The sequence below is a fragment of the Rhinolophus sinicus genome, chromosome 12 (genome assembly GCF_057876585.1).
Source record: "Rhinolophus sinicus isolate RSI-liver-muscle chromosome 12, RSI-T2T, whole genome shotgun sequence".
Lineage (NCBI taxonomy): Eukaryota > Metazoa > Chordata > Mammalia > Chiroptera > Rhinolophidae > Rhinolophus > Rhinolophus sinicus.
Window position 1 is genome coordinate 42,134,714 of NC_142512.1, and position 54,544 is coordinate 42,189,257.

Consider the following 54,544-nt stretch of genomic DNA (forward strand, 5'->3'; position numbering starts at 1 on the left):
GGAGGTCGCTGCAAAACCCGGGACCGGCAGTGCCAAGCCCTTTGGGGCCATGGTGAGTCTGGCTAAGGATGGGAGAAGGGATTCTGGAGAACCCAGGATCGAGAGGCTGGGGAGGGGGCAGGTTCTGGCTAAATGTCCCCTCTGCCAAATATGTGGCTCCTCAAGCTCTCAGGGACCCAGCCAGCCTGGGGGTCAGCCAGAGTGTTGGAGGTGCAGGCCTGAGGTCCTAGGGTGGGTTCTGGGGTGACGGGTGACACCTGGCATCATCTCTTTACAGTTGCTGCTGATCGCTTCTGCTATGAGAAGCTGAACGTGGAGGGGACGGAGCGTGGGAACTGTGGGCGCAAGGGGTCAGGCTGGGTCCAGTGCAATAAACAGTGAGTTGCCAAGGCTCCTGGTTGGGCCTCCCCAGCTCCGGGGCCAGGAGGGTTTTTTCAGAGATGGAGCAGCAGGTTCTTATAGGATGTGCCTGTGGAGAATACGTGGAAAACTAGGGTGTGGGGAAAGAGCGCATTTGAGTCGTCAGACTTGGGGCTCACTGCTTCTATGCTGCCCCCACAGGGACGTGCTCTGTGGCTTCCTACTCTGCGTCAACATCTCTGGAGCTCCTCGGCTGGGGGACCTCGGGGGAGACATCAGCAGTGTCACCTTCTACCACCAGGGCAAGGAGCTGGACTGCAGGTGTTGGCTGGGACCATGGCTGGGGAAGGGGAGTTTGCAGCTGTAATGGAGTGGGGGGCATGGGCGGAGGCCAGCTGTGCTGTCTCCCCAGGGGTGGCCACGTGCAGCTGGCTGATGGCTCCGACCTGAGCTATGTGGAGGACGGCACTGCCTGCGGGCCCAACATGCTGTGCCTGGATCATCGCTGCCTGCCAGCCTCTGCCTTCAACTTCAGCACCTGCCCGGGCAGTGGGGAGCGCCGCATCTGCTCCCACCATGGGGTAGAAGCCTGAAGGCCAGGGATGGCGGGAGGGGTTTACAACAGAGGACAGGGCCCTGCTAACCTCCACTGGCCCCACCCCACCTCTAGGTCTGTAGCAACGAAGGGAAGTGCATCTGTCAGCCAGACTGGACAGGCAAAGACTGCAGTATCCACAACCCCCTGCCCACATCTCTGCCCACTGGGGAGACGGAGAAATATAAAGGCAAGTCTGGTGCTGGCCGGGGTGGGGCCCTGTCTTTCCCCTTCTCCATGCCTGCCCCTGCCAACTGAGCCCTGCCCTCCTCCCCAGGTCCCAGCGGCACCAACATCATCATTGGCTCCATCGCCGGGGCTGTCCTGGTTGCGGCCATCGTCCTGGGCGGCACGGGCTGGGGATTTAAGTAAGAGACACACATGTTCCCTACAGCCCCTGGTGTCCCGGGGGAGTATCAGAACCCCAGGATGCTGAAGCTGAGGGGCCTTCCTGAGAGGGTAGCTAAACCAGAGCTCACACATCACCGGCCAGAGATTTTACATTAACAATGCTGACTTCCAGCTTCTGTTGAAACATGAGAAGACTGGGCCTCGCTGTGCCTCAGTGTGATCCAGCACGGCCAGATAGGAGCTAAGCAAGGGTGCCCGAGACAGGGCCTGCATCCTCCCCCCGGAGACCCCACCCAGCCTACGGTGTTCCGTGGGCATCGGAGTTTGGGGGCCTGGAGCTGGTCTAACTCCCTCAATGTGCAAAGGAGGGACCTGAGGCCCAGGGTCACGTAGTGAGTTAGTTGCAGAGTTAGAATTCAAATCCAGGTATCTCTCCCTGGGCCCCTGGCCTATCTCTGGGGCAAGGGGCCTCATGGGGACCAAAGGCCCTTCCCTGAGAGAAGGGTAAGTTCACAGATGGCTCGTTTTCCTTTCTTTCTGTCTGTCCTCTTGGCTCCTGAAGAAACATCCGCCGAGGAAGGTATGACCCGACCCAGCAGGGGGCCGTGTGACAGTGGCCACGTCATCCCTCCTGCTGTACCTGTCTCCATCTCATTTGTCACCTCACATTCCGTTGATGGGGAACTGGGAGCTGATTTCCCCACACCCATCACTGCTGTCACTACAGGGGTGGGAGAGCCTGCTCCAGGAGGAAAGTCCTCAGCCTGCCCTTGCCACTTGCCACTTCCTCTTGCCCACCCATCCATCCCCTCACGCCTTGGTCCGTTGGCTCCTGCCCTTCCTATGACCAGGTGGATCCTGGAGCTGTGGCGCCTGCAGCCCTCGTCTCCTGGGAAGGGAGCCTACCTCTGCATCCCATCTGTTTTGTCTTTCATTTCACCGCTGTCTGACATCCTGCCAGACCCCCTCCCTGGCCAGCCTGTGACTTGCTGCCTTAGGGCCCGGCACTGACCTCCCAGCGCCTGGCTTGGGGACTCTCCCTCTGGGCCCTGCCTCATATGTGCCCCTGATGCCCCCTCTCCGTTCCAGGTCTGGAGGGGCCTAAGTGCCACCCCCCTCCCTCCGAGCCTGGCGCCCACATCTCCGCCCTGAACCACAAGGCTGCCCCTGCCCAGCCATGGAGGGAGGCACCATGCAATGTCTTCTGGCCTAAGCCTTTCGACTCTTGACCCCACAGGGGTTTGGGTGAGGGGCTCTGGCCTTGCACCACCAGGGTGGACCAGGCCTGGGGAATTTCTCTTATGGTCCCCCACCCCACCTCATGCGGCTTTGGCCTTGCACACCAACTTTCCCTGTGTGAATGTAGCTTCCATCATCACAGACTCCCCAAGTGGTGGGGAGAGAGCTAGAGGGATGCCCCAGTGGGCATGGCCTGGGATGGCCCCACCTCAAAACCAGGCAGCTGGGACCAGGGTTTTAGCTTTCTGGGACTTAGGGAGAGGGAGCTGACATCTACAGCTTTTTCCTTTTTGTTTTTTGTTTGTTTTGCTTATTCTTAACTGATGAATGTAACTCTGGGGGTGCTGGGGCCAGGGCAGTTGTGGGGATGTTTTGCCATTTGCAGCAGGGACTGGAGGAACTGAGGCATGACCATCCCCGGGGCCCTGCCCTAGGATGAACACACGTGGAATCCTCTCACTGCAGAGATGTCCCCAAGCCAGGCAGGGGCTGGCATCCTTGCTTGCTTCCTCCTCCCAAGCCCTGCTGAGCTTGGAGAGAAGTTTGAGTGCTGATTCAAACCAAAGCTGCCTGTTCCGTGCCCAAGCCTAGGTTATGGGTGCGGCAACCACACATCCCAGGTTGTCTTCACTTCTAAAATGACCATCCCTGCTGTCCTTGCCAGGACGCATGTATTTGGGGGTCTAGAAAATACCGTCCCTGAAATAAAATGGCACATTCCCCCTTTCAAGAAAGGTGATTCTGGGGCTGACTCAGGGTTTAGGTGCCCCCTGGCATGGCCTAGAGGTCCCAATCTGGGACATCCTTCCCAGGGAGGACTCCAAAGTAGGGAAGGCCAGTGGCTGGAGGGTTAGGGGCTCTGCCTGTGGTGTGCATCAGGAGGTAGGACAAGGCAGGTCTGTATAATTAGCCTCTAGAAAAGTCCTCAAGGCCCTATCAAATCTTGCCCGTTACCCCTGTCCCAGGGCCAAGTTTACGGTTGTTTTCCCCATTATGTCCTCTGATCCCCACTGCAGCCGAGCCTGAGAAATAGGCTAAGGCTGTGCAGAATTCCTCGGTCCTCCCACAAACAGTCCTGCCCATGGCCTCCCCTCACTTGGGGCAGAGGAGCTCTGCCTCCTTGACCGCTGAAGACCAGCTGGCAGGGGCAAGATGGGGGTCAAGCTACCTACGGATGAAAGCCAGAAATGAATGGAGCCCCTCTCCTGGACTCAGCAGGGGTTGCGGCACACCCCAGGGCCTTTGAGCCGCCTGTTTTAGTCCCTCTGCTTCTGGGGCATCTTTGAGGAGGACTCATGCAGGAGATGGCTCCCTGTTTATCTTCACTACCCGTCAGGGCAAACGGGACTGAAACCCATTGACACCCTTTTGGAGGGTTGCATGCGGCTACAGTGGGGCCCTCAACGCTGAGCCCAGCTGGCACTGCCCAAGCGAGGGGGATGGGTGGAGTACCCTCTGGCCAGTCCTGCTCCCCCAGCCCCCCTAAGCTGGGGCGGGGGCAGGAGGACAGGGACGGGGTTTTGCGCTCTTGCTGCAATACCTTACAGCGCCCTCTGGGGGTACACACGCACAAGTGGCGATGCAGCTGGCACAAGCGTTTGGATCCACATCTCTGCACAAATGTGAATACCTCTGCACGCATGGACACGGCTGTGTGTGCGCACGTGGGCGTGGGGTTGTGGGGAACTCGAGATTTCCTGTGACCAGGCTACTTGGCTCCCAGCTGTCTACATCCTCTTGCCCTCACCGTGGCAGCACCCAGGGACGACTGGAGGCTGAACTGGCTCCATACAGCATCCTGTAAATATGTCATCTGGGGCTCAGGGTGGGGAGGTAGGGACAAGAACACCAATTAAAGATCATGTCTGGGGGCTCACACACACCTGTGTATCTCTTTCTGTAAATGACAGCACTGTGACTGGAGAACCCTCCCCTGCCCTCCTTGGCCCTGGAGGGAGCGTGCTGATGGGGACACTGAAGGCAGGAAGTGAGCACCCAGGACTGGGCTTTGGACATAGTGTTCCATTCATGGCCAGGAAATACGCACGGACAGGGTGGAGGGTCTGGCCCTTCTGCTGCTTCTGATCTCCCAACAAAGCAGAGCAGAGGTGAGATGAGACTGACAGTGTCTTAGTAAAAGGCAGAAGTCCCACTTCCCTTTTATGGCTGAAGCCAGAAAGGCCACTCCTTACCTCCCAAGAGATTCCAGAGACCTGGATAAAACCGCTAATCTGGTCCCCAGGGCTCTGTGCTCTGCCCCCTGCCCCCAGGGAGAATTTGTTCTTTTCCCACCTATGCTTCCTCCTGCTGTGCCTGGGGCAGGAAGGAACGGAGCAAGGCTGAGAGCTCCTCCCCTGTTGGCGGCCAGGTGGAGCCAGAGAGATTCCTAACGTCCCCTCCAGAGCCCTTTGGGCCTGGGGGTATGTGGCTCCGGAGTCCTGCTAGTTCAGGGGAGAGATAACAAAGAGGTGGGGACAGGGAATGAAGGAATGGAAGAATAGAGGACATGCTGAGAGCATGAAATAGCAGCCGGCAAGGGCCTGCCTGGGCAGAAGGAGCCGCTGGAAACTCCGGGATCATAGCCCCATTCCCAACGGGCAGGACCACCTCAGTTCACGTGCAGAGTAGGATGCAGGGCAGCGCGCTGCTCTAACATTTTAATCGCCCAGGACATCTGGAACATCTACCTCTAGTCTCCCCCACGGCAGACGGTCAGCTTCTTCCCATTCCGCTCAAGGATTGAAGCAGCCCAGCTACAATCTCTGGGTGCACCAGTCATGACCTGAGTGTGGCTTGCCCTCATCTCTGCTCTGGGCAGGAAACCCTGTTTTCACCTTTCTTCATTGTCCCTGCCTCTCAACTCCACCCCTGTGCTTACTCCTTGTCGGTGGCCAGTCTGTCATGACCTTCAAACTCAGTCTGATGTGTCGTACAGCTCACCCTTGGGTAGTGAAAAGTGGCTTTTGGCAGGCAAATGGCAGAGGGCACAGGTGAGGCCCAGCACTTGTGGCTCTTGAAGGTCGGTGCCCTGTTCCTCTCACCACCTGTCTCTCGGCCTTCAGCCGAACACTGGAGCCACTAGTGTTACCTGCCCAACGGATGGCCCCCTGATGCCAGTACTCCTCCCATCTGCCCAGGCACAGGGCTCTGTAGGCTCGAATGGAACATCAGATTTGTTTCAGATAGATACTCTGAAAAGTACTTTGGCTTCAGAACACGTCACAGGCAGTTCTGGCAGAGAGGTTCCCAAAGCGTGTGGAACCAGAACTTTGAGATTTATTGCAAAGGCCACTTCTTGCAAGGGATTCCCAGGTACTTTTTTTTCCCAAAGGTAGAAAATCCTTTGATAAGGTCACTACCCCAGGCTGTCTGTCCCTAAACCAGCGCTCATCTAGTGAGGATTTCTGGGTAGATCGTGGGTACAGATTTCAATCGCAGTTCTATTTGTTCAGGCTGATGTGTGACTCCCCTTGGTGCCCTCACAAGTTAAAGGCAGCCAGGATGGAAAGCTGGGGTCATTAAGCCCACTTTGCACCTTGCAGGCATTCAGAATCCACTTGAGTTGAAGTGATAATACATTCCTTAACGGCCCACGCCCATGTCTAGATCTGCACTGTCCAATACAACAGAATGCAGCCCACGAATGCAAGATACATAAGTATTTGTACATTTTCTAATAGTCCCATTACAAAAGGAAACAGGTAAAGTTACTATTAATACATTTTTTTGAGGACCAGCCCAGTGGTTCAGGTGGTTGGAGCGCTGTGCCCCTAACGCCAAGTTCACCTGTTCAATTCCCATATGGGCCAGTGAGCTGCGCCCTCTACAGCTAAGATTGGGAACAACAGCTCTCCCTGGAGCTGGACTGTGGTGAGCTTGCTACATTGGGCTTTTTTGTTTGTTTTTTGGGATTTGTTTTCTGCACTAAGCCTTTGAAATCAGAACTGTATTTTGCACTTCAAGCACATCTCAGTTTGGACTAGCCACATTTCAAGTGCTCGATCGCCACATGTGGTTGGTGGCTACCATATTGGATAGTGTCGGTCAGACAATAACTGAGGCTGTTAAGCAGCATTATCTAAACCCAGGAAACTGAAATAAGGCAAGGACACAAGGGAAGTCACAAACTACAGCAGGAAAAACTTGGATCCTCTGCAGTGAACAGACCTCATTTAAAGGCAGAGGGAATCTGCATACTTTCCTAGACGGCAAGCTCGGAGCTGGGATGACTCTGGCAGGATTGGGAAATGGTAACTTATTGAGAGACCTAGATGTCCCCTGCCCTGAAAGCAGCTCTGGTCCCCCAGGAACTTGCTGTAGATAAAGATTTGTATCAACTTTTTCAGAAGGTCAACAGGAGAACAGAGGAAGCCCCGGCACGGAGGCTCAGTGCTTAGGAAGCCACTTCCTGCCAAAAAGACTTTGAGGCAAGTCAGTGACAGCTTGAGCTTCAACTTTTGGCCATTGAAGGTGGAGATTCCCATTTGGGGGAACCACGAATACATTTAAGGAACTGAGATCTGCACACCACCTCACACAGGTCCCTGAGGACTTCCCCTCAAACCCAGAAACCCTCAACGCCCCTGACCTTGGCTCTAGCATTCATAGGGATCTCTTCATGCCTTCTGGTGTTGAAAGCAAAGGCTGGAAGTACACGTAGGTTAGTCCATGACTCAAACTACTGCTACTGTGTCCTTTAAGAGGCGTTTAAGACGTTATACACCATCCCTGGTGACAACTCCTGTAACGTGCACTGGCCGCCCTTGCAATGTTGCGGAAGTGCTCAGGAGGGCCCTCCACCACCTGAAGCTTCGGGACAGAAGTGTCTTCCTGCTCCATGAGTCCATGAGCCCATGAAGCCATGATTCCCTAATCTGCACTTCCCTAATCCCTGCAGAGCACTGGCGAGAGCCTCCCCCTCAGCCACACGCTGAATTCCAGGTCAGCTATTTATAAGGGGACAAGGTGCCACTAAGCCCCCCAGGATGCTGACAGGACACCCCAATGCTTGGCTGCCCTTTGCTTTCACACAAAGCTCTTCATGTGGTCCACCTGACCATGAATGGAGACCAAGCCTGATCCACCCCGTGTGAAGGCACAAGGATGGCAGTATCCAGTATACTCACTGGCTCCGTGCTGCCTTGGGGACAGCCCTGGCCGCTGGGCTCCATGCTGGGGCCCCCACTGCCTTCTCGGGCAATGCTTCAGTTGGGCTCTGAAGTGTTAACTGCTGCTCCCCCCACCCCCAGTCCGACCCCTCATGCACAGTCCTGGCGTTTCGCCACCTGAACCCTTGCCCACTTGGCAGCCTACAGGCTTCCTGACAAGTGTCTGACCAGCTGCCAATCTCTATTCTCCCCAAGAGCCGTCTGCTTCTCCCTGGCAGCTGTAGTGCCCACTTGGGTTTAAAAATAACTCACTGTCTGCCTTTCTCCCGCCTGACCCCAGTAACTCCCTCCAGGTTGAGCCTTTGAAAATAAGGTGCCACCATCATTCCAGAGGCCACCGCAGGAATATGTTCCAGCGCCTCCATAGACTGTATAAAGTTTGTCCCGGGAAACTCTGTTTTGTCGAGGCACCTGCCATTTCCCTAATCTGAGGTTCATTCCTGGCTTGAGGATTTAAGCACAAGAGTGGGGTGGTGGGAGGCAGGGCTGACCTTAGGGGGAGAGAGACTCCCAGGGGGGCCCAGACTGACATCATTACCAAACTGTAGTCGCCAATCTCAACTGGGTGATCACAGCAATGGCCTCGGCACACCTGCATTTACCTGGCTGGTGAACCCCCCCCCTCCCCACCATTTAATTCTACCTCCTTTGCTCCCTAGCAAACTCACCCCATCTTATCCCTTCTCACCCAGATAACCTCTCTGCTCAATCAGAAACCCCATTCTTTTTTAGTATATATATGTGCTGCCGAAGCGAGCACGAGAAACCCCATTCTTAAAGCCAGGCCAGCACCCCACTTGCATTCTTTTTTTAAAATTAAATTTATTGGGGGTGATATTGGTGAATAACATTACATAAGTTTCAAGTGTACAATTCTATAATACATCATCTGTATATTGCTTTGTGTGCTCACCACCCATCGTCCCACTTGCATTCTTACCGGCGCTCTTGGGTACTTCCCCCAAGGGCCAACCCCTCCCCTTTACACTGAACCCCAACCCCTCCTGCCTTCTGAGGACATCATCCAACCACTTACCAATCCTCTCCTTGTTATCTCCTTCCCATAACCCAGGATGTTTCCAGCCTTAAAAACAAAACCCAAAACCTGGCCACTGGCCCCACATCTTCACAGCCATGTTTCTTGATAGAATTGCCCGCTCCCACCATCCCATTTCCTCACCACTCATCCAGCTCTTGGAGCAAACGCTGCAGGTTGCCAACTCCAAATCCATCTCCTTCTCCATCCCATCACCTGGGTTCTGACAACAGCCAGCCCCACTTTTCTGGCTGAGCCCTTTCTAGTCCCTCCTCAACCTGGGAGCTCTGGCTCACCTATTGGTCTGCTACTTTCCTTTCCAGCTCATTTCGGGCTCATTGTCCCCGGTAGGCTCCAACCTTGGGAATGTCTTTCAGTTACTTGAAGGTTCTCGCCCTTGGACCCTCTCCCCATTTACGACTTCACCACTTTATCTGGCTACCTAAACATCCCTTAGGTCTCAATTTACGTTGCTTGCTGCGGAAAGCAAGCCTGGGTGGGGGTCTCTTCCATGTGCTCTTGGAGCACTTCCTCGTTCTACTTTCTAGGTCAGAGAGCTCAGCACACTGCATTGAGAGCCTGTCCAAACCCCGCCTCCCCATAGGAAGCATCAGCTCCATGAAGTATGGGGCTAGGGCTACCTTTCACAGTGTCGTGTTCCCAGCAAGGAATCTGGTGCCTGCAACATTCATGGTCCTTAATAAATGTTTGTTGAATGAAAACAAATGTAGTGCCAAGGTTATATGTTGAGCTAGGAGGGAAAAAAGGGAAACACAAAATTGGACCTGAAAATCCAGCCTGGCCCACAACTGTCCGGGTCACTGGAGTTGAATCTGGAATTTGAGTGATCTTTAGGGTGTAGAAGCAAAATTTTCATCTGAGACATGCTCCTTGGCATGTACACTGGAGAAATTTACTTCCTACTACACAATAGAAAGGATAACTGACTTGTTGCTATAGAGAAAGAATGGGGATTATATTCCCAATCCCACCCCTCTACCTCAACTAACTTCTCTTTTAGCCTTTCTAGATTTATCAGTGGCAACGTCACTCTTCCAGCACCAGGCATCCTAACCTACGACGCCTTAGAACTCAGCCCCTGTGATCGCGTGCTTCGGCTGGGCGCTGGCACAGCATCCTGGGTGAACCTCACACTCACCAAACGTGGCAGGTCTAGCACCAGCCGCACTTCCCAGGTAAGGAAACCCAGCCTTAGAGGTGCCCCCTTAAACTACGTGGCTTGTAATACTCATCTGACAATTATGTAAAGGTCCTGTTTTCTGCAATGATATGCCCCCCAGAGTCTTGTTGGCCACCTCTTTGCACCTCCCGCACAGCCTTTACTAAGACCTTTACGTCAGATCACCTAACACATCCCTGTTGGCGAGGTCGCTCACGCATGGCTTTTGCTGCGGCCCAGAGGAGACAGCCGAGCACGGAGGTAGAACAGGCCTGCTCCAACACGAGGGCCAGCCCCTCCCTTCACAGGACTTTTTATGGGTTCTTCCCTTTTCCGAGTATTTCATAAATGTCAAAGATTTATAGTGTTTACTTACTAAAACACTTGTCTGGCATCTCCAGGTGCTTAAGGGGAAACAATACAAGAGGTAAAGAAAAAATCCTAAGAATCCGTGTTGTTAAAAGGGGATGGAGAGCAGAATCCTGTTTATTCATACAGAATTGCAGAATCCGAAGATGAGACGGACCTAGGACAGTATCCACTTCCCACTTGATTTCTCCTGCAAAACCCCCAGCTTGGCTTTGGTGTAAATTCCTATAGTGACGGGAAACATACCACCTCAAAAAGCAACAGATTCTTTATCAGAAAACTTAAATTGTAACCATGTTCTGCCTCCCTATCACCTCACCCACTAATGCCCCCTCCCTAGGACGGTCCTATAAGTATGTGAAGACGCTTATTCCTCCAGGCAATTCTCTTCCTCAGGCAACAGGGCCTTTGTGTTCCCTTAAGTGCCCCTCATGGGCCATGGACCCAGACCTTGTTTTGTCACGCCCCCATGGACCCGCCCCAGACTACCCACTTTCCTCCTAAAGCATGTTGCCCAGAAATAAAGCGAATACCCCAGTGTGTCGTGGCCAGCAGAGCTGAAGCCCAGTGGGCCATTACCTTCCCTGATGGGGAAATCTTATTTCTATGGAAGCAATCACTGCTCCTTTTGGTAAGCGCTGCAAATTCAGATAAAAAATTCACTCTTTCGTTCTCTTGAGAACACGGGGCCATGGTGAGGCCATCGTGTTACTAGCAGCCGGAAGTATGAAACTGAGAGCGTCCACAGTTGTGCCATCAAGTAGAGTGGTCATTAAAACGGCAAAGTAGGTTTGCAAGTGTTTGTAGGAAAAGCACTCCAAGATGTAGTAAGTGAAAAAATAGAAGAAGTATTTATAGGATGACACTTTATATACAGGTTGATATACTGTTTCCCCGAAAATAAGACCTAGCCGGACAATCAGCTTTAATGTGTCTTTTGGAGCAAAAATTAATATAAGACCCGGTCTTATTTTACTAAAATATAAGACTGGGTTTTAAAAATAATATAATTAATATAATATAATAATATAATATCTGGGTCTTATATTAATTTTTGCTCCAAAAGACACATTAAAGCTGATTGTCCGGCTAGGTCTTATTTTCAGGGAAACTGGGTATGCATAGAAAAAAAAACCTGTCATAGAGAAGTCACAAAAATGGACTAGCCATTATGCTCGGGGACTGAAACCATTAGGAAAGGGATGTTTATTTTTCATCCATTTAATACATTTTGGTAGTTTTCATTTTTAAGACATGTGCACGTATATTACTTTTTAAATATCAACAAGGGTTATTTGAGTGTGGAAGGTGGACCATTTTTATTTCCTACATACTTTTCTGTGTTTAAAGATGTATAAATGCATGTGTGCTTTTTAAAAAGACTATAGTTGATAATGGCTTCTTAGGGACTGGGCGATTATTGATGTCTTTTGTTTTTCCTGAAGTATCCAAGGTTTTTATAAGGAGCATGTGATAATATCTTTATAACCAGAAAGAGTTATTAAAATAACCAAAAACAAAACAAAAAAACAGCAGGCAATGGTATTTGTAGTGAAAAAAAGACACCAAAGTCATTGAATTACACAAAATTACACAAGGAAAAAGGGCCCATTCATTGTCTGTAAATTATGCCCCCACAAAGTTAATTTCCATAACTTTAAAAAACCTTTAGAGCTCTTACATTTCATTTTACATAGTCTGCATTAAAATGCATTAATTATAATGTTTATGGAAAGTTCATTCATGTACACTAGTAGATGTTCCTGGTAAAATTTCTAAGTGTTTCCTTTCAAGACAATTAATTAAATTTAAGTAAATTCTCTAATTTTGGTCCCACCAGTTTTGGATTTAGGGTCTGGTAGCCTGCTATTACTAAAGACAATTGTAATGCTGTTGAATAAATGCTTTGCTAAGCAAAGAATAGATACGTATATGCTTATATGTGCATAGATATTTCTGGAAAGAAATGTTAACTAAACAGTGATTAACTCTGAGGAATGGGAGTAGGAAAAAATATGAGGAGGACTTTCACTCTTTTATATCCTTTAGTAGTGATCAGAATTCTTTTATTTTGTTTTAGTAAATTATTATTTTTTAATTGTGGTTAAAAAAGTCATAAAATTTACCCTCTTAATGATTTTTAAGTGTACACTTCAGTAGTTTAACTATAGTCACATTGTTATGTAACAGATCTCTATAACTTTTTCACCTTGCAAAAGTGAAACTCTATCCATTGACAAGTCCTCATTTCCCCAGCCCCTGGCAATCGCCATTCTGTTTTCTGTTTCTATGATTTTGACTAATTTAAATATCTCATATAAGTGGAATCATACAGTATTTGTGACTGGCTTTTGTGACTGGCTTATTTCATTTAGTGTAATGTCCTCAGGCTCAGCCATGTGACAGGATTTTCTTCTTAAGGCTGAATTACTAGTCCATTATATGTATACACCATGTTTTCTTTATCCCTCCACCTGTCAATGAACATGTGAGCTGCTTCCACCTCTTGGCTATTGTGAGTAATGCTGTAATGAACATGGGTGTGTAAACATCTCTTTGAGATTCTGCTTTCAATTGTTTTGGATATATACCCAGAAGTGGGATTGATACATTAAAGTTTTTTTTTAAAATAGGTTGGCTGCTATACCTGAGTTTGGGTTGACATAGCTATTAAATTGCTGATAAAATTATAGAATCAAAAAAATGGTTTGCATCAAAGGAGAATTGCTATAACAGGGAAGACCTAAACGCATTCTTCCTTGAATGATTTTTTACCACCTTTCTGTATGAAGTGACCCAGACTCAGCATATAGTTAATGTTCACAGTTTTTCTAACAGTTGACTAAAGCCTTTTCCATCCTCTGTTACCAGGCCTCAGAGCACATGTGTAACGCAGGGTCTCAGCTCCCGCTCCCCATATAAGAACGCAGGATATGGTGAGGCCAAAAAGGAACACCAACGGAGCCATAGATAGGGGAATCATACCACTATAGTCTCGATGGCGGCTGGTCGAGACACAAAAGCAAACATCTGCCAGTACCCCAACGAGGGGTCTTCCTGCGCTTGTCTCGCTGGTGGCCGGGTGAGATACAGGAAGTAGCATCAAAACAATCCACAATCCGCCTACTAACTGCACTTGCTAACTGCAATCCGCCGTCAGCTTCTTGCCAACCAACCAACCAACGTAGCCACAGCAGTTATATTAGTGGCTAATGGCTAACCGGTAACAGCTGATGGCCAACTAGTCATAGCTGATGGCCATCTACTACCCAAGCCAGCACCTTTCCACGTGAGGTTGAGAGCCTGGACACTGCTTTCTGGGACTCTGTCCCCACAACATATCTGAATCAAGGTAGGGTAGCCAGTTTTAGCAAACAAAATTACAGAACACTCAGTTAAATTTGAATTTTGGATAAACAAAATTTTAAAAAAATATCTGTATGTTCTATGCAATATATAAAAATTATTCACAGTGGATCCTGTGTTTTATCTGGCAACCCAAAATCAAGGGTACTGGGTTCCTGCCCAGGACATCTATTCCAGACTAACCTATGTTAACCTACTCACAACCTCCTCTGGCAGTACCTAGTTGTGCTATGGCATTTCATATTCCCCCTTACACCCCCCCCGCCGCCACACACACACACACACACACACACACACACACACACACACACACACAGCTTATATCTATGCTGAATGGTCTACACTTCCTTCTCCAAGCTATTTCCCAGGATCCTAGCCTACTACTCAGAAAAGCTGGCTTGAGTGGCCGCTCACAGCCTAAGGACAATGAGTATAAGTAAAAGTCCCCACCTCACATTCTGTCTCTTTTAAGTCAACGAGCCCTTAGAAGCAAACCACTGGAATTAAACAGCATAATCACAAGCTGGTCTATAATCATGACTGACTCCAACAGCTGCAAATCTTTATCCACGATCATTTCCCTATCTGAATGTGAAGTAAACAATCCATTGACAATTTGATGTTGCCATTAAAAAAATCTTAAGAAAAAGAGATCCAAGATGGTGGAGTAAACACTGTACCTGCTTCCTTCCATGAACACATTAAAACTACAACAAAGTTATGGAACAGTCAACCTGGAGAACCATATGAAATCTGGCTGAACATAAGTTTTAGAACTAAGGATATAAAGAAGCAGCCACGTCGAGAATGGTAGGAAGGGCAGAGACATGAAACCAGCTCGCCCCAACCTTTGTGTGACAATTGAGACCTGGGGGGATATCTCAGCCACAAAAGGTCCCCTTGGAGGAGCGAGAGACCCCAGCACCACACCAGCCTCCCCAGCCCAGAGTACTGGTGCCGGGAAGAGAAGCCCCCACATCTGACTGTGAAAAACAGTGGGGATTCCAACCATTCGGGTAGGATGGAAAGCAGCGGGAAACCCAGACGTCCTCTTAAATGACCCAGGCACAGATTTACTCGCTCATAGGCACTCACCTTAGGCTCCAGTGGAGGGACAGTAACTCGGGGAGCACTGGAGGCATATGGGGCGGGGGTGGCAGACTGACGTGCATGGCTTCAAGATAAGGGCTGGAGGGCAGTCGGCATTTTCCCTGTGTGCTGTTTGCTTCCTGGGCAGCCTGAGGGCAGCTGCCATCTTTAATGTGTTGAACCCGCCCCCTAAGCTTCCGGCCAAATCTGAATCTGATTGGTCTGGTGAGCTTCACGGCTCCGCCCTGTTGACTCAGTAGAACCCCTCCCTACCCAATTCCCCCAATGCCAGAGGCACTTTCTCTGAGAGCAGCCAGCACTACTTGCATTTCACTCTTTCTTAAAAAACTATCGGAGTCCACAGGACCCTGATAGGCGGCAGCTGGCCTTGCTGCAGTCTGAGACTTTTGCTGAGTAGCTCCAGACTCCGCACTGGCACAAAACCAGAGTCTATATTAAGCTAGTGACCACAACTCTTCCATTCTAGTGACTCCTTGAGACCCTGCCTCATCCAACTCATGTACCGCGCAAGGCTTTCAGTGGCTGAACCTTAAGGGATCCAGCAGGTGGCAGCAGGCCTCAGGGTGTCCTGGCTTTTTGCAGAGTTACCCCAGGCCCACTACTGGTGGCAGCCGTCCTCAGTTCACAGCGTGGTCTCTCCCATGTCCCTCCAGGGTCAGCACAGGCAGGAAAACAACCATGGATTGTTTTGTAGCTCCTACCAGGTAGGCCCTGACTGGTCACAGGCAACGGGTGACCAGGGCTTGCACTGAAGCCCCTCCCAAGAGGCCCAAGAACCAACATGCCTAGAAGTTGGCTTCAGACCACAGCAGAGCACCACCCACTTAGCCCCACAAGTGGCACACCCAAAGAGCAATCTCAACAGGAACCAGAGCCCATAGGGGCGAATACCATTCAGTGCTGTAAGCCTCCCTCACAGCAACCTGTAAGCTGTGGATGTGGCCAAACCCCATAGCCAATCAGCCTGAGGATCAATCCTACCCATTGGCGTGCCAATAGCAATCAAAGCTCACCTAGAACAGAAGGGCACACACAACCCACACAAAGGACACGTGTGGAGCACCCAGAACAGGTGACCAGGGAGACTGTGCCAGGGCCCACAGGGCACCTACTACATAAGGCCACCTGGCCAAGACTGGGAGACATAGCAGATCTACCTAATACATAGAAACAAACAGAGAGACAGCAAAAATGAGGAAACAAAGAATTACGTCCCAAATGAAAGAATGGGAAAACTCCAGAAACAGAACTAAACAAAATGGAGGCAAGCAACCTATCAGAGACAGAGTTTTAAAAAATGGTTATAAGGATGCTCAAGGAATTTAGTGAGAACTTCAACAAAGAGATGGCAAGCATAAAAAAGGGCATAGAAACCATATAAAAGAACTGGTCTGAGGTGAAGACTACAATAACTGAAATGAAGACTGCACTGGAAGGAATCACCAGCAGAACAGATGAAGCAGAGAACTGAATCAGCAATTTGGAAGACAAGGTAGCAGAAAACACACAATCAGAAGAGCAAAAAGAAAAAAAGAATCCATGGAAGGAGAACTGACTCTGGGTGGTGAACACACAATGGGATTTATAGATGATGTAATACAGAATTGTACACCTGAAATCTATGTAATTTTACTAACAATTGTCACCCCAATAAATTTAAAAAAAAAAATTAAAAAAAAAAAGAAAAAAAAATCCACAAAAAGGAGGACAGTTTAAGAGACCTCTGGGACAACATCAAGCATGAAAACATTCACATCATATGAGGGGTACCAGAAGAAGAGAGAAAGCAAGGGATTGAGAACTTATTTGAAGAAATAATGACTGAAAACTTTCCTAACCTGCTGAAGGAAATAGACATACAAGTTCTGGAGGCACAGAGAGTCCCAAACAAGATGAATCCAAACAGGCCCACACAAAGACACATAATTAGAATGGCAAAGGTTAAAGACAAAGAGAGAATCCTAAAAGCATCAAGAGAAAGGCAACTAGTAACTTACAAGGAAGCTCCAATAAGATTGTCAGCTGATTTCTCAACAGAAACTTTGCAGGCCAGAAGGTGTTTGCACAAAGTATTCAACGTGATGAAAAGCAAGGACCTACAACCAAGATTACTCTACCCAGCAAATCTATCATTTAGAATTGAAGGATAAAGAGCTTCCCAAACAAGAAAATCTAAAGGACTTCCTCACCACCAAACCAGTATTACAAGGAACATTGAGGGAATTCTTTCAGATGGAAAAAAAATGATCAAAATTATGAATAATAAAATAGCAATAGCTACATGTCTATCAATAATTACTTTCAATGTAAATGGATTAAATGCTCCAATCAAGACAAAGGAGGGCTGAGTGGGTAAGAAAATAAAACCCTTACATATGTTGCCTACAAGAGAATCACTTCAGATTAAAAGACACACACACTCAGAAAGTAGAGGAATGGAAAAAGATATTTCATGAAAATGGAAACTAAAAAGAAAAGCTGGGATAGCAATATTTATACCAGACAAAATAGACTTTAAGCCAAAGACTATAACAAAAGACAAAGAAGGACCTTATAATCCCACTTCTGGATATTTATCTGAAAAATCCCAAACGCTACTTTAAAGGGATGTGTGCATCTGTATGTTCATTGCAGCATTGTTTACAATGGACTAGATGTGGAGGCAGCCTGGGTGTCTGTCGATGAAAGGATGGATAAAGAGGAGTTGGTACATATATACAATGGAATATTGCTCGGCCATGGAAGGGAATGGGTTCTTCCCATCTGCGGCAGAATGGATGGACCTAGAGGATACTGTGCTGAATGGAGTGTAAGACAGAGAAAGACAGATGCAATGTGATTTTGCTTATATGTGGAATCTAAAGAACAAAATAAACAAAAGAGAAACAAATCATAGATACAGAGAACATATTAATGGTTGCCATATAGGAGGGGACTGGGGGTGAGTGAAATAGGGGAAGGGATTAAGAAGTACAAATTGGTTGTTACACAGTAATCATGGGGATAATGAATATAGTCAATAATATTGTAATATTAGGTTGGTGCAAAAGTAATTGCTGTTTAAAAGGTTAAAAAAATTGCAAAAACTGCAATTACTTTTGCACCAACCTAATAACTACGTATGGTGTCAGATGGGTACTAGATTTGTTGGAGTGATAAATGGGAGGGGGTTGGGGGGCAGAGTGAAAAATGTAAAGGGATTAAGAAGTACAAATTGGTATTTACAAAATAGCCATGGCAATGTAAAGCACAGCACAGGGAATGTAGTCAATAATATGGCAATAACTATATATAGGCCAGGTGAGTACTAATCAGCGGGATCACTTCTTAAATTATATAAATAGCTAACCACTATGCTGTACACCTGAAACTAATATAAAATATTTAATGTCAACTGTAATTGAAAAATTCAAAGGGGGTGGGGAAGATGAAGGGGAAGAAGTGGTCCAAATTTCCAGGTATAAAACAAGTAAGTCATGGGGATGTAATATACAGCACAGGGAAAATAGTCAATAATATTGTGATACATAGTACAGTGTCGATGGTTGCTGGACTTAGCACGGTGTTCACTTCTTTAGGTAAGTGAATAAATATGGTGTATACCTGAAAGTAATATAATATTGTATGTTAGCTATATTTTAATAAAAATATTTTTAAAAAATCTTAAGGAGCCCAAATCCTCATGCAGACCACTCTGCAGTCAGTGGTGACGCCTGCCACGGCTCTTAATGGCACCTGGGTACAGGATCCAACGTTTCTGCCTGCTGGGCAGGAGCCACAGCTGCAACATACTTTCAGAAAAATGGGCCAGACCAAAGGAGCCCCCTGTCAGTGTTTCTGTGTTCCCAGTGCAAAGATAAAATTTTACTTCCACAGGACTACACAAACTAAAAATAAAACGGAAAAAAACCTACCTAGCTCTGTATCCTTTTTCCCCTTGGTCAGGTCCCATTCAGGTCACTGGCTATGCATGGAAATCGGTTATGAACAGTTGCTTGGTTCTGCCTCGCCTGGAGTTTCAGGCTGTCAGCCAGCCCATGCTGTCTGTGATGGCCCCGGAGAGCAAACTGGACGAGGACACTTGTGGGAGGCGTGGCCCGTGGTAAAGAGGGAATCCGGTCAGCATTTCCTTGAGGCATCGGCACTGGGCTTCCTTAGGCTTTCTTTCACAATCCCCAAATACAGTTTAATGTAAGCATAGCATGTCAAGGACAGGGCAAGGAAATGCTGTGCCATGTCCTCAGGATTGCGATGGCAGGTGAGCAAGCTGACAGTGAATGCTTGTCACCATCTCATCTCTTCTTCCTTGTGTTTTCCAATCCTGAGTCACTTCCTATTTCTAATTTCCTCAAAGATATCATTAAATGTCGGGTGGAGACATTTCTAAGTAATGATACCAACTCATTCCACACAAGGTGGGATGGTTCCTTTCACGGGGGCTCAGTCAGAGTCATAACGCAGAAGTCCTGACTCCACATTGAGTCAGTTTTCCACAGTTCTCCACTCCAGGCAGCCGTGTCATTCTGAGCTGGCAGATGACATGATACTCGTGTGCTGTCAGGTCTAAACCTTCTTGAAACAGAGGAAATCATTCAAAACAACCCCCGACCCCTTTTATTCTGGCCCATACTTCAAGTTTTTATTTCTTTTTCCTAAGATAAGTGGTTCTCAAATCTTAACCTACATAAGAATTACCTAGAGATAATTTCTGGGTGATGCAATTCTTATCTTCTGGTGGTGATTACTCAACTGTATTCAACTATACACTAAAAAGGGTGAATTTTACATGTAAACTGTACCTAAGATTCTTTAAAAATCACCTAGAGAACTTATTAGTTCCGATTTGCAGGCCTGAAATGGGTCCAAGGAATCTACACTTTAATTGCTATTCCGTTACTTCTTACACAGGTGGTCCAACAGTCACATTAGGAAAAAAACGCTATCCACACAGCAAGGCCCACCCTTCCATGAGCAAATCCCATTAACAGTTGCTTCTGCACACGCCTCTAGGAAGACAGCAAAGGACATTGGACTGAGCCCCTGGGCAGTCAGTGGGCAGACCTGGCTTCTGTTCCAGGCCCCGCCTCAACCTCCGTATTCTTCATGTCCGTGTAACATACCTCCTAGCTGAGATAACTAAAGGAAGCAAATCCTAAAAGTATTGCGTATTAAAATTAACGTAAGGCCCTAAAACCTTACTGTTTTAAATTCTATATAGCAAAGAAGGCAAATCCTGAAAGTATTGTGTATTAAGTTTTATGTAAGCCCCTAAAACCTTGTTTTAAATTCTATGTAGCAAAGAAAATAGGTTTTAACTTTAATGCCAACCTTTTCCAGGTATTAGTCTGTTCTGATGACAAATCTGACAAAGAATGCACTTTCAAAACTAACAGTCACTTAACTGCCCCAACAGCTTCCAAACAGCCCAGAAGTTTATTACCAAATATGGTTGGCTGGCCAGTTTACAACGTGTGCTACTGATGTGGGCTCTACGTGTGCCCTACCAGTCGGCTCTTCTGTGTCTGGGGGAACAGAGGGCATTGCTGCACCAATGCGACCCTCTCCCACACCCTTCTCTTGTGGGAAGGTAGATAAGACTGGTCTGGGCCCGTGGGGGGCATCCCTCTCACAAGGCACTCTTGGAGAAAAGGCCTTGAGAACCAAAGGGAGCCAGAGACAGACAGGGTGTGTTCCGTTTCCGTGCTTAGACCTCAGCCTCCCCCTTCCCACACTCGGTCACCTACCCTTCCCAGATTATGACGCCACAAACGCGCTGATCCATTTAGCTACAGCAATCCCAGAGGAGTTCTAACCCCGCTGTGAAAGGGCATCTTTTGAGCCCGAACCTCTACTTGGACATTTTCCTGTTCATGTATTCCCACTGCGATCAACTTACAGGTGAAGGTATGAGAAGAGATTTTCGTATCAGGTTTTCCGTGTAACCCACTAAGCTCCTGGGTGTTATTTTATACAAAGAACGGGGTGATATCCTCAGTATGACATTTCCTGGCAGCTGAGTTTTCAAGTTTGGGAAAAGATGCACAGACCACAAATGACTCTTCTAAACTGTATTTGAAACTGACAAATCATTTGGAATTGAAAAAACAAAATCTTCCCAGAGACAAGGCCCTGAGCACAGAGTCTGTCCCCAACCATAAAGTTTACATCAACTGTACACAACAAAATTAGCAACAAGCGATCTTTGGCACTAGAATGGGTAATTTCTTAGCTGTTCATACAATATCCAAACTGCACACCACATGACATTAAATTGGAGGTTAACAGTTGAATTTTACATTTCGATTATCTTAAAAAGTTGGAAGTCTTAGCTAAGTTTTTCAGTATCAATATGGTAACCATATCTAACACTTAGTGCCTGAGGTAGAGACTTCTGCAAGAGATTTATTAAACAAAACACAATTGAGAGTACAGCAAAGAAAAAGATTTCCAATCTTGGAAGCATATAGCCAAATGTCTCTGTTGGGTTAGCAAGCCAACACTGAAATGCAGAACTCTTACTTCTTTTATTTCTGTAGAGATTTTGCACGAGAGTAGGACTTTCGTTTGGACTCCTGGGTTTTGGGATACTATGGATTGCTTCTCTAAAAAGTATGATTATTAACATGGAATGTGCATGACCCAAACTCAACGTCATTATTGAAAACAACACAACTGCATTAAACAACAAATAAAATCTTAAACTCTCCATGATGTGTGGCCAAAATGAGTGACAAGTATGCAACTCAACCTAATGATTCTAACATTTGACGGTGACTTTGAATTATTACAGATTTATGACATATAGGTGAGTTGAAATTTTGTTTCCAAACACTGTACTGTATAGGTGCAGGGACTTTATTTTCAGGTAGTAAGACTATTCATAAGATTACATGATTTTGTAAAGTTAAAATTAATCTAATACCTGGAAACTTCCAATTAAAATGACCAGTAACTGTGTATCTTTGACTCCAGGTACTTTCCTCATAGTCAGGAAAGACTTTACAAAAAGGCATTTCTTGAAGTAGGTTCAAGTATAACATACTTCCCTTTTACTGAAAGCTGGTTGGCCAAAAATGTATCAAAAACTACAGATGTTATTTTTAGAAGTATACTGTTTCTTAAATGAGGCAGAAAGCATAAAGATGGACATTCATAAGGATAGATATGACTAATAGAAATATTTAAGTCCATTCTTGGTATAAACTGATTAGAGCAAGTGTTTTAAACCATCACTGATTCCTGTGATGAAGAGCACGGGAGGACATCTACTACCGTCATAGTTCTTTCAACTTTTTTTTTTTGAAGTTCCAAGCTCAGACTAATGACCAATAATAATAATTGGTATTTTAATACCTTTTACTATAGGCTTTCTAACTACTTCATAACATGTCTGAGAGGTCAGTGGCTCCTGAAACTTGGAAAAGTTAACTGCCTAATTTCATAATATGAGGAAATGAGAGTTAAGGTACCTAATATTTTTCTCTTTAAAGATATAGGTGTCCTTCTAAAAGGCAGATATGTAGGAGTCCTAACCTTCAGAACCATGTTAGATGGCAAAGTTCACTTTTATCAAAAAGTAATTCTACAGTTATCAGTCATTAGTCAAGGAAAATCCCCAGAATACTGACTTCAAATGAAATAACACTCTTGTGGTTTTAAATGAACAAATATAGAAACAGGCGAAACTAAGTCAAGCGAACTCGAAGCCACAAAATGAAGATGAACATTTCTTTAGGGGGAAATGTTACCTAATTCTGCTCTCCAATTTGAACTAAGAAAAAAAGCATGTTTGTTTCACAAATATCTCTGAATAATAGATTTTAATGAAGATGAGCCAAGGACACACCGTATCTAAATTAATTCAATAGTATGTTAAGGAATATAACCATGTTGATGACCGTATCCTGACTCTAGTATGTGAAGGGACTAAGCACTCAGCCTCTATTTAGAGAATCCAGCATCATATATGGCAGAGCATGTCTTATACAATAATTCAAAGGTATGTGATTCTGAAAAAATGCGGACAGGCTTGTTATACAAATACCTGCAAGTTCTAGAATAATAATAACCAGCAGAATATTTTCATAGATTCAATGAAGACCCAATTAATGGCTTAAGCTAGACACTGATAGGGCCATTTTCTTAATGTAGATTCATGGATATCATTAGGGGAAAAATGGCTTTGGCAAACTTCTATGTCCAAAGGCTGAAAGAAATATCCTAAGAAAGCAGTGAGAGTTGGGAAACTCATGTTAAGTAAAACTTTTGTGAGAATAAAAATAGACTTTAAACGTGTACATACATGTGAAGTGACTTAGAATATCTTTCTGTATACTTTAAGAAGTTGAAGAGTTATCCAGACACAAAAGATAACATTCTCATCAGAACAAGCCAAGATGAAGCACCAGGGGCACCGTTCACAGAAACTAAGTGGATGCTTCTGGCGCCAAATGTCTGTCTAGCATTTCTGCTTGACTCCTTCCCTCGCCATCACTCTCAAATCACCAACCTTTCCGCTGGCAAAGCCACACTGCTCTCCTTCAGGCTCTGAAGAGACGGATATGAATGTATATATATTTTCTGTCCTCCAATTAAGAAATCTGCTTGAAGCACTAGTGATGTGAGAATTGGTAGTTCTTTATCTTAGTTAGGCTTAGGTATATAAAATCTTGTCTGTTTTCTTAGAATAGTTGAATTTCCTTATTAAACATTTGGTGTGAAGGAAACTGGCATGTCTATATATATACATGTACAGTTTTCTCAAATTTCCCCTTCAGTCTCACCTGAACTTACATTTTGCCTAAGATGTTTAGAGACCCTGAGGAACTTCTCTAGGCCAAAATTTATAGATGGGGAAGAAAAAAAAAGACAAAATAAAGGTAAATACATGGCTAAAAAACAAGCTTACATTTTTCTACTGAGTTTCTTTTGTTTGGGGGAGATATGCAAAGAAAAGAAAAAGAACTGCACAAAGGGTACTGTTCTAGGATTCTCCTAAATAATGGAAAACTGGTGTTTTAAAATAAATTTATAAAAAACAATACTTTTAGAATTTCAAAGTCAGAGGTGGCCTGTGATGGCTTTCTGTTAAAAAAGAGTAAGACACCCAAAATGAAATGATCGCTCATTAAGCAAAGGCCCCTTCCTTTAAATCGTCACCAAGCTCTTACTCAGACGCTCATAAACCATAAGACAAACAACATGAACGTGATGGGAGAGCAAAGCTCCCCAACAGAATGCAAGGTTGAAAATGGCAATAAAATACTGCAAATTATGAGTGTTGCATGAACAATGCTTGTCATTAACCAACAGATATACCTACAGATATATTTATAGGGAATAAATACTGAAATTCTCTTTAGGTCTATTTACAAATAGAATCCCAGGTGTGACTGGTCTTCCAGGCAGAAACCTACATTGGCAGAAGTATATAAATTACAAAAGTTCCACAGTAAATTATAAAAAATAAGGAATTTGGATTTAGGCTTTCTGCCATATGCAGTACAAGTAGCTTTGAGTATTCTTAGCCTATGAAGGAATTTTTTAAATTTCTAATGTTAACATATAAAGAAAATATCCATCACTGGCTTCTTAAGAAATCAGAGAGAGGCAGGTTTCTGGATAGAGACTTAAGGCAAATCAAACAGCTCCACAACTACACATCCTATTAGGGCTCATTTCCCAGGCGTGGCTTTGCTTTGTGGTAGAGGAATTTTAATATGAACTCTAGCAGGGGTTTCCACAGGCTACAGAACTGGGGACACCTTTGTTTATCAGCATTTGGAAAGAATTAAATGATACACACACCATCAAAGCATACACTGGCAATGCTGGATACTTAAAGGAATCCTGCAGTGAATCAATTATCTCCTTTGAAAATACAAATGGGTTTTCAAAAACTAGATTCAAGTCTGGGCACATGAATAAGATTCAAAGATTTCTCAAATAAAGGGGAGACGATTTCAGCCTCCTGCTATGGACTTTCTTTCCAGGACTGAAAACTGACTCCTCCTCCTGCAGCTCCTTACGTATCTGAAATCATCCCTGCGACATGAGGCACTTTTATTAGGTGTAGCATCTATTAAATCTTTAAGCCCAGGGTGGAACTCGCTGAACAAAATAAAACACTAGCCTAACAGGCATTACCTTAGGATTTCCCCCTTTAATATAAAAGTATAACTACAGTGGTCCAATGTACAAGTACAAAAAAAAAGTTCTCATACTAAAAAAAAAAAAAAGTACCATAATACTGTACATACAAAAACTGTTCAACAAGAATGATTTAAATATATCTGTTCTTTTCCAGATGTGGAAGACACAAATGTAAAGTTCTACAACTGTATTATTGCTGGAACACCTGCCCAGGAACACTGTTTCCCTTCTTCTGCCCCTTGTCCCAGCCCTGCCTTCAGAGTCCCCTGAGCTTGGATCATGAGCCAACAGCATCCCTGAAGAGAGCCAGAGCCAAATGTTTACTCAATGGAAGTCATTATTCAGTGAGCCGCAGCTTACCATAAACTATGAAAAGCACAAGTTTTAAGCACAGCCAAGATTAAATCCAGACGGAGGTTTTCCCATTCCCTGATTTGCTACTCTCACTGCTTTTGTTGGAGCCAGCTTTGGAGCCCACTTTGGTTTTCTTGTTCCGGGGGCCATGGGGGTTGTTTTGGTGATTGTAGGCCTGGATTGCCAGATCCAAGCGTTCCTGAGCCACCCGGATCTCCCGCTGCAGTGTCTCCAGATCAGCCGGGAGCGGTTCCTCATGGCTGCCGTACTGTTGTTCCTGGGCAATGTTGGCCTTGTTTTGCTTGTAGGCGATCTTAGCATTGGTCAGTTCGGTGTACTGGATCGGATCTGGTTTGACGGCAATGTTATAGCCAGGGGGAGCAGACGGTGTATTCCAAGTGAAAGGATAATTATAGACACCCGGATCTTCCAGTTCCCTCCTTTTACTGTTTAGTGAGTCTCGAATTGTCCCAAACCCCAAATGAAGCATCTCCCAAATGTTAAGCAACAGGCAGAGGCCTGTAACACCGTACATTATAAGAAGGAAGATGGTCTTTTCAGTGGGTCTAGAAATAAAGCAGTCGATCTTATGAGGGCAAGGAATTCTGCTGCACACGTAAGACGGGTGGACTTGGAAGCCATACAGAAAATACTGCCCGATCAGAAAACCCACCTCAAACACGGTCCTGGCCAGCAACTGCAGCACATAGATTTTCATGAGCCCGTCCTCCCGAATCCGCCGTCGGCCGTCATGCTTGGGTTTAGGAGGGTTCTGCTCTTTATTTTCCTTTTCACTCTCTAATTCCATTTCTGGATACATCATGGGATCCTCTTCATGGTCCTCTTCTGTTTCTTCCAGAGCCCGGTGCTGCTTCCAACGCATCGCGTAGGGTTTGCTCCGGGCTGCCTTCTTGTCTGCTTCCCCATGCTCCATTTTGGCAATCTTATGGATGGCGTAGCCCAGGTACATGACCGAGGGGGTGGCCACCAGGATGATCTGAAACACCCAGAAGCGTACGTGGGACAGGGGTGCAAAGGCGTCATAGCAGACATTCTCGCAGCCCGGCTGCTCTGTGTTGCACACAAATTTGCTCTGCTCGTCATAATAGATGGACTCTCCCCCTACAGCTGTAAGAACAATCCGGAAGACAATCAAGACAGTGAGCCAGATCTTGCCCACAAACGTGGAATGGTTGTGGATCTCCTCTAGCAGGCGAGTCAGGAAGCTCCAACTCATGGTGACTGAATTGGTTTGCCCTGATAAAAATGGGAAAATACCAAAGGAAAAATATTAAAATCATTAATTTTTTTTTACTGTCTCTAGCAACTAGTTTTCTGCATACTTGAACCCAACTTCAAGGCTTGTACTAGAATGACTGCTAGAATAAACAGCATCACACTCTTCTACTCTCAGGTAGTATATTCACCTCAGTCTATGAGCACTTGTTGGACTACCAAACTGGCAAGTCTGGTTTGCTTTCATGTCTTCCCTAGTTTAAAAGGTAAAACTGCAGCTATCATTTCAGATGTGCTTCTCAGACACAGTCCTGGATCCTTTCCATATACTATTATTTCATAAGGCCTTCAGAACTTTGTGATATAGGTAAGAAAACAGCACAGAGGTTTAGGTATTTGGTCCAGTCATGGTAAGAAATAATGGGGAACTTGGGTAAGATGCCATTGTGAAGAGGGACCTTGTTAGGAAACTTAAATTTTGGACCTGGTGACAAAGTATTAAGAATTATTTAAAAGGTGGTATAGCTGCAAATAACTGGCAATGATTAAGAACTAAAACAAGACAGAAAGGAACTAGGAAGATACTCCCTAGCTAGGCTGCAAAGCATAGCAGATGTTAGGATTCTGTATTATGTTTCTGTGTTTTGTTTATGGTGAATGTTAAAAAAAAAGTCTGCAAATTGAATTGTGACAACATTAAATCCAATCAATAGGCAAGTCCATTTACGACAGCATTTGGAAAGATAGTTTTATTCTGAGGTTCTTAGAACTATGCCCAGAATCCTGGCAAAAACCAAAAGGTAATGCATATAAAATCCCTAATGCAACCTCTGATACTAAGTCCACGTAGCTTTTCTCCTTTCTCCCCCTCCCAGTTTACTTCTGCAGATTAGAGATGATTATCAGCATCACTAAAGAAGTTTAAATACACTTTACCTGTTACGCAGAACTTCTGTTATCCAAAATTTTCTTAGAGAAATGATGTTTTGCTTACAACTTTTCCAGATTCCCTCTGGAAGAGGAAAAAGAAAAGGTCATAAGCTTCCTCCCACAGAAAACAATGAATCACTAAAATGTCATTTTCAGGAAGAAACAGTTTTCTAGGTACCACAGAAATCAGTCAGCATGAGATGGAAACAGGCTTGAGTTTGAATATCACTGTTTTCTCCTCCCAATATGTGTGCTAGGAGAAACTACGTAACAGTGACCCAAAGATTCGTAAGTCATTGTAGTCTAAGAAAATATGACAGGAAGATGAGTCATTTGTGAAAAATCTTAACTAGATAAACTCTGGCACCTACAGGAAAAAGCCGAAGCAGAAAATCGCAACAAATTCAAACCGGGTCACCAAAGGCCTTGTGCAAACCCTCACCCTGCGTGCTCTGTTCCCTGGAAGAGCCAACACCTCTCACTGCGATTTGAGTAGCCAACTAGGCGCAGGCTGTTTAGTTAAAACACCCAACAGCTGGCTCTCAGTCACTGGGACACCCGTGTCCACAAGAGGTGATTTACAGATTCAAATGCTTACAGAAAGAAAGCAGCTGCATCTGTATTGAGATTTAAAAAAAATAAAAAATAAAAAATAAATTGGGCCAGCCCGGTGGCTCAGGCGGTTAGAGCTCCGTGCTCCTAACTCCAAAGGCTGCCGGTTCGATTCCCACATGGGCCAGTGGGCTCTCAACCACAAGGTTGCCGGTTCAACTCCTGCAGGGGATGGTGGGCTGAGCCCCTTGCAACTAACAACGGGACCTGGAGCTGAGCTGCACCCTTCACAACTAAGACTGAAAGGACAACAACTTGAAGCTGAACGGCACCCTCCACAACTAAGATTGAAAGGACAACAATTTGACTTGGAAAAAAGTCCTGGAAGTACACACTGTTCCCCAATAAAGTCCTGTTCCCCTTCCCCAATAAAATCTTTAAAATAAATAAATAAATAAATAAATAAATAAATAAATAAATAAATAGCATGGGCTTCCTAAACTCAGTGACAGCATCACCACTGCTTTGATCTACTGAGGACTCAGTAGGTTTTTCTCTGATACTCTTCCCCTTCCAAATCCCCTTCCTCTCCTTGTAAGCATCAAGAGAACAGCTTAAATGTCATAGAGTATCTTTACTCCAATGAGATGGGGGGTGAAATGGAAGGACGGGGGAGGGAGAGAGGGGAAAAATGAAATGAGTAGAATGGTGGGACAGGGAATTGACATTTTGAAGCAGATCATGTTACTGCCAAGTGTGGTCTCGCTGTGTTCTTGCTCCACTGAAGCTCCCTTTTTTCTGAACTATTGTTTTTGCTCTGCTATCAGAAGCCTAAGATTCAGGATATCGTCTTCTCTGGCTACCCTGCTTCTTCCCTGCTTCAGGAAAAGAGATGTGGTTACAGAGCAGCGGGCAATTAACCTGTGAATGGCTTTCATGAAAAAAATAAAAACCAATTCCACACTCTGTCTATGAATGGAAAGTGACATGGGAACATGTGACAGGTGCTGGTAAGAGATGGAGGAATGCCAAACACCCAATTTGATTTTTTAAATAAGTTTTTTATTTTTTAAAACACCCCCAATTTTTTTTTTGATAATTAGGAAAGCCTTAATTGATTTATATGTACTTTTATACTCAATATTTTCCTGCATATACCTTTAAGCTTTGGTTGAATGTATGCATAGACAAATTCTAGGGAGTGGTATTATTAGGTCCAGGAAATGTAAACCTGCGTGGTTTATATTTGTCATTAATTGTCATTCAATTTTCTAAAAAGGTGCTAACAGTTTACAATGCCTAGTAACAAATGATTACAATTTCACCTCAACTTTATCAGCATTGTCTGTTATGCTACTTTACTAGATGCAAAATGGTATTTCAAAATTATGTCAATTTGTATGTTTTTAATACAGCAGGATACACGTCCTCCATATTCCCCTCTATTTGTGGACTATTTCTATCCTTTTGCTGATTTAGCTGCAGAATGTATTCTTAATATAGTACACATATTAACCATCTGACATTTAATATAAACATCTTATTTGATTGTCTTCCTTCAAATTTTATCATTTTATGTACTCACATCAGTCAATTTCTTGAATAAATTAAAAGTTGGAAAAGTTTTTCTTTCAAGAATGGCTTTTTAAATAAAGAATACTGTAATTCACAGTAGCCCATAATTCGAAAGGATTCTCTCTCTCTCAGAAGAAAATCATGTTTGCTTATATAACATTTATTGGACAGAAACCAAATGTGCTATTTTTAGTCTATTTTCCAAATAACTAAAGTTACAAATCTACCTTGTCTTGCACTAGAAAATAAAATTTAAAAAAATTAGTTGGCTTCAATATGGTAATACATTATGTAATTCCCTCCCCAATTCTTTATATTTGAAGTTTTCTATTAATTATATCCTAACAGGATCAAGTCAAAGTTCACTTCATTTTTCTGTAAAATAGAATTCATAGGATTTTTGGAGATTAAATGTAAAGCACATTATTTGGATGATCTCAGGGAGTAGATTAAATAATTAGGCCCATTTTAAAGATGAAGAAATGAGATCCAGCAAGTTTATAAAATTGACCTAAGATGCTCCAGTTATTAAGTGGTGAAGCCAGAATCTGAAATCAGCCTGTCTTGCTCCAGAATCTGGGCTCTTAACCACTAGTAAAGAATTACTTTACAGATAGAACTAGGTGCAGGTTCCATACGGACACAGAAAAGGGGACTGCCTCCTATTCTTTGGGATGAAAATTTAGCCAAATAATAAAATAAATTCACAAAGATCAAAAGGAGAAATTTTAGAGTTTAAGATCTTACATATATAGAATTAGAATTGAAAGTTAAAATGCAAAACCAAAAAGGTTTCTTGGCAATTGGGAGGGAAGAATAAAAATAGAAAAATGGTATCTTCAATAAAAATTATTTAATTAAGGATAACTTATTTGGGCATTGAGAATAGGGACTAGAGAAGTTGGTAAATTCAGCTGAGGGTACACAAGTCTGAGATGATAATACTTACTAAAGGACGGCTACGCAGATGGTATTACCTATGAAGTGCTCGCTATGCCTGGCCTCAAGGCAAATACCATCATTCCCATTACTATTGGGGCTGCTACAATTTTTAATCTTGTCCCCTCAACTGTACTGGGAGCCCCAATGTGCAATTTGTGGTTATGTCGATTATATCTCAAAAAAGCTGTTTTAAAAAACAATATGAAATAAAGAATTTTTCAGACATACAAAAGCTGGCATAAGTCATCCTCAGCCAGCCAGCACAAGAAATGTTAAAAGAAACCTTTCAGGCAAACAAAAAATGACATTAGATGGAAATTTAAATCTATACAAGGGAATAAAGAACCATAAATATAAAAGACATCTGACATCTTTTCTTATGTTAAGCATTTTTTAAAAAGATAATTGGTTATTTAAAGCAAAAACAGCAACACTCTGTGGGATTTTAGATAGAGGTAATAAAAGTATGAAAACAATACCACAAAAGGCTGAGAGGAAATGGAAATATACCGTTGTATAGTTATTATTCCACACAAGAAGTGGTTTAATACTACTTGAACAGACTGATAAATTAAGGGTGGATACAGGAAACCCTAAATCAAGCACTAAACTAACAAAACAATGTTATACGGTGTTTCCCAAAAATAAGCCCAGTTAAGATCGTCAGCCAGACGGACACATTTAGTACATTATGATGATGTTCCAGAAGAAGATGACATGACTGAATTTGAATAAATGGAGATTGTTGTACAAGAATAACTAGGACACCCCCTGAAAATAAGGCCTAATGGAGCAAAAATTAATGTAAGACCTGGTCTTATTTTTGGGGGAACATAGTAGCTAGTAATCTAACAAAGGAGGTAACGTGGAATCATAAAAAATAGATGAGGCAAGGAGAAAACAAATAGGAAGATGGTATATTTAAACCCAACCATATCAACAATCACGTTACATGTAAATGGTCTAAACATTCCAAGTAAAAGGCAGAGACTGCCAGACTGGATTAAATAAACAAGATCCAACTACTATAAGAAACCCACTTAAATGTAAAAGCCACAAAGAGATTAAAAGCAAAAATATGGGCAAAGATGTAGGTGACATGCTAATAGTAATCAAAAGAAAGCTGGAATAACTATATACACTGTTTCTCTGAAAGTAAGACCTAGCCGGACCATCAGCTCTAATGCGTCTTTTGGAGCAAAAATTAATATAAGACCTGGTCTTATAGTAAAATAACAGCATTATCTGTTATAGTAAAATTATGGAAGACCAGGTTTTAATAGTAAAATAAGACTGGGTCTTATATTAATTTTTGCTCCAAAAGATGCATTAGAGCTGATGGTCCGGCTAGGTCTTATTTTCAGAGAAACACGATATTAATATCAGACAAAACAGATTTCAGAGCAAGGAATATTACCTGAAATAAAGAAAGTCCTTTCACAATAATTCATCAACAGGACATAAAATTCCTAAATGTTTATACACATATTAACAGAGCTCCAAAAATATGAAGCAAAAACTGATAGAACTAAGAGAAGCAATAGATGAGCCCACAATTAATAGTAGGAGATTTCAACACCCCTCACTCAATAATGCATAGAACAAGTAGAAACTAGTAAGCATATAAAAGAAACAATACTATCCACCACTTTAATAAGTAAACTGACAGAGTACATTCCACCCAACAGCAGAAAGAATTTACAATTTTTTAAAGGACACAGAGAACATTTACTGATCTAGACCATATTTTGGGTCATAACAAAAACCTACATTTAAAATGATAAAATCATACAAAGTATGTGCTCTGATTACAATGGAATTAAATTAGAAATCACTAAGATTTAGCTATCGTCCCTTATGGTTTCTTATCACTGAAAAAAATCTTCACATGGATGTCTTACCAATCGGAACATATTCCAAAAGAACTAATTTTCTTTTCTTCTTCCCTTCCATCCCTAAAATTTACCACCTACATTTCCATTATCAATTAACAGCATTGTGACTTTTTAAAGAAAGCAATCCTTGCTTTCCCTATAAAACAACCAACCATTTAGAATTTACTAAACAAGTATGTGGCCAAGAACTATCCTGGGTACTCATTTATTTTAATCTTCACAAAATCTTATCTTTTAGATAAGAAACAGGTACAGAAAAGTTAAGCAACTTGGTGCAAGTCAGAGCTACTGGCACAGGTTGGTTCAACAGGTTAGTTTAACTCCCGAGTCTTCTAGTTTTGCTATGCTATATTATCTTAACTCCAATATCCAATAAGCCAACTTCATGATGCTCTCAAATACATCTGGATCTGGGTATCGGAAATACCTGAAGAATTGAAAACTACCTGATGAAAACTACCCGAATTACTAATCACTGATGATGACGAGAGGTGAATAAACCATGGTAACATCCACATGACGGAACAGCACCCACCAATGAGCCTTCATGTTCCCAAACTCGCGAAGCTACCCTTGCCACTGATAACTTCTAACTGCCAAATGCAATGATTAATTCTCCTATTTAACCTTTTAAGCCATATTTGATACAACTGATCACTCCTTCCTTCCTCCTTGAAATACTCTTTTTTACACTTGGCCTCCCTGATATTATTATACTCTCTCCTCATTATTATTTTCCAGTGTCTAGTTCAGTCTCACTTGTCCTTTTCCAAACTTATAAATACACACACTGATTTTTATCCTGTCTTATTAGCCTACCCTTTTTAGTGTTCTTTGCTGGTTCCTCCACTAGAATTCCAGCTATAAATGATATCCCATTTACTCCAACATCTCCCTTGAACTTCAGACCTGAAATCCAGCTGCTTCTCTTGGATGGCTGCTAAGCACCTGAACTTTAACATCCCCCAAAGCCATCCCCCATCCTCCAAAGACCTACCCCATCTTCAGTGTTCCCAATCTCAGTAAATGGCTCCACCAGTCAGTACAGTTTCTCAGGGCCAAACCTCAAGTCAACCTCACTTCTTTTTCTCACTTCACAGCCAAACCATCAGCAAACCCTGTTAAATCTTATCTTCAAAATATATCCACAGTTCAGCCACTTCTTACCACCGACACTTGCTACCATTCTAATCCAAGCCACCTTCATCTCTACCCAAGATTACTGTAAAAGCCAAAGTCTTCTAACTGGTCCCTGAGATTATGCTCTTATTCCTTTCAAATCTATTCTCCAAAAAAGCAATCAGTGTAAAGCTTTTAGAAATTATGTCAGATCATGTCCCTCTTCTGCTTAAAACTCGCTAGGAATAAAACCTACAATCTTTACCACAGTGTAAACATCCTTTGCCAGTTCACTTTCTGGCTTCATCTCCTTCCACGCTGCCTCTTGCTCATTCTGATTCCGGAATACCTGCACCCTCGCTATTCCTCAGCTCATACCAAACGTGCCAGGCTTTGGCCTCAAGACTTCTGCACTTGCTGTTTCACTGCTTTGAATACTCTTTTCATAGATACTGGCAGGACTCTTCCTCACTTTATTCAAGTCTTTGCTCGAAAGTCACCTCCTTAATGAGACTTTCCCCCAGACCACTTCCCTCTAAGTTAACATTTGTCATCCTCTAGACCCTTTACTCAGCTTCAATTTTCTTTATAGCACTTAACCCTCAAATAATATATACATAATTTTGATTGTATATTTTATAATTTATAGAATGTAAGCCCTATGAGAACAGGATTGTTTTTTTATTCCCAGTGTCTAAAACCCCACAGCCAAATGGTAGTAAGTTCTCAATAAGTATCTATCCGTTCAATAAATAAATTCAAAAATTTAGGGAAATGCTCATGATGTAGTAACTGAAAAAGTAGAATACAAAACAGAATTATCCCAATTTGGTGAAAACAAAATTTATGTATTAACACCGTAGAACAAAAACTTTTTAAAAAACACTTAAAGGTTTAAACCAATACCCAGTCTACTTTCTCCCTGCTTGAGCATGTCTCCTACATCTCCCTGCACTAGAATTCTCTCTCTAAAATGGATATGTTACTCCTTTGCTGAAAGGCCACTGGTGAGAGGTGGCTCCTCACACCAGTGGGGCAAAGACTGACTTTAATTAACAGTGTTTGGGCAACAGGATAACCACCTGGCAAAAAAGATAAAAGGAGAATTCATACTTCACATCAGATATCTAGATAATCCCCAAATAAAGTAGTTTAATGTAAAAACTGAAACCATAAAAAGTGTTAGAACAAAACATAGCTGATATCTGATAAACTCTGGAAATGGAAAGAAAAGAAAAAGATGAATCTGACTACAAAAAAGAGTGTCTCCATGGTTAAAAACAAACCAAAAAAACACCATAAGCAATACTGAAAAACAATGAACTGGAGAGAAAATTTTCAGTAACTCTTTTATAGGCAAAGAGCTAATCTCCCTAATAGAGTTAAAAACAAAAACAAAAAAACTACCAAAACTCCACTAGAAAATTGGCAAGGGATACACAGATAATCCACAGGAAAACAAATACCAATTCCTCTTTAAAACGATGCACAACATGGATGAACCTTGAAAACAATGCTAAGTGAAAGGAGTCAGACACAAAAAAGCCACATATTGTACGATTCTATTTATATGAAATGTCCAGAATTGCAAAGCCATAGAGACAGAAAATAGATTAGTGGTTGTCCGGGGCTATGGGAAATGGGACGTGACTTTATACAGCATATCTTTTGGGGATGATAAAACTGTTCTAGAATTAGACAGTGGAGATGTTGGTTGCACAACCTTGGAATATACTAAATACCACTGAACTGTACACTTTATAAAGATGAATTTTAAGGCATGAGAATTATATCTCAATAATAAAACAAACTACTTTAAGATATAATTCTGTTACATTGGCAAAAATCCAAAAATTGGGGAAGCTGTGGAGAAACAGACATTCTCATACATTGCTGATGGAGTGGTACAGTCTCTGGTGGCAATGTGGCAATACCTAACAAAACTACAAATGTCCTTTAACCCAGTCATCAAACTTTTGGGAATAATCACACGATGGCACTGTTTCTATAAACAACTCAAATGTCCACTTGTCAAGGGAATGGTTAAATGTACTATGGTCTATTTACACAACAGAATACCATGTGGTTGGAAAAAATGAGGAATGTTCTCTTTGTATTAAAAAGATATCCAAAGGGCCGGCCCGGTGGCTCAGGCGGTTACAGCTCCATGCTCCTAACTCCGAAGGCTGCCCGTTCGATTCCCACATGGGCCAGTGGGCTCTCAACCACAAGGTTGCCAGTTCAATTCCTCGAGTCCTGCAAGGGATGGTGGGCAGTGCCCGCTGCAACTAAGATTGAACACGGCACCTTGAGCTGAGCTACTGCTGAGCTCCCAAATGGCTCAGTTGGTTGGAGCGCGTCCTCTCAACCACAAGGTTGCCAGTTCGATTCGACTCCCGCATGGGATGGTGGGCTGTGCCCCCTGCAACTAGAAAAACGGCAACTGGACCTGGAGCTGAGCTGCGCCCTCCACAACTAAGATTAAAAGGACAACAACTTGACTTGGAAAAAAAGGCCTGGAAGTACACACTGTTCCCCAATAAAGCCCTGTTCCCCTTCCCCAATAAAAAAAAATCTTTAAAAAAAAAAAAAAAAAGATATCCAAGACATTTAATTAGTGAAAATAGCAGGGAATACAAGTGCATATAGTATGTGCCTTTTACAGAAGGAGAAAAAAAATCTATGTTTCTGTTCCTATCTGTATAAAGGCTACATTAAAAAAATAATGAAAGTGGGGGAGGAAACTCAGGAGGATGGGTAGGATCGAGATTTTGATCATATATCTTTTAATATTGTTTTGTTTTTTTGAACCAAATATACTGTCTTTTTAAAGGAAATACCCCTAAAGACATTCCATGCCCTACAGAATAGGCTGCTTGAGATTTGTAAAAAATTCTTTTGTAGACGTTTTGAAGTTAAAAATAACTTAAATATTTTTCAAAAATGAAACGTTTTATTAAAAATGTTAGTTTTACTTCAAATTTTAAACTATCATATTTACATCCATTTACACTACACATCTGCACATGTGCATTGGTTGTTTCCCACCGTTAAACCCACTTCCCCCGCACACGCTCTTACTTTGCTCTCCCTCCGGTAGGGAGGCCCTCCCTGCCCACCCACCTGCAATGACGTCCCTCCGTCACTCTCTACGACCCGCCCCTGCCCTTTTCCTTGAGCACTGAACATTACCTAACACATTTGTTAATGTGTTCATTATCTGTCACCCCAACAGAATTTAAGCAAGGCCTTTGTTCTTGTACCCCTGGCATTTAGAACAACTATTCACTGAGTGATTTCATAAATTTGAATCTCTGCTCATTGATTTTTCTTTTCCCCACTTTAAATTGTCTTTCCACTGCCTCCTGCCTGGAAAAATTTTCATCCTCTAAAATCTAGCTCAAAGGTCACCTCAAATTTCCTTGACCTCCTCAATTAAACTGCTCTCCAGAACAGTCCATAATTTTTGGATTCCACCAACATCAGGACTTCCTCTATCAAATCAAGGTTAGTGGTATGGCTGCTTCTGCTGGAATATTAGTTCTTTGAGGGGAAAGTCCATGTTTTTAAAAAAAAAAAAAATTCTGTGAGCCCCTAGCGCCCAGCATGCTGCCCAGGACACAAAAAGCACTCAGTAATGTTCCCTATATTAAACAGAAGAGTTGAATGAATTTGTAAGTAGAAAATACAAAATATGTTCACTAATAAAATCATACTTCAGGACAGAATACAATAAATAGCATGAAAGTACAAAACGTGAAAATACTCAGAAAAGGGAAAGAAACAAATTCCTAAGAATTAAAGAGTATAAGCTGTCAATTATATCTCCATAAAGCTGAGGGGGAAAAGTATACGCTTACTGCAGAAGACAAGTGGGTCTCTGAAGAATGGGTTATGGTTTCACCAGGCAGAGCTGGGGTGGAAAGGCAGATGGAGAAAATGGGGTGAGTGAAAAGTTGCACAAGGCTCTCAGACTGGAACATGATGGAGGACGTTTGGGAAGCAGCTGCAGAGAAGGCTGAACAGGAGAGTCAAAGACCAGTTTGCAGAGAGCCTTAGCACCCCATGGGACCTGAAATTAAAGCACGTGAAAGTAATGAGTAAGTGCTCCTCACATGTGGTCCACAGACCAGCTTCATCAGAATTATCCAGAGCGCATGTTGAAAATGCCGGTTACCAGGACCCACTTCCCCAACTCTCACTCCCAGGTCCACTGAATCAGAATGTAATCCATCTGTAGTTAGACACTTTACTTGTCTAAAATAGTTTGCTACAATACTTACAACTTTGCACATATCCCCAATTATAGATTTAGGGTAAATTTCTAAGAGAATTGCTGGGTCAACAGCTGTATGAATTGTGAAAAAATGTTTTGTGTGTGCTAAGAAATTTTGCCCATTACCCTCCCCAAAATTTTATAGCTGTTGATATGTATTACCAAATTACCCCTCCAACATACTGCGATTTATATTTCCACTACCAGAGTATGAGTGTGCTGATTTCCTCACTCCCTCACCAATGATTTTAATATATTTTTTAAGAAACAAGGTTGGGGCTAACCATACTTCAGGACAGAATACAATGAATGGTATGAAAGTACAAAATGTGAAAATACTCAGAGAAGGGAAAGAGACGAATCCTATGAATTAAAAAGTATAAGCTGTCAATTTAAACTATAAGACGTTTTAGACTATCGCTAATTATTAGGAAAACGCAAATAAAACCACACTTATTTAAGAGAGAGAGAGAGAGAGAAATAATAAATGTTGATAGAACTACAGAAAAATTGGAATCCGTGTGCATTGCTGGTGGGAATGTAAAATGGTACAGCCACTGTAGAAAAAGTATGGTTAAGATTTCCTCAAAATTTTAAATACAGAATTACCATAGGATCTAGCAATTCTACTTCCAAAAAAACGAAGCAGGGAGGCCAACACATATTTGTACACCATATTCATAGCAGTATTAGTCACAAGAGCCAAAGGGTGGAAGCAACCTAATGTCCACTGACAGACGAATAGATAAACAAAAACAGTGCACACATACAATGGAATATCATTCAGCCTTATAAGGAAGGAAATTCTGACACATGCTACAACATAGATGAACCTCGAAGACATGCTAAGTGAAAGACGTTAGTCACAAAAGGATAAGTATACTATTCTACTTATATGGGGCTGGAAGGAATGGGGAATTAATGTTTAATGGGTGCAGAGTTTCAGCTGGGAAGATAAAAAATTCTGGAGATGGATGATGGTAATGGTTGTACAACAATGTAAATGTACGTAATGCCACAGAACTAACTACATACTTAAAAATGATAAAAATGATAAATTTTATCTTATGTATATTTTATCGTAATAATAAGGTTTTAGACTAAAATTGATTCACGCAGTATTTACCTAACATCAGGAAGTTTGCAATCTAGTAGTTTATAGGAAATTCACAAATACTCCAAAAACTACAGTTGTATTCCAGAGGTATTTAATGTAGTTACAGATGCTATGCAACAGAAAACTAGAGGAAGTTAACTGAAATCATCTGTTCAAGTTTAAACATATTTTACAGTGTACTGACTCTACAGGGAAATGCTTTCCTTTCCAGTTTATCTGATTCATTTTTTCCATTACAATCCCTTTATTATAATCTTGGGCATAAAAATACCATTAATCCAAAAATATCACTTTCATATATATATATTTGGAAAAGTGTCTCTAAAAGACTCTTGTGAAAAAAGCTCCCAAGGGTTTCAGATCAACAACTGAAAACAAACTATAACTTGTCCCCTGTCAATTTTTAATGCTCACTAAACTATAATAATCAGGAAATTAAAAAATTTTAAGTAGGTAGTGCTATTCTTAATGTTTTGCAAATGCAAAAATCAAGTCCAAATGGGTCAGAGTCAAGTTTTAATTTCCTTCTAATTAAAAAAAAAGCAACAAATCTAAAACCTACAATAGGTAGACCAACCACATTTTAAAATCTTAATTTCTTTTCTAAGTAAACACAAAATCCAGGATAAACTAAAATTAATGTTCTAAGAAAGTGATTCCCAACTCTGAATTTTGTGAAACTGAGGCAGAGCAAGCACTGAACTAGGAGCCAAAAGATTCTAATGGATGCTTTGAGAACAAGTATTACCATTTTTCATTTGTGGAATAAGTGGAGAATATCAGATTAGATGATTTCTTAAGTCCCTTCTATTAACATTTGATGAAAAGCACTGTAGGAAACAAAAATTCATAAAACAACCAACAAATTAATGGCAGTGAAATGAAACAAGAGTAAGACATCAAATTTTCAAGAAGGCATTTCCCAAACAGTCATCCCAGAAAATCTGTGGTTAGACTAAGAAGTCTCAGCACTGACTCACTAAATATTAACTATCTGGGCATCCTAGATCATGAGCTGAGCAATCCACTAAGGATGGTGCTAGTGCCTCACTCCTGAATGAGACTGCTTTATGTGCAGAGACAAGAAATCAATTAAAGGGTTTACAATGACGTTTTGTTTAACTGGAACATTTTAAGTGGACGTTAATTCTGCATGAGCGATAATAGATGTTTAATAAGTAGCTAGTGACAATTTCTAAGCATTATGGCAGCTAACTAGCAAACAGTAATTTATGTATTACAAACATGAAAACAACTTGGTTTTCAAAAGAGCTCTTGGCTATGGACAATATTTGAGAAACACAAAGTATAATTTATTGTGAATCAAATTATAAAACCTAATGAAAAGAAAGTGTTTTGAAATCTTGGCTCTATTAACCAACAAAGAAACAGAATACACCACCGTGGGGTGAAGTGTCAATTTATGCTGGCAAACAGCCATTCTAATTTGAACACAAGAACCTTCAGGAACCAGCTGGAGAAGTACGGGGAACCTGGGATGATGCATTCATTCACAGTGCATCTTAAGTGGTGCTGTCTTCATGTAAAAAAGGGCAGTGCTGGCACACGTGTCCAAAACAGCTTAAGCTTAGGCCTAACCAACTGTCCGAACAACGGTCAGTCTAGGAAAACAACATAGCTAAGATAAAATGGATAATAAATACTAATTGCAAACATGACTAGGTTCACAATACAAAATTTGCAAAAAAACACTGATGGTGAGGATGGTATGGGACAATCTTTCTGGAAGGCATTATGATGATAGTTAGCAGGAACTGGAGAATGTTTATATCCTTTGATCAGTAATTCCACCATCTGGTAACTTATCTTAAATAAACGCCCAATAAAATAATTTTACATAACTTATGAGCTAACCTGTATGATGAAATATTGTACAACCATTATAAACCTTGTTTTAGAACAGAGATCACAAAATTCAAATGTGTACAATTATATAGAGACAAAAAGATTAGTGCTTGCCTAGGGATGGGGGGAACGGCGAGTAACTGCTAATAGGGATTAACTCTCTTTTGGGGGGAACAAACATATTCTAAAATTAGATTGTGGTGATAGCTACACAACCCTGTGGGTATACTAAAAACACTGAATTGGATACTTTAAACAGGTGAACTGTATGGTATGTGAATTCTATCTCAATAAAGCTGTTTAAGACATTTTTAAAATGTCTAAATACCAGTGAGGTGATATAGTAACTGAAACAGGAAAGTGAGGCCTGGAGAACACAAGCAGCAACGAAGGGGGGTGGGAGGGGCCCACTGCCTATTCGCTACAGCTGAGGGAGCTACCAGGTTGTCGTATCTTTCGAAGGAAGTCTTCAACCTGGATTTTTATGTGAAGTTGGATTTTTTGGTACTTTGATTGAAGTCTAAACTACCTACAGAAAGGTGCACAAATGTTAAGTGTACAGCTTAAAGAATTTTCACAAACTGAACACACCCATGTAGCCAGCACTGAAATCGAGAACAAAACATTACCGACCACCCAGAGCCACAATTATGCCCCTTCATACATGAAACCACCATCCTTACTCTAACAGCACAGATTAGTTTAGCCCAGGGCCAGCTTTGGCACTATTGACATTTTGGATAATTCTCTGTTGTAGAAGTGTCCTGTGCATTGTAGGATGTTTTGCAGCATCGCTGGCCTTTCAGTTGTGCCAAATAGCCCTTGGAGAACAGTGTCACACCACACTGATACCCACTGGTTTCACCTGTTCTTGAACTTTATATAAATGGAATCGTACAGAATGGACTCTCTTATATTGGAATCATAAAGAATATACTCTTTTGTGGCTGATTTATTTTGTTCAACATCTGTTGCATTTAGTTCTAATCTGTTCATTTTCTCCGCTTTATTATATTGCCATTCTGTGAATATATCACAGTTTATCCATTCACTGCTGATTGGTACTCGAGCAGTTTCCAGTTTGGGGCTGTTATGAATGAGCTACTATGAACATTCCACATACGTCTTCTGGTGAACGTATGTATGCATTTCTGCTGCACACCTAGAAGCAGAAATGCTAGTCATAGGCTTGTATATGTCAGCTTTAGTAGGTCAGTACTTTTCCAAAGGGGGTGCATCAAGTTACACTCCTACCTGTCTCCTTTTTTTTTCATATTGACAACTAACAGAAAAAATACTTAAATAATATTGAGATCTTACTGGCTGAAAAATGCCTGCCAACTTGTGGCCTGTTTTTAAAGATTAGTTCATTATGTGGGAAAATGCTCATATGTAACAAAGAGACAGAAACAAACAAACAAACAAAAAAGCCTAATAAAATAATACGTCTGAGTAGAAATATACCAACATTAACAATGGCTTATGGACAATTTGCTTTTCAGTATTTTCTACAATAAGCATGTAATAATGGAGTTGGCAAAGCTTTACTATGCAGCAAAAGCCCCGAGAGAAATTTAAAAGTAGGTCGGGGTACAAATTTCATTATATTTGCATACATTCATAAAGACCTAGTTAAGTAATGGATACATCACAAAAATGTTAACATCTCATAGAATCTCTAGTACAGTTATTACACCCTCTTGCATAAGGAGGTCCAAGACAGAACTTATATAAAATTATACTCCAGATTAAAATACAGGATGATGAGTCTAGAGGGTAATTCTTAATTTGTCAGGATGTATCAAAAGACAGTAGTGCTCTGACATGATGTCTTATACAGCAACTTATTAGTATCATAATGCTGCTCTTCTCAATTCTTGAGAGACTCATTATAAAATGGTCCAAAAGCAACACAGAAAATTAACATACCCAGTATTTCCTTGAAATACATAATTGTTGCCATTGCTACCTGCTGGTTATTGAGTGTCTGATATTGAGTATTTGGAAGGAGTGACCTTTATTTGATAAATTGATTATTAAAACAGCCACCAATAACTTACCATTGTCCATTACAAGTGAGTTCTATTAAGTGTTTACTTGACATGTGAAAATGTTACAAAACTCACACTTCCTGTCCTAATCACTCCACTTCATTTTCTACCTTTCACATCAAGGATTCTTCAGTTGGAATAAGAATATGCCCATAAGATTCACTACAAACCCAAAAGATGTAATCTCTCAAGATGAAATACTAAATGTTAATATATTGCCATAGATGAACTTTTTAAACCAAAATAATCTGTTACTTCAAGACTGGAATCTAAGAATCTAAGACTACTATTATGAGCACTGATCTCATTTCCATTTTTCTCTCTCAAGAAGCTACACGGATATGTATGTTAATTTCAAACCAATGAAGGTTAAAAAAAAACACGACAGTTTTCTGAGGCAAAATAAATGAAAAGCAGTAGGAAATAAAGCTTCTAACTATTAAGAGCATTCATTCTACCTGGGGTTCAAGATGCTACAGTTGCTTAAAATTTCTCATTGAACTAGTAACCAAAATTAACTGGTAATCAAAATAGAATATTTTGCAAGCTATGTATATAATTTTCCTCCTAGGACACACTTCAAATCATAAATATATTTTTCCATCCTCTTTTCTTTTCCAAGTTCAACTACAATAGGATATACAACTCAATTAAAAAACTGAGACTCTCCTCCAATTCCTAATAATTTTTCCAAACTCAAAAGAAAGCTTTCCTTCCCAAGTGAATCTGAATAGCACACGTCTGCTTGAACTGCTCCACCTGTAATAAACACAAAGCTCTCATCACGAGCATCTATGACTGAATTGGAATGTGAGGTCAAAGCAAGCTACGTGATTTAGACACACAAACAACAAACTCCCTGTCAGAAAGTACGACATTGCCTCTCTCACTAAAGCATTTTCTGCACAAATTTAGATAGGCTTGTCAATCAGGTCTTTTAAAAATAGATCCCAAGAACTAACAATTCAGACATTATAAGCTTAAAAATCATTATCTTAAGGAAAAAACCAAACACCTTTATCATCCAAATCTTCCACAAGCAGTTTCATAGGTTAATACACTATTAATTGTAAAAGAAACATTAGAGATTGACTAGGCTAGTAATCCCCAACTTTTAGAGTCTGGGGACCTTTATGTAAATTGCAAAAGATTTCTCTGGAGCCTTATATAACAGTGGTTACATGTTTATTATGTCTTTGGAGAAAACACATAAAAATAAAACTGCCATACACTGGTGAAGTCTTAAAATAAATCTGTAGCTTATCATACCATAACCTACATTTACATTTGAAAAGATCACACATATTAGTAAGACATTGCTTACACAATTCACCAATAAACCGTGCTCAGATTCTAAGCTTATCTTTCAACTATTCTGCAGTGGTCCATTGTTTGACACCACAGTGTAAGACTAAGATCCTTGTTTCCTGAAGGGGATGTCAAAGACCATGATGACTGCGTAAGATCACACAACTAATTAGCTGTAAAGCCTAAATACAACTCGGGATCTAACGATGTTTTTGCTATACTATGTGGGTTTAGTGTTTAATTTTAAGACCATAGAGAAAGTCTCTAAAAAAGTTGATACAAGCTAATGTAACTGTAATTGAAGAAAAGTTGTCATTTAAAATAGCAACAAATAGGGTGGTCTGATGGCACAGTTGGTTAGAGCTCAAACAGCGCAAACTCTCAACAGCAAGGTTGCTGGTTCAATTCCCTTCCAGAGGGGTGGCCGGATGGCTCAGTTGGTTAGAGTGTGAGCTCTCGACAAGGTTGCTGGTTCAATTCCTGCATGGGGTGGTGGGCTGCAACCCTTGCAACCAAAGATTGAAAATAGTGACTGGACTTGTTATACTAACTGGACTTAAAGCATGCCACGCTCTTGGGTACAAAAAGGCACCATATGTTAGTTATCCCTAATTTAATCTAAAATGTAAAGTCATCTTGAATTCTAAAAATGCCAATAGGATTTCTTTGGAAGCAAATAAACTGATTCTAAATTTAAAGTGAAAAAAATAGTCAGAATGGTTGGAAAATTTCTGAAAGAGTAGAGGGCATACGAGCTCCTCTAGATATCTATCATAAAGCTATACTAATTTTAAAAGGTGGAACTGGCAAAAAGATTAACAATCAATGAAATGGAACAGAATACTGAAGAGCCAAATACATCTGGGAATTTAATGTATGATAAAGGTAACATTGCAAACCTATAGAAAAAAGATGTAATATTCAATAAATGATACTGAACTACTCTGGGTAACCATCCGGAAAAAATTAAAGTCGGATCTTTAAATTCCAGATGGAGCAAAGATTTAAAATTAAAAACAAAACCATAAAAGTTAGAAGAAAACATGGACGTTTTTCTATATAGCAAACAATTTCTGGAAAGCAAAAGAAAAAAAAACTACGCAACTTAAAAGATATTAAATGCTTAAAATTTGCAATTCTTAGAATAAAAGACCAAATTCTCTAAAACATAAAGAACTCCAACAGATTAATAACAAAAAGACCACTCAATAGAAAAATATGCAATGGTTGTGAAGAGACAGTTCTCAGAAAAATAAATCAAAATGGCTTTTCAAAAATAAAATACGAAAAGACATTTAGTATCACTTGTAATTAAAGATTTGCAAATTAAAACTACACCAATACTTTTCATTTATCAAATTTGAAAAGATTAAAATATTGCTAACAGATCACTGACAATGAAGGCGTACAGAAAAGAGGCATTCTTTGTGCTTTACTGGAAGTAGTGGGGCAAACTGGTATAGCTTCTCTAAGAGACAACATGGAAATATCAATCTAAATTGAAAATGCACATATCTTTTGACCTAGCAATTTCAATTCTCACGTATGCTCACAGACATAGAAAATAATGTACAAGAATATTCACTGCAGCACTGTTGATAATGGGCTGAAAACAATTTAAAAGTCTACCAGTAAGGGACTAGTTACACAAATTTTAGCACATCTAGCAGTAAAAAAGAAGGAGACAGCTCTATCTGCACTGATATGAAACAAACCAAGATGTATTAGTGAAAAACACAAATTACAGAACAGTGTGTTTAGCACTCTACCATTTACGTGTGTGTGTGTGTGAAATATTAAATGTATGGATAGCTCTAGAAGAATTCACAAAAAAAGGTAAATAGTAATTGCTTTGGCAGAAAAGAAATGAGTGGACTGAGTGAAAAGAGAATAGAGGAAGACTTACTTTTCACTAGGTATCCTTTTAGACCTTTAGAATTTTGTACTAGGTAATACATTACCTACACCAAAAAACAATTTTAAAGCAGTCAATGAAGTGAAATACTCAAAAACAAAACCGTCAACGTCAGCCTTAATATATAACTGTATACTATGTCCAGGTTTCTTGGGACATTAATTATACTGACACTTGACCCAACAAATGGAAGAAATTAAAACCGGAACTTAAAATATATCAAAGAAAAAACCTAATCTTCAATTTCTTTATTCCATCTGATAGCCAGCCTGCCCAAGCCTAGCTGTGATTGATTACCAAGTCCCCACCGTGTACACCACACCACCGATGATCACTGTATTTTTATCTCTATTAAAACTGCTGAAGATTGATCAGGCCATGACTATTAATACATTTGTATCAATAAGCATTTACTAAGGACCTAACTCTGTACTGGCATCTAAGACTAACAATGAACAAAACCATAAACGGAGGCTTCCTGTTAGAAGAACAAAAGCTTTGTCAGAAGTTAAGTTACTTCAGTATAATCAGCAACTACAAATAAAAAAGAAGTTTTAGTATACACTCATACAATTGTTGAATATATAAATGAACTGTGGCCTAAGTGCTGGGTACCAAGACAGACATTGATCTGGTAAAGACGCCTACAATGGAGGTGGCAGGGAGCATGCAATCAAGTAGGGAAACACAGAAGACTTCAACTGTACTGGTAATGTTTTATTTCTTAAGCTGCAAGGTGGGTGTGCAAATATTTACCGTAGTATTACTTTTTTCTGTCTTAAATATATCTTTCTTTTTATAAATTTTTTTTACAAAAGTGATTTAGAATGGACTATAGTAGACTTAGGAAAATGTGGCCTAGATTAGGATGGGGCAAGAGTCTGGCCTCAGTAAATTGCTGATAGAGCCACTTACTAAAACAGGGTACATTGTAAAAGGTCTAGGTTTAGAGCCAAGATCAAGGGCTCAGTCTGGGCAGCTCAATTTAAAGTACCTCGAACATCTACGTGGAGCTGTTGAACAGTGAGCTGGAATCAGAAAAAGGGCCCGAACTACAGATTAAAACTTGGGAGTATTCAAAACATGTATGATAACTGAAGCCACAAAATAGATCAAACTAGAGTGGGAATGAAGAAAGACTAAGAACCAAGACTTGAGAAAGACCATCAGTTAAAGATCTGGTAGAAGAGAGGGATGGGGCAGCCTGAAGGAGCAGCCAGAGAGCAAGGAGGGACAATCAGAACCGAAGAGAAGAGAGTATGTCAGGAAGGAAATTTGTGAATCCAAATAAACACCTACTCTGAATGGGCAATTAGGAAAACAAGATCCAAGAATGAGTCAAAGGGAATTCCCTAAAAATAGAGTCCAGATCCACTTAACTCTGAACATTTCCCAAAAGGAATGTTATAAACTCAGTCAAAACTGTAAAGTAACAACAAATTCCGTCAAAACTGATACAGCCTACAAAGGCGTAGATAAAAATAATCTTTGTAACTATTTGAGACTTGAACACAGTTTAGAGATTAGAGGATAAGAATAGGGGTGTGTGAAGTTTATTCATTTCTATAGAGACAAACATCAAAACTTATTCTGCAATCCTACACATTTGTTTCAAAGATTTTTAGATAATTTCCAGATTGCTAAACCTTTTTGGCATGTTAAACTATAAACATTTTCAGAGTAAAAACCACGTATTCATTTTTGAATCATCAGCCATCTATCTAGTTCAGATGTAATGTAAGTGCTTGACTGAAAAAGGGGGGAAAAAGGTTCACTGAATGAATGTGTAGGCACCAGAACACTTTTGTCTAAATTGTGCTGGTGCTACAACAATATAGCCTCAAAGAACAAGGTTTACCTGAGGGTTCTACTCATTCCAGACTACTTCACTTCTTTAGAAATAGAATATTATCTACAGAGATCTCATCTTTGCCTTAGGAAAAAAAACCTTGGGGCAACACATTCCACAGGTCTGAATGATAAACCCAAGTGCTGTCAGCCACTGCAGTGTTTGCAAAACTCAAGGATGTATACTCAGGAAGTCAGCCAGTATTGACTGGTCATTCATTGACTCTTGGAGAGTTGTAGAAAATACCAAAGCTCAGATTGAACAGAGTAACAGAATAGGTCTTTACTCCCACACAACTAAGCTCATCAGTTATAGCAGTATGCTTGAAAAACAATTGTTGGCACTTAGCTGATATTAACAGTTAAGAATTGTTTTCTACGTCTAAGTTTCAGGTTAATGATATCAGCTAAAATTGACCTTCTCATACATATTTTCAAAGGAAGTCTACAAAAGCAAAAAAGGAATCCCATCCTTTCTTTGCCTAAATTATCATCACATATTTTGGATAGGAACCACACGTTTCTTTGTTACCTGAAAAGCACAAGCTCAAAAATACGTAATTATAGTCCCAGTTTCACTTAACTATCCAGATTATTACAAATAACAAAAGGAACACCTCATTTATTTTGAAATGTGAACAAACTTCAAATGAAAAAACAGCTTTTTGGAACTTACCACTGTGCACTTGATTTAGGCATGGAACAAACTACATATTTATTAAGAGAATGATGCCCTGGATTTTAATTATATATTTTTGTATTCTGGGAGCCCAATTACTGAATTGATAGGTGAGCCTGGAGATGGGTGAGCAATTAGGAGAGTGGGCAAATCAGAGACAGACCCTGCATCCCTTCCCTTTGGCTGAGTTATACAATCATGAAATAAGCATAAAAAATAATTATTAAGGGATAACAGCATTTATAAGTAAGACTGTTCTGTTCAAAATATGTTACCCTCTTAAATCCTTTGGATTTAAGGCTAAAATTCAATTCTGCCTTCATGAACTGAATAGAAAGGAGTCCTTTGCTCCTTTTAAAGAAAACTGTGTGGCTACCTAGCACAAGTAGAAAACCAATTCTAAAGTCACACAACCTAAAAAGAAGCTTAAAAGCATTGACTTTTGGAAAGGATGTTTGAAATGCTTTGGAAAAGTGCACAGAAGTGTAAGACATTAAATAATATTAAACCATTACAAATGAGAACAATTAATAAAAGGAGAACTTTCATGTAACTTGGATGTATTCTCTTCAAAATGTCCTTTACCTACAATACTCTGCTCACAAAGATCTGGAGAACACTGAGAGATTTGTTTACCAGAGCTTTTTACCTTTTACCCAGAAGTTATTTTACGTTTCTTTGATTCTACCATTACATAGCACTTAAATCCAAAGCAACTGCAACATACAACTCTATGCTAAATTCCAAAAAACAAAACCAACCCCCCCCAGTAAACATAATCACAATTCACAATATTTTTAGTCAGAAGCTCTGTAATTAAGTTTATTTTTCTGCATTTTTATTCTGAATAGTAATACCTAAAACTTCTTTAGGGGGTAAAGGATTTGATCCTAAGATTACATTATCAATCCCTTTTTATGCATAGAAAGTACTTAAAATGTGCTGTTCTCTGTTCATCAGGGAATTAAAATCCCTTTCATTAGTAGTTTGATTTTTATAGTGCTTTCACATATTTTCATTTAAACGTATACACAACACGAATGTATGACAATTTTAAATTTAAGAATACAAGATAACGCTTACCTAGAACTCATTCCAACTTGATTTACTCGATTCCAACTTGAGGCTAAGAAAATAAAGCGTGAGCACAAAGAATCTGTACCACTGCTACTTCTTAATGAACAAAAATTCCTGCAAATGATAAAACCGATCTCGCCCATTTCGCAAAGAAAAAGAAATCCCAATCTAAGACACAACCGCGAAAAAATAATTCTAAACCACACATTCCCCTAAATCTTTACAACTCAAAGCACCAAACGCTGCGGCCAACCACAAAACTGCCCACAATCACAGCGTTAGCGCCTTCCCTTAGTTTTGAATCTGGAAACGGAAGGAAACACACACACACACAAGACACACAACCGTCGTCCAAAGTTTCACGAAGTGAGAAGAAATCACACACACACACATACACAGTCGTCCAAAGTTTCACGAAGTGAGAAAAATCATCTTAAGTTAAGAAAACGCGTTAATCAAGAGGCGACTATCCCTCTCCCCGCCCCAGCTTCACCCCTTCCAGTCTCCGCACTGAATCTTCTCTAAAACATTCGCGGGAGGCAGGAGTCCTGGCGCCCAGATGTTAGAGGGAAGAGTCCAACGAACCGGCGCCGTGGGGAGCGATGTCAGGGGCCGGGCGTCGGAGACAAAGACCAGCCCGCGGAGCGCCCGGCGCGGCCCTGCGCCCCTTAACCGCCCGGTGGAGTTGCTATCACCGCCGAAGCGCCGCCGAAGTGCGCGCCCAGGGTCCCCCGGGCTCCCCGCCAGCCGCCGCGGCCCGGGCCCACCTCCGAGCCGTTTCCCTCCCAATTAGGGAACCGCGCGATTGGGGACAAAGCGGGAGGGTGCGCCGGGGGCGGCGGCGGGACGCGGGAGGCGACGCCCCTCGGGGCTCGGCGGGAACCTCTTGGCGGCGCCTTGTCCCTCCTTCCAACCCCCTCTACCCTGGACCCCGTCCTCCCCCGCCCCTCTCCGCCTCCCCACAAGTTCTCTCGCCCCCCCACCCCACGCCGGGCCCCGCCCCTAGCTCGCTTCTCTCCAGCCGGCCCTGCGGCCGTCCCTCACCGGGCGGCGGGGTCCCCCGGAGCCGCCCTCTCCGCCGGGCCTCGGCCCGTCCCGCGGGCCGCCGCCTCATGTGCCCCGCGTCGCCATCGCCTTCGCCGCCACCCTCGCCTCTCCTCCTCCTCCTCTTTCGCCGCCGCTGCCGCCGCTGCCTTCGCCAGTCTACAGCCGAGGCCGAAGCGGATCCCGCCGCCGCCCGGACCCGCGGGGAGGCGCCTGCGCACTACGCGCCGCGATGGGGGCGGGGGCGTCCCACCGCGGCCTGGGAGCGGGGGGCGCGCGGCACGTGGCACTCGGGTGGGAGGGGGCGTCCCGGAACGCGCGGGCGGCGGCGTGAGCCTCTAACTTGGTGCGGTCCGGGCTACGCGCGCGCCAGGGCGGTCCCGGACGCAGCGGAGGCGCGGCGTGTGTAGGACTCACCCGCGCGGAGTCTGGACCCACTGTGGGCGCAGACTTATGTGGGACAATTCATTCCTCCAGCTTGATTCCCGGGACCGGGGTGCCCCGCCGGCTGGGCCTCACTTGGAGTGAGCGACTAACGGCACCGTGAGGACACGCCCTTACCTGGGTATCCTGAGTGGGTCCAACCAGCCCCAGAGTTTTCCTCTGTGCGCTCCGTCAAAGCTTTGGTCAGGTGTTATACAGGATGCTGATGCCCCTTTCGAGGTTCTGCTCTACAATTACTCGAGGCGCCTACAAGCCTTCGGTGGGCCAGCTAGCCTGGTTCCTTTATGTCGTGACTTTCAGTACCGTTTCTAGATACATTTGAAGTCCTGGACTTCTCGGATTAGCGAGACCCTACTAATAATCCATTTCCTCTTAACCCCTTGCACCCCAGGAGTCTAAAGACTTCCTAAAAATTTGTAGGCATAGGAATCTCGTCTTAAACTGCCTGGTAAGAATCTGAAAACTCCTCAAATACTTGGAGTAAGTGCCCAACAACGGAAGACAATTAAGGAGGTGCGAAAAGCACTTAACTTTGTATAGTGTTTGACAACTCCCGTACTCCTGAATTATCTCATTTGACCATCACTATACAAAAGGATAGGCTTTTATTTTACCCTTTGACCTGAGAGGAAATTAAGCTCTAACAACTGTAGAGCAAGTAGGAGGTGACTTGCTACAGATCAACCTCCTACTCCCACCCCAAAAGCGAGAGCCTAATGGCTAGTCGAGGTTGAAAACTTTAGGGCTGGACATCAGCCCACAGACAAAGTTTTGTTGGGCCAGTAATTTTACTGGCTAAAACTCATATATTTCTAAATATATGAGTTAATTGCCAAATTTTAAAAATCCGGATTTCTGGCTTCTCACTAAAATGTCAAAAAATTTGCTCAGTTTGAGCCTCCATTTTCAAGTGGCAGCTACTTCTGAGTCACAGCTGTTTATCCAGGACAGCCACTGTCCCTTCTGTACTTAAGTTCTCTTTCCTATGTACTTGTCATGCCACAGTCTCCCCACCATCCCTCATTGTCACATTACCTCTCTACAAATGTACTTAAAATGACGGTGTGAAGACTCTAAATTTTTTAATGAAAATACGAATAAAGAACATATTAGCTAAAATAACACAGGACAACATTATTGTACATGCTGATTGAAATATTAAGCCACTCACATATTGTTGATGTAGTGTAAATTGGTACAAATCACTTTGGAAAACTGGTAATATCTACTAAAGCTGAACCTATGAATACACTGACTGCAATTCCACGGGAATTCCACAGAAATGTGTACAAACGTTCACCAAAATACTTGTTCTAGAGTATTAATAGCAGCACTATTTGTAATAGCCCAAAGACTGGAAACTACCCAAAGTGCCCATCAACCGTAGAAAGGATAAATTGTGTTATATTCACACAATCGTACATTATGCAGCAATGAGAATGAATAATCTACAATTACACATAACAAGACACATGACTCACAAAACCTTCCATTTATCTAAAGTTCAAAAACAGGCGAAACGAATCTGTGCTGTTAGAAGTAAGGATGGTGGTTACCCTAAAGGAAGGATAATTGCCCTAAAGGAAGGGGACGTGAGGGGGCCTTTTGGGGGCTGTTCCTGTTCTGCTCTTAATCTGGATGCTAAATGCACAGGTGTGTTCAGCTGCCATTTCTGAACTGTACATTTTTGTGTGGCATATTAGGACTCAATAAAAACTTTTTAAATGGTGTTAAAACATTTGATTATATATGTATGTATTATATATAAGTAAATAATATAAAAGCAAGTATGTATTATATATTATATGTAAATTATATATATGATCAAATGTCATGAAATATTATCAGGTATTATTTTCTTTTAAATTCCTAGATGAACCTGCCAGGGAAGGCTTCCCATCTTTTAGCATTGCCCATTCTCCACGGAGATTGGGAACAATACACTCTATATCTGTTACCTTACTACTGAATGGGTTCAGAACAGGCCTCTCCAAGATTGGCCACTTTGGCATGTGAATTATTTTGAGCTGAAGGCAATTGAGATCCTGGGGCCTCACAAGAAACACTTACCTCTCCCTTAAACAATTTAAATTAGGGGACTTGCCCATAATAAGAGTTATCACCAGAAAAAAATTTTTTTTTTAAATTTATTGGGGTGACAATTATTAGTGAAATTACATAGATTTCAGGTGTACAATTCTGTATTACATCATCTATAAATCCCATTGTGTGTTCACCACCCAGAGTCAGCTCTCCTTCCATCACCATATATTTGAAGAAAAAATTTTATGATGTATCTAGAGGGCAGGACAAACTTTTAATTACTGAACAATTTGTTCTTATCACCCTGCGAATGACCTTGCCCCTGCCTTACCTTATCCTTAGCTCACAACGCCATACTAGATCTCATTTTTCCTTTTTGTCTCTGAATCTCTCCTGCATGTGGGGTTCCCATAGGTATTACATAATTAAATTTGGTCATTTTGTTAATCTATCTCATGTCTATTTGATTATTAGACCAGCTGAAAGAACCTAGAGAGTAAAGGAAAGTTTCTTCCTCGCCCACACTACCAAACCTACAGTCCTGTCTCTCTTCTGGTAGCACAACCTGTTAAAGGTGGAAATAATGAGACTCAAGGACGCTAAGTTGTTTTACCTGTAGATAGTTAAAAAAAAAACACAGAACTATGACCGAAGGCTTTTGTCTCCTTGTCAGGACTTTTATTTCTCTCTTCTATCACCCTGCTAGCTAGTGGCATCCTTTAATCCAGTTAATAGGGGGAAACTGAGACCTGAAACCTAAGCCAGAAGATCACCGAACCAGGCATTCACCAGGGTCCAGAACAAACCAGGGTGTCTGCTAGAATGTGAGCTCCCTGAAGACAGGGCCACAGCATCCATCCCAGCTTCCAGAGCAGAGCCCAGCACATGGTAGGTGCTTAGCAAGCATATTCAGAGTGAATGTGTGAATGAAAGCTTACCATTCCTAGCATAAAAAGACTGCTAGAGGGAAGAAAAGAGAAAAGCCTCACGTTTCAAACAGGAAAATGGGTCTGGTTTCCAGCCTCTGGCAGGGAGTGGTGGAGCCGGGTGCTGTGAGAACAACATCAGTTTTTATTCACATGGGGCCCAGGCAGGAAAGGATCAAAACCCAGTTTGAGAACTTTGAGAGTCGCCCTGGGGCTCTGGTGGTTTGGGAACTGTAGGGTCAACTTGAAGACTGCAGTGTGTCACTATTTCCATTACACATTTTCCAGGGTCCCCATTTGGCTGGTAAACTCAGAGCAGATTTTTCTGTGCTGGGGGATGGGAGCAGAGGCCCAGAGAGGTAGGATTTGAGAAAGCTCCCTGTTGGCAACTGGAAGCCCTGTCATAATAAGAATTGTTAAA

At 42.1% G+C, this 54,544-nt stretch overlaps 2 protein-coding genes across 13 annotated transcripts in view; one reads left to right on the top strand and one right to left on the bottom strand.

The window, feature by feature from the left end:
* The window catches only part of ADAM11 (ADAM metallopeptidase domain 11), a 19,683-nt gene extending 15,258 nt beyond the window's left edge, over positions 1–4,425 (top strand). For 2 of the 4 annotated variants that reach the window (XM_074319576.2, XM_074319577.2), the window contains 8 exons: positions 1–52; positions 278–377; positions 562–681; positions 773–941; positions 1,031–1,145; positions 1,233–1,323; positions 1,869–1,886; positions 2,396–4,425. The exon at positions 1–52 is cut by the window's left edge and continues 12 nt beyond it. In XM_074319576.2, coding sequence (XP_074175677.1) covers positions 1–52; positions 278–377; positions 562–681; positions 773–941; positions 1,031–1,145; positions 1,233–1,323; positions 1,869–1,886; positions 2,396–2,411 — 681 coding nt within the window. In that variant the 3' untranslated portion in view covers positions 2,412–4,425. Of the gene's footprint in view, positions 53–277; positions 378–561; positions 682–772; positions 942–1,030; positions 1,146–1,232; positions 1,324–1,858; positions 2,052–2,395 lie in introns of those variants that run through there. The other 2 variants (XM_088802270.1, XM_074319578.2) reach the window with 2 other exon arrangements.
* A 16,402-nt stretch (positions 4,426–20,827) lies between these two features.
* GJC1 (gap junction protein gamma 1) lies at positions 20,828–50,943 on the bottom strand. 9 transcript variants are annotated; one of them, XM_074319628.2, is made up of 4 exons: positions 50,711–50,943; positions 49,673–49,715; positions 27,453–27,528; positions 20,828–26,537 (listed from the first exon to the last, which is right to left on the bottom strand). In XM_074319628.2, the coding sequence occupies exon 4, from the start codon at positions 26,515–26,517 to the stop codon at positions 25,327–25,329; it is 1,191 nt and encodes a 396-aa protein (XP_074175729.1). In that variant the 5' UTR covers positions 26,518–26,537; positions 27,453–27,528; positions 49,673–49,715; positions 50,711–50,943; the 3' UTR covers positions 20,828–25,326. The 9 variants fall into 9 exon arrangements, with proteins under 9 accessions (XP_074175729.1, XP_019607838.1, XP_019607833.1 ...); XM_019752279.3 differs by lacking the exon at positions 50,711–50,943 and adding an exon at positions 50,252–50,568; XM_019752274.3 differs by lacking the exon at positions 50,711–50,943 and adding an exon at positions 50,252–50,568 and having other exon boundaries at positions 49,673–49,780.
* Between the last annotated feature and the right edge of the window lie 3,601 nt (positions 50,944–54,544).

What these genes read in the sequence shown, in the direction of transcription:
- GJC1 (XM_074319626.2), bottom strand. Translation starts at nt 26,517, where the DNA reads ATGAGTTGGAGCTTCCTGACTCGCCTGCTAGAGGAGATCCACAACCAT.